This window comes from Cebus imitator, unplaced genomic scaffold, assembly GCF_001604975.1.
Source record: "Cebus imitator isolate Cc_AM_T3 unplaced genomic scaffold, Cebus_imitator-1.0 Scaffold42, whole genome shotgun sequence".
NCBI classification, from domain to species: Eukaryota; Metazoa; Chordata; class Mammalia; order Primates; family Cebidae; genus Cebus; species Cebus imitator.
In genome coordinates, this window is record NW_016107357.1 from 2,514,279 (window position 1) to 2,586,367 (window position 72,089).

The window sequence follows — 72,089 nt, forward strand, 5'->3', positions numbered from 1 at the left end:
ACTTCTGATTTCTTCATACCAGGTTGATACCTGCTACTGACAATCTCTCAGCAGTGTACTACTCTGTCACACATCAGTTTTAATAAAAGAAAACAACATGATAATTCTGTTTATGAGTTTTTGACACCTGTGGCTTCATATTAAGTTAATTTTTTCATAGCTCAAACAAGAAGCATCAGAGTTTCCTGATTAACCAGCTCCCTTTCTCCACCCCCCACCCTCTCCTTTCTAATCTCCTTACATCTCTTAATAGAAAGATAATTTTCTCGTATCCCAGCCTGGAAACATTAGAACCACTTTAACTCTTCCTTCTGTATCTCCCCTGTATATAATCTGTCACGAAATTTTGTCATCTCTTAACTGGGGCTGTCTAGATTCATGTTACTGCTCCCTAGCTCAGACCTCCCATCTGCTGTATTTTGAGCCTCTTGATGACACCCTGAAGGTATAGACTCCTCTTCTCTGAAATCCCCTCCACAGTGTCCATCCAGGTAAATGTGTCAAAAACATCACTTTCTTCATGGCATCGCTGCTTAACATTTTGTTATGGTTCCCAGTTGTCTGCTAGATAAAAGCTCTCATCCCGTAATAGGTTTTCAAACCCTTCTGTAATTAGCTCAGTCTAACAGTTTAAAAAAGAAATACAGATATCTTTCTCTTTTAAATTTCAGTACACAGCTACTGTTCCAGAGAGATTACTGCTTCCTTTCTAGCTGGACCTCCCCTTTCTCTAGGCTTTGTGATCACTCTTCCAGCTTGTCCCCATTTCTTTGACTTTGGACACAGAATATCCTTGCTCTTCCTCACCATTAAAACCCTAACAGTCTGGGCCATCTCACACTATCATACTCTGCAATATAATATCCTAACTCTGAAATAACTGACTCTCAACGTTTTACTATGTCATTTCCTGTCCTTTCATCTCTCTTATTCCTTCATTCCCACTAAATTGGACAGAGACCCCATTGAAGATCTACAGGCTTTATTGTCTCATCATTTTTCCTGTCTATTTGCCCTTTCTTGCTTTAATTCTCCTCCTAGTTAACCAATACAGTACTACATCCTCGCCAGTCTCACTAATAGCTCCACCACACCTTCACCTTCTGCCTTGCTATCATCAAAAGCAGATCAATACATTGTTTATTTCTGTTTTTTTTTTCAGAAGCTATTGGTACAAATTTGATGACAATGTTCATTAGCTCCTTTAAATGTTCTACTTACATTTATAGTGAATTAGCGATTATTCCCTATTCTTACTCAGTTCTTTTCCTTTAAACCTCTGTATTTTTTAAGGTACTAATCTGTTTTCTATTTCTTTTATTCCTAGCAAATACATTGTAGGGTGTAATCTACTCTCACATTCAGATTCACCTCTATTTCTTTACCCATTCTTCCTTTTCTAGTGTTAGAGGCAATACGTCCTTGCTCTTCCAGGCTCTGGCTCCCTTCTCCTTCCATCTTTGAATTCTGGCATCTGATTGTTCTATTTATTCCTCTCCTTTGATTTCTTTTGTCAGTTTATAATAAGTTAGAAGCATCCCCATATTTTAAAATACCTTTTGCAGCCCTGTCTGTTCCTTGGCTTTACAAGTAAACTATTTAAAGGAATAGACTACATTTGCTGTGTATATTTTCTCATTCCAGATTCCCAACTAGAGTTGCTGCAATCTGACTCGAGTCCCACGTTTCTACTGAACCTGCTCTCTGAAACTTTTCACCTCTCCCTTACCTGCCAAATCCAATGGATTGTTCCATCCTTCTACAGCACCCCACAGTTGTTACCTACATCTCAAAACAACTGTCTCCATTGCATTCATGACATTCCACTATATTTCCCTCAACTTTCATGATTCTTCCTGAGAGGTTTTCACTAATTTGTCTTCTTTGATCTAGCTTTTAAATGTGGGTTTAATAAAATGATTCCTAAGTTATCTTTTCTTCTCCTACAAACTTTCTCCCAACATGATTTTTCAATTCCTGTAGTTGTATCTGATTCCTATATGCTAATGACTCACAAAATTTATTTCTATCCCCAATCTGAGCTTCTGACCCAAATTTCCAGCTGTCACCAAATTCCCATTAACACCTCAAACAACCCACCAAAAGTTAAACTAATTATCTTCATTCTACACTTGCTTCTTTGTCTGTATTCTTTATATTTGTTAATATCTTCACTAGAACACTTTAAAATAGCCGTTTTAGATTATTTCCTATACCTCATCTCCAAGTCAAATGGATAACCAAGTCCTAAACCATTCAATCCTTCCAATCTGCCCTCTCTCCCATCCTTCTCAGTCTACTGAAGAGCCTATAACCCCAGCCCTTTGGGAGGCCAAGGCGGGCGGATCACCTGAGGTCGGGTGTTCGAGTCTGAGGTCAGGTGTTTGAGACCAGCTTGGCTAACATGGTGAAACCTTGTCTCTACTAAAAATACAAAAGTTAGCTGGGCATGTGGCACATGCCTGTAGTCCTAGCTACTCGGAGGGCTGAGGTAGGAGAACAGCTTGAACCCAGGAGGTGGAGGTTGCAGTGAGGTCAGATTGCACCATTGCACTCCAGCCTGAGCAACAAAGCAAGACTCCATCTCACAAACAAAAAAAGAAAGAAAGAAAAAGATTACTAATGAATGCCTTCTCATAGCCTCTCATTCACTCTTATTATTTCTATGTGCCAGAGCTAGCCTGTTATGTACTTGAACATGTCACTCCTATGTTAAAAAAACAAACAAACAACAACAACAACAACAACAAAAACAGAAAAAAGCCTCTGATCTGAGATGAATTTCTAAATGCTAGCCTGTCCTTTGTGTCTTCCCAAGCAAAAATATGCGCTACGTATTAAGGCTGGTTGAGAAGTCTAATGTGTAACTTTTGCCCATGTGTATTTTATTTGAATGATGGTACTTATTTTCTTCTATTGTTCAAACTAGCAGGTGCTGTCTGTGAAACCAATTTATACTCTTTCCATATGCAGTTCTCTGTGCTCAAAACGAATCTTTCCCTGTAAGTGGCTACATGTCAGCCTCATTTGCCAGCTGCTGTTCTTTCCTTGAATCTCCCAACCATGGCAAAAAGATAGAATTCGGGCATCAGTGAGCTCTCTTTAAGATGTCTCATTTATTTCTAAGGAATAATCCTTACACTTAGCATAACAATTTGTGTTGTTACTTTTTAAAATGCCTGCTGCAATGTCCAATGTCCTGGCCTTCTATCTGGAATAAGATTATGATTATAAAGATTAAAAGAGCTCACTTAATTGAAGATAACCCTGGAGTTTCAAGATTATTTTAGAATATATACAATTACTACTTTGCATTTTACATATACAAACAATGCCATAAAGTCAATTAAGGCTGCTTTCAGTTCATTCTGATAGTACAGGAGGGTATTTATGTACTGTCAGTGCCAGCCTGGGCATTGTGCAAGTCTTGACTCGTGGATCTCCCCTCCCACCCTGGCTGGAAAGATATTTGAGCATCTCTTTCAAGCTTATTTAGGATGTGTAAAGGCTCTTTGTCCACTCAACTTCCAATATAAAGTATTACTTATAAGAAAGGTAAAAACCTGATTTTGTGTTGATAGTTAAGCCTTTCATATAAACATAAGGAGTTGATCTGAGTTTACTTGTACTGTCTCACTCAAGATGCAGTTTTAAAAATCATCCCCTGGCCCGGCGTGGCTCACACCTGTAATCCTAGCACTTTGGGAGGCTGAGGCGGGTGGATCACAAGGTCAAGAGATTGAGGCCATCCTGGCCAACATGGTGAAACCCTCTCTCTACTAAAAATACAAAAATTAGCCGGGCATGGTGGCACTCGCCTGTAGTCCTAGCTACTCGGGAGGCTGAGGCAGAAGGATCACTTGAACCCGGGAGGCGAAGGTTGCAGTGAGCTAAGACTGGGACACTGCACTCCAGCCTGGTGATACAGCAAGACTATGTCTCAAAAAAAAAAAAAAATCACCCCCTTGTTTGTCACATGTTAGGGTGTGTATGAGAGCAGGAAAGAAGCATCCAAGGATTAAATTCGTTGGTCTTAAAATGTTTAGCTTGTAGTCAATAATTTCACTTCAATGTGCTATATCATGCTACAATAATTGTTTTAATCCATTTCCTGGTGACCATAGCAAACTTTCTATGAAATCAATTTGTTTGTCCTTTTGAAATTGCTCTCTAGAAAACAAGCGATATAAAGTTTTAAAGCAATTATACAAATAATTATGTCAAAATCCAACTGTTTTAAGTGGAGCTTGCATTTTTCTCTGTTGGCTCACATATTTGGACATATTTTTCATGTAAGACACTCAGCTATACATTTTGCAGGATATCAAAGTGCTTAGATTAAATGGGTCAATCAGTTCATTAACAATTAATTAATAACTTCCTACCTCACTCTTCTTCTAAATACATAGCTGCTAATATTGCTTTGGGAGAGCCAAACATAATATACTGATAATTATTCCCATAGCTATTATTTCCTGTTATAGAGGTTTTGTAATACAACATCACAAAATTACAATGTCCTTTTAAAAAAATCCCTTCCCCCACCCAAAAGAAAGCTATAAATTTAAGCCAATATAAACTTGTCAGAGTTCTCTCTCTCTCAATTTCACACCAGGGCGTGGTGCTACACAGCTGGGGAGCTGAGCTAATAAGTGTTGAAAAATGAAAAATACTGCTTTATGGCATCACATAAACTGGCAAAAAGAATACTTTTACCTCCACCCCATTTTTGACAAACAAATGCCAGAATGTGGATGGTGTAACAATGAGACTTTATGGTAGTAGGCCCATGGGGCAAACAGAATTGTTTTGTGGGATTTTCTTTTTATTGAATACTGTATGTAATAAGAAGTGGCATAGTATTTGTAAAATCTAATCACTTTTGGTTCATTTTTGAACCTCAAAGGGGTCATTTCTAGAAAAGCTGTTGGAAACACTGCATAACGATCTATTTATGCAGTAGTGAAACAGGATTATCCCTTTTATCCCTTTTACAAGGAGACAGCTTTCCCTAACAATGTAAATACTATAATACAAGTGTACAACTTGAGGATTTTGAGGAACATCATGTTCAACAAATATTTATTGAATAACTACAACAGAGTTCAAAGAATGATGCTAAGAGTTCTTGTGAAATTTACATGACATCATATAGTCAGGACCCAGCTGTTTTTCTTGGGCTGGTTTGTTTCCCAGCTGATGGTCATTCACCCACTCATTCACCCTCTCACTCAATCACTCACGAGTCACTCATTCAACATCCAATCAGTAAATGTCTATTGTGAGTTTACTATATCCAAGTCACACAAGCCTAATAAATCACAGAGAACGTGCTGTTTTAGCAAAAGATCTCAAATCAATCATAGAAAAAAAAATCCCTTTACACAGGGGCTTGAAATAAATGAGCTGCAGCCAGAACAAGGTAAGCAAGAAAAGAGAGGCATGAGGGTGCATTGGTAGGGTACATTCCTTTCTCACAGGGAAATACTGAACTTCAATGAAACAAGAGGACACAGAGTAGCTCTAAGCACTACCTGAAGGCTCCTAGGTGCTATTGACTCAAGTAGCTGGGAATTTCTGATTATAGTATTTAGAGAACTGTGATTGTCTGTTCTACAGATGCCTTCCCTGATTTTACACAGCTAGAAATCTATTCTCGCCCCTGAACTCGTAAAAAAAAAAAAAAAAAATTTGCTATGACCTTATTATAGCAGCTATTGTTAGTTATCTTATTTTATAAGTATACATCTCATGTCTCTTTACTAAATGTAAACTCCTTAAAGGTAGAATCAAAGTCTGATTTATCTCTCATTTTGCATAGTACATTACAATTACAAACATTCTATACTATTTTGTTGGATAAAGTTTTCAATGGATTCAACCAATATATAGTCAAATACTTACAGCATCTTAATAACACACTGTAGTAGTAAATAATGACAAAAAATATAAATACTAGTTTAGAAACCCAAAAAGTTAACTAACATTTGAGGGAAAACTACCATTTTGGTAGTCTAAATCGTGTGCAAATTAGAAAATAATGGAACAAAATAAGGAAATCCTGTTTGCACCTTTTAAAATGTAGAATTACATGAAGAAGCCACTGAAAAATGACCTTTTTCAAATTCCCAAAAAGTATCTGAGTATATTGAGTGTACTATATTAAAGGACACAATACAAGGCTGCAGTTACATAAGCTGTGTGATATTATCTTTATATGTTCTATAATTCAATAAAATGTATCACTGGAGTATTTTCCTTATAAACAAATGCAAATTCTGAAAATAGCAGATGATGTCCATGAGCAAATTCATTCCCCTGTTATTATTACTATTCTTTTGTGTGTATTTGTGAGATGGAGTTTCGCTCTTGTTGCCCAGGTTGGAGTGCAATGGCACAACTTTGGCTCACTGCAACCTCTGCCTCCCAGGTTCAAGTGATTCTCCTGCCTCAGTCTCTCAAGTAGCTGGGATTACAGGTGCCCACCACCATGCCCAGCTATTTTTGTGGGTTTTTTTTTTTTCGGTAGAGATGGGGTTTCACCATGTTGACCAGGCTGATTTTGAATGCCTGACCTCAGGTGATCTGCCTGCCTCAGCCTCCCAAAGTGCTGAGATTACCAGGCGTGAGCCACCGCGACCAGCCTGTTACTACTCTTTGTGTTACTAATGTTAAGTATCATGGAAATGCTAAAAACAGAACCATTTTGGTTAGTTTTAGTAGGTTCCAACACATTTTTTAACAGTACAGACTTATCAATTAGCTTCTTTAATAGTGCTCAGGCATAGCAGGCAATCTACCAGTGCTATTAACATTTCAATGAACTTGATTAAGTTTGATAAAAAGTTTCTATTACTGATCCTCAGGTAATTATCTATCCTTAGGTAACAGCTACTCAATTTTTGGTATCTAGTTGAATTTTGAGGATGACTAACACTGTGAAGGCAAGTTTGCCTCATTTCCACATAATCTTTAGGAAACTAATTACTGATTTTACTCTGGAAGGAAAGATTATTAAAAACTTTTTAAGAATCTCCTGCTCACATTGGGTAAGTGGTGAATACTGGACAATTCTGCATTGCCATGATACATCTGGGTATGTGAGTTATTGCTGATTTTGTATCCTTTACAATGAGATTTTCAACCACTTGAATTCAAATTATGTTGATCACAATACAATTACACTGGTCTAGGCACAAAATACCCTAAAGGCTTTAATGAGTTTAAGTGGATCAACTGCAAATAGCAAGATCCTGACAGACAGACTCTTACAGATGCAGTAAGTACTTCTTCAAACAACATGGGAGGTAGGCAAGAAACATCAGCAGAACAGCTAGGAGCACAGTACTGTGGAACGTGGTGACATCTTTTGAGAAAAGGATTTAGTCAATCACCGGTCAATAAAGACAATAATTAAAAACAGAGCTTTTGAGAACAAGAACCATAGCTACAAAGTAAAGTTCTGTCTTCAAAGAGCTTCATTTTAAGTTACAGATCCCAAAATAATTGCCATAATTAGCATAATCTTTGTATATAAAGAAAAACCTTTATTTTCTTCCTAACTTGTGACATAGGCCATTATTAAAATGAAAAAAAAAAAAAAAAAACTGGTTCTTTACAAGATTTGTGTCTTTTTTTTGAGTTCCTATGAACCTTTTAAATGCCATAGAATCTACAGGAACAGTCATAGGGACAAAATAAAAATGTCATCATTATTAAACTGTATTTTAAAGAAATTGCTAAAGAAGCTTCTTGGATTGATATTACTGAAAATACCTGAGACATATGTGGAACACAGTTAAATGACTGCTGTTCAGTAAAAGAGTATGGCTAAATTTTTTATATTACACTCTGTATTTTTTTCCATACTTAGAAATGAACAAGTCTGGCTAATAATGTTATGAGAGAAACTTGGTGCTTTACACAAAGCACAAATTGTAGGAAAAAAAATGCATGCACCTTGTGTTTATGGCCAGGGCCATGGGTCAAAATGAAAATCACGTCCTGTGTAAACTGAAATAATCAAGAGATTTCATTTGCAGTGCATTTTTATGTTTTCTGGAAGTTTGGTTTAGGACAAAGAACATATTTATTGACAGTTCAATCTTTTTACTAGCCTAATGGATGACGTAAAGACAATGATGAGATTTGAGTCCTTGTGTGTCAAAAGAGATATAGAATTTTCCTTCTTTACTTCCATTCTGGTATGCCTCCTCTGAATAAGCAACAAATCCATGGTAGTTATTACCTTGAGTGACTTCCAGATGTTAACCATGCCACATGGCTGAACTCAACTCTTCTCTAACAAAAGTGGCAAAGAGGAAAATTGTTAGTATATATGATAATTTTAATAACCATGAAAAATGCTTTTTTTGTCTATCACATCCATCTGCATGATGTAAAAACCCTACATAAATAAGATACTTTTTGTGGAGAAGAGGAAGACTTAAATATGTATAGCATGGGTGAACTTTCTCTTAAAAAATAGCTAAATTAATGAAAACAGACTATAATTTATTATCTAATCCTTTGTTTTTAGATTTTAAATTATATGCCTACAGTCTATAGAAAGGGACATACATTATTATGGTTTATGTTAATTTATGACAAGCCCTTTTAATGTTTTCCACTTTCTAGGTAAATATATGCTGTTAAATTGTTTTCAGCCAAATATTGATGCACTTCACATTTTCTATTAAGAAAAATAAATAATTCACACTTTTGCAAGGGAAGGTATGTTCTTTTTCTGGCTTTCTTGAAGTTATATTATTACTAGCAGCAAGTGCCAGCAGACTTCATGGGTGGTATTTCTTAGAAAAGCAAGACATGAATCAATATTTTTATTAGAGTCAACTCACTTGTCTTCATAAATAAAATATTAATGTTTTTCCATTTTGATTTTAATGCTAGCAAGAGGAATATACAAATTGTTAGAAAAGAGAAACAAAATACCTGGATAGTTTTTCAAAGACTGTTATTGGTACTTACTAAAGCAACAGTTGAGAATGTCAGTTAAGGTTCCAAAAACTGATGTGTAGTGTGTGTGTGTGTGTGTGTGTGTGTGTGTGTGTGTTTGTATTTTAAAATCTAAATTACTGAGTAAATTGCTTGTCTTTTATATTTTTCCTATAGAAGCTGACATGTTTAATATAATTTGTGACTGTCCTTTGTGTTTTATACATTCTATAATGACCACACAAGTATAATAATATGAGAAAAAAATTAAGCAAAACTTCTTTCTAAACACACACACACACACAGATATACACACACAAACACATGCACCCTGCATCCTATTTTTAAGTGAGAGAATAATTAAGGACTTAAAATAGTGCCAACACTAAGAGGAAGCTCTTTATTTTTGTTGATATTATTGTTTCTCAGGCACACAGTGCAGGTATAAAGAGGGAAAGGCAGAATAGTAAACAGTCAAATGTGCAAATGCTATGTTAGTGGTAGCTGAGCTTGCTAGGAGCCAGTATAAGAGGACTGACCAAAGGAAGAAAACGACAAACCTGAGCTTTGAAGAATGAGTAGGCAGGTGAAGAAGTAAATAGAGGAGGGCTACACACTTAGCTGAGATTAGAATGGGCAAAGGTGAAGGGACAGGAGGTAGCACTGCACATTTTTAAAACTCCTGGTGTTCAACATGGTGAAAAGTGTAGAATATAAGACCGTATGTCTCCAGATATAAAACTGGGAAGGTAAGTGGAGGTGTGTTCCTAAAGAGCTTTTGGAAAACTGGTATCAATCTTTATATTAGATGCACTATAAAAGCATCTTTTTAAAAAGACAGCTCTGTAAAGAATGCTTTTATAGACGCTGAGAAATTAAAATGAAAAAAAAAATCAAGTTAGCCTATAAGAAGGTCACAGAATTAGACACTCATTGAGATATAAGTTATATATAATCTATCATAAATTAGGCTTTGGGATATTTATTATACTTTCTTAAAATGAGGCATTCCTATCAAAAGGATCTTACTTGCTTTTGTTTCCATGCTTACTTAGATTTACCTAATTAACCTAAAGATAGTATTTTCTAAATAAGATTACTATACCTCAAGGGTGTACAAGACAGTTCTTTGGCATGTGGAAAGAAAATATTAGACTTTATTTATATTTTACTTTTATCCCGTGTTTTACATTTCTACTTTTTACTATGTTAAGTATGCACATAATGCATTACTATAATAGTGCATTAATATAATTTATGAACACATACATACATATTTATAAGAGATGTTGTAGAAACTTTTTACTGATAGGTACATATAATAGAAAAATTTCTGAGACAACCACCATAAAAGTTAATTATTTTTATTATACCAATTAAACTGGACAATCATAGCTAACACCAGGTAAATAGTACTGCGTTGATTTAGTTGAAGACATAAAGCACAGGACCTCTCATAAAGCTTTGCCTTGTTGGGAATTGGAAAGGACCTGTGGCCATTAATTTTATGTGTTGCTGTCCTCAAAAGTATAAAAGCATGAGGTAGGTGAGTCACACTCTGAGATCCACATTTCAAGGGGTTCACTCATTAGCTTTGGTGGGGCTCACAATCCTCTAAGTAGCATTCAGAGTACAGTGTGTGTGTGGGGGGGGGTACATATTGGTTTCCCTTTCACTTGAGGGGTCTGTAACTTTAAGCTAAATCTTAAATGAGACTATAAATACCTCCTGCCATTGTCACCATCAATTTAATTGATTTGCCACAGTATAGAGTCCCTTCTTCATTGGCTGACTGACCTCCAATCACACATGCCACATTTTAAGCTACCAGTCTTCCTGTATTATGATTCTTTCCTTTCCTTGTCTTTTATGACCTACTTATTTCTTGCTCAGGGTCATGTTCTAGCTTTGTTTGGTTCTCACTACAAGATTTGACATTGGGCTTTGCAATTTTCAAAAATGTTGCTTCCCACACTAAGCTGAAAACCAGTCCTAATATTGTGATCCTGACCCTGGCCTTGGTTGGTTTTCTCCAAGAGGTGGCCTGTTACCTGTCTACCTCTGGTTCCTGCTTACATGCCAGAGTAACAAGTAGATGCCAGAGAAGTGTAGTGTTTCCCTCTTTGTTCATCCTTTCCGTTCAAAATATAACTCAATTAAAAACATAATTTAACTCCAACAAGTAGTATCTAAGGCACTGTTACAGGTATTTCAGGAGGATATGAAGAAATAAACAGTTATTGCTATTAAGGCAACTTCAATTTAGTAGTTCGCAGGGATAGCCATGGCAGGAAAAATATTCAAACCTAGGTTTTCCTACCTCAAATCCATTGCACCTTCTACCACAGATCAATGACAATTTTGCTTATAATTACTTTGAAATTGTGTATGGGTTTTCAGGTTTGCAAGAGTATCTAACAAAGATATTTGTTTTCATTTATTTTATTTTACTCAGTTAACCCCCGTGGGGAAAATGAAATAAATGCATATAAATGAAAATATATAATGAATGACAAACTAATATTTTGAACAATCACTGCTTTAAACTTCCCTTGTTACTTGCATCCTGTTTTCTATTTGTGATTTAAAAAAGCACAAAATGTAAAACCATCTTAATCATTTTTAAGTGTACAGTTCAGTAGTTTTAAGTATATTCACATTGTTAGGAAAGAAATCTCCCAAACTTTGTCATCTTGCAAATCTGAAAATTTATATCCATTAAACTACTAATCTCTTTTTCCTCCTCTCTCATATTTCCTATAAGGGAAAGCAAACAGTATTTGTCTTTTTGGGACTGGTTTATTTAACTTAACATAATGTCCTCAAGGTTCACCCATGTTGTAGCATGTGACAGGATGTTTTTAATTTTTAAGGCTGAATAATACTCTATTACAGGTACATGCCACATTTTATTCATCCATTTATCTGTTGATGGATATTTGGGTTGCTTTCGCTTCTTAGTTAATTGTGAATAGTATAGCCATGAACATGAGTGTACAAATATATCTTTGAGCCTCTGCTTTCAATACTTTTGGGTATATACACTTGCATCCATTTTGAACCTACACAAAGAATATACGCTCCTGAAGATTGACATTTTGCCATCAATCTACAAGAAAATAAGTTCTTTGGAAATATGATAAGACAAAGGAATTGTATTAACTTGCCTTTAGAATATGAACTAAGGTGAATTTTTCAAAGCTTCCTTATTTTCTTCACATACAATTATGACAAAAGAAAATCCATTTACATACCTTGATGCCAATTATACATATATAGAAAATATTCATATACATATATATACACACACACACACAGAGATGCATACACACAGACACATCCTGAAAATAGTCTACTTCAGAATAAACTGCACTTCCATTTTCCAAATTGCAAAGATTGACTTTATATTTTCTAATTATCTTTTTTAAAGGTCCTTTTTAACTTTTTTTCCTGACTGTTAAAAGTCATCACAGAAAGAATAGGAAGAGATTAAGGCTGCTAAACTTAGCCACACAAGGAGGAAGGAGAATCACATGTGCTGAGCTTTCTCATATTATTAACTAAAAGTTTATGTAGTGCAGTTAAAAGTTTCAAACCATTAATTTGTATGCAGAATTAAATATCAGAGGTATATTCATAAAAGAGTGGCACATGTCATATATTTAAATTCTTTCAGGATCTCAGAATTGTAGAACCTAGGGCTCCTCCAACAAGTCCTACTCCCTTATTTCACAGTTCGAGAAATGTGTCCAATGAGACTAAATGGCCTAATGTTACATAGCTTGTCATCCCTGAAGCTGGAACAGGAACTCCTTTCATTTCATTACTTCAATATTTTTTATATCTACCTATCTAATCTTCTCTTACATAAATGTGGCAAAATACAGTAGACATTCAGACTGTACTAATAGGGAAATTAATGTTTTTGCTTTTCATTCTTTTCTTTGTAATAGACATATGCAATGCAAGGACTTCCCCTCTCATGGGAGGATTTGAACTTCCCTCCCCTCAAGGACCCAAAACCTGATTAGGAGTTGCTGTTAATTTTTGCCCTGGGTTTGAAAAGCCATCAAGATTTGTTATAGGAAAAAAGTAATAGGTTCTAGAGTACATAGACAAATATGAAGATTGAGGGAGGGACTACTGAGACTAATATAAACACTGAGTGGAAGTTGAAGGAGAAGTGTTTACAGAGGTGACTCAGGAATTTGAGAACCAGCCATGAGAGGTGCTCAAATGAAAGAAGACCCATCTCCCAGAAAGAGGAGACAAATGGCAATGCAAAGAACCTTGTTCTGGTGTCCAAGCATATACAATGACCCTGTAGTCTGCACCCAAGGGAGGAAAGTTCACTGTCCTCTAGGGCCTACACATTGCTTTGGTGTGGATCACATTGATTATTAATAATCCAGCAGAGTAATCACTATCCATGTTCCAAGGCTGCATTTGGTCTGTGTTTGAGGAACCCATGTATTCCCCTACCCCCAGTGCCAATGCCGTCACAGCCCATCTCATAATGCCCCAGGTGACACATCTACTCTAAAAAGAGAATGAGACCATGCACATCTAGTAGTGGGGTGAAGTAGAGGAACCACCCACATCTGTATCTAGAAAGACTGGACTGAAAAAGATTAAGGTCTCCAGAACTGAGGCAATGGTTATACTAAAGTTTATAAGCTCGTTTTTAAAAAGTATAGTTTTTCTGTTTTATAAGAATTCAAGACCTTAAGTTTTTTTTTTTTTTCCTAGCTTTTCTTTCATGAATAAACAGGGGGAATATATAAAGGAACTCGTTTTGTTAATCTATAAAAAATGTTAAATTACCTAAAGTTGAAGTATTTTGTGCAATGTGTATGTATTATTTATGTACATGTGTTTCTCTCTCTCTCTGAATGATACAACAGTTGAAAACTAACCAATAGAGAGGATATGGTTTGATGCTTAAGAATGAGCCAAACAACAAATGCATAACTGTGTACTATTTGCATGACTAATGCAACTTCATTTAACTGCTAGCATTTGAAAATACCGAGTACACTAATCTTGTTTATTGTTTTTGCTTCTTTTTTGAGACAGTTTTGCTCTGTCACCCAGGCTGGAGTGTAGTGGTAAGATCTTTGCTCACTGCAACCTCTGCCTCAGGGTGCAATCAATTCTCGTGTCTCAGCCACCCGAGTAGCTGGGATTACATGCATGCACCACCATACCCAGCTAATATTTTGTATTTTTAGTATAGATGGGGTTTTGCCATGTTGGTCAGGCTGGTCTCAAACTCTTGGCCTGAAGTGAACCACCCACCTCGGCCTCCTAAAGTACTGGGATTACAAACATGAGCCACTGTGCCCAGGCAAAATATAAAAATCCTAAAGGCTGAACTGTCAATTGTTTTTCTGTTTTTTTAAGCCAAGTGTGGCCTAAAGCATTTCTCAACATGCTGAAGAACAGTAAACTTTGCTATTTACATGTTAGATCCTAATAGATATTGAAACCCTGCAAAACGGGATTTTTTTACTTTTGTTCCGTTTACTTGCTTTTTTTAGTTTATAGAGTGGCAGAAAGCAAACAAGTAACAACAACAAAAAAAATAATTAAGAGCCATACAAAAGTAAAAGAATGTATGAATAGAAATCTTGCAGTAATAATATTCCCCCACCTTTCATAGGGCAAAAGATACACCACAAAAGAAGCAAATAGCCATTCTGAAACTTAATTACATTTCAAAGTAGTACAGTAACATGAAAGGAACAAAACATTTTTGTTCAACAGTTTGCCTACCAGATGGCATCTCTAAATATAGTAATCTAAAACCTTTGCTTATCCTATAAATAAATAAATAAAGATGAAAGGAATAGCAACAATAGCTAAGAATTTAAATCACTGAAAATAAAATAGCACTTTGGTTAGGTTTGGAAGAATCTGGCTTATTCTAATAATGAATCTGGGAAGGCTGGAGTTGTCAGTGAAATTCAGAATACAGAAGGTTGCTTCTGGTATCTACCACCTGCTTATCGACCTGTTTAAACTGGTAGAATAGTTGGAAGAACAAATCAGGAACTAATAGCAGGAAACTTGGGAAAAGCTAAAGAAACACAGGAACACCTAATAAATAGAGACTCTAAAGGGCCACAATACAAATTCCAGATTTTTGTTTTAGAAATAAGAGTTGGGACATACCCTTGCTTTATTTCTGTGCACTCATGTGTAAATGTGGGTAATAGTTAAGGACCTGTGCTCTGGAGTTAGGCCGAGCATATGAATCCAGGTTCTACAACTGACTGGCACTATGACTTTGAGCCAGGTTCCTTACCTCTTTGAGCCTCATTGAAAAAAGCAGATAGTAACAGTATTGAGTTTTGTTGGAATTCATATATGACAGTTTTTGGCACTTAGGGAATCCCATTAATATTAGTTGCTTATTATTAATAATCATGACTCTTAAATAATAATATTCTGATTTTTTGCTGTCTCAAAAGCATGGAGTGATGTACAGCAAGATTTTCTGGTAGTAAATGGAATTCTAAGAGTAGAACTCAAAGCCTTCCCTGGCCTATCTCCAGCTGATCTCTCCTAGCAGCACTGCCCTCTTCTCACCTGGCTATGGAAGGTTATCTAGAACTTACACGGGGAAGGCAGGTCAAAAGACAGAGGCATTTTTTAAGAATTGGCTATCAGAGCTCAGCCTACCCTAGTCTGTCCTCCTCAGGGACTTCATTTGTACTACTCTTAGCTGCAGATGTATGGGTTTTGGAGAAATGACTCAGGATTTCTTTTTGATCTGGTTAACTAATGGCATGTAGCACCGTTCTGGTTGACAGTATTGGTATTAACACAACACCGAGATAGCTGCGAGTTGATTTTGGCAACTAACCTTTGATAGTAAATAATTTAGTTACCTGGAAGTAGGGCGATTATCTGGAACAAATAAAAGATAAGTTGTAATTGCTTAAACATGATGCAGACTACAATGAATGGAAGACCAGTGTTTAATGGCACTTTAGCTTCTACTGTGTTACTTTGTTAAATTTTACATGAGGAAAGAGCAACCTGCTGGTGCCACAGCCTTCAGAATTAAAAGATACCTATGTTTCAGCCTTTATAGAGGAAAAATATCCATTTTTTAGTATTTTTAAATTGTGGTAAAACACACATAAAATTTATTCAGTGTACCGTTCACTGGCATTTATTAACAATGTTGTACAACTATCATCACTGCCCATTTCTAAAAATGTTTCACTATTCTAAGCAGAAACTCTGTACTCATTAAACAACAACCTTCCAACCCCCCTTCCCTTAGCCCCTGGTAACCTCTATTCTACTTTCTGTGTCTATGCATTTGCCAATTCTAGATATCTCATGTAAGTGGAATCATACAATTATTTGTCCTTTTGTGTCTGGCTTATTTCACTTGGCATAATGTTTTCAAGGTTCATCCAAGTTGTGGCATGTATCCAAATCTCATTCTTTTTAAAGGCTGAGTAATACTCTATTCCAATATGCACACAGCACGTTTTGTTTATCTCTCCATCTGCAGATGAACATTTGTTTCCACCTTTTAGTACTTGTGAATAGTGCTGCTATAGAACACTGAAGTATGAGTATTTGCTTGAGTCCCTGCTTTCGTTTCTTTTGGCTGTATACGTAGAAGTGGAACTGCTGGATCATACGCTATGTCAATGTTTAACTTTTTGAGGAACCACCAAATTATTTCTATTGCTGCGACATCATTTTACATTCCCATCAGCAATGCCCAAGATTTCTAATTTCTACACATCTTCACAAACACTTATTTTTTTATAAGAGCCATTCTAATGGCTATATAAAGTAGAATCTCAATAAATTAGATTTGCTTTGTAAACTATTAAAAATAAGAGACACGAAGAGAAGTTATTATATGTCTGACTTACCCTGTATATCAAAAGCTGCAAACATCCTGTGCGAGTCCCAAAGTGAAAAGTAAAATATGGTTCTATTAAATTTTAAACATAGTAATACTGATATTTCTACAGGTAATCTTGACTTTTGGGATTGTATTTAAAATTCCTACAACGAATGCGCGGGATATAAACATATCCATTAGTCATTACAGAAGTCCATACGGGGCTGACACACGTAGAATACCATTCTTGGCAAAACTAAATTCGGTAAGGTTACAACTGCCTCAAACTTGACTCCAAACTACTGAAATCTCAGAGAGCGGGCCAGCCGCGCTGCGCATGCGCGCTCCCGGGCGGCCTCCCTCGCGTGCGTGCGTGCGTGCGTGCGTGTTTGCGTGCGCGGCCCCGCTCGGCAACGCAGGGGCGGAGTCGCATGACTGGCAGTGGTATCAGCGATGGCGGCTGCGTCGGGGTCAGTTCTGCAGCGCTGTATCGTGTCGCCGGCTGGGAGGCATAGCGCCTCTCTGATCTTCCTACATGGCTCAGGTGGATTTCAGTTTTACGTCTTGGTTTTCTACAGCTCAGGAAACATCCTCCCCTCGGTTACCCCAGTTTTGCCCAAGTGGAGGTGTCGCTGGGCCCACATAGGGCCCGATGGGTGGCTAACCCGTCTCCAGCCCCGGCTGTGGATTCACGGGCAGCACCACCTACCCCCAGCCTCCCCTCTTAGTCGTCCTCTTTCTATCGGGCGGTCACTGGCCCACCACCCTCGCTTAAGGGCATTGTGTCCCGCTGCTCAGCCAGCCCTCTATCCACACATTCTCTCCAGTGCAGCCTATACCACATCCCCATTCCTCGCCCCAAGTTTAAACAGAGCAAGTTAGTAAGGTAAGTCTTCTGCTAGAGGGAAATTATTTAGTTTTTGTCATGATCAGCTACTAGTGATTTTTGGGTCGTAATTGCCCATTGCTTTCTCCAGGCTCCCCTACTAATGTAGACAATTGAGATTCACAGTTAACTTAGGTACTGTTTACAGAGTATCTCCTTTCTGTGAGCCACTGTGCCATGGCTGGAGTCCTTTCACTCCCTTTCCTTTTTCCTGCTCCTCTTTCCTTCCTTCCCCTTTATCGCCTGTGTCATTAAACTTCCAATATAGACTACAGGGGCAGGAGCCCCAGAGGCAGGTATATCTTCCACTGCCTGCCCTTAGTAACGTGTACTTAATGCTGTATCGTTTTTTACACTCATCTGTAATCACTTTTATCTGTCTTCCCCACTGGACTGTGAGAGTAAGGGTCCTTGTGTCAATCTTTGCATCCCCAGTGCTTAGCCCAGGGTAAGCTCTCAGGAAATTTTTTTTTTTTTTTTAAGAAATGCGATGCAGCCGGTGTCCTTAGGGGGCCTACCTAAAGTTAAAAACAAAAACAATTCAATTAGCTTGAGTCAGCAGTGCATGGAAGATCACAAGACGGTGCCTGGTTTCCTGCCAAGTGAATTGTAAGAGAAGAAAATGTGGTTAGGCATTATTAAGGCATTTGAAAGATGAAAAGCTTGTCAGACTTTTCGAAGAAAGTGGTCTTTGAGCCGAGACGGGTAGGCTAAAATGAATGGTGATTGGAAGGGAATTAGAAAGGTACTGGGCAGAGACCTGGAAAAGGGCAGTTCTGGGAGGTGTTCTCTTTATTTTGAAAATGAGGCCAGACAAGTTCAGCAGCTTGGCCAAGTTCTCTTAGCTGTTACTGTGAGTGGTGGCGGATTTGGGATTAGAACCCAAAGCTCTCCGACCTCAAACTCAGGGTTCTGGTTGGGTAAGGTGAAAAAGCTTGAACTAGGATGTATCGTTTTGGAGACAGGGAAGAAGAGGACCGATGGTGTTTAAAGGGAAAGACTTGGCATATATTTAGAAAGTGAGGTGTGCAAGATGACAGCGATACTTAACTAGGAGGTTAGTAGTGCTATTTAGGGCTCCAAGAGTGTTCATTTATAAGTACCCAGAAATTCCCCTACACTATACCCTTTTGCGTAAATTATCAATTCTCATTATCTTTAGGAAAAACTCCTAGACTGTGTTCCTTTTTTCTTTCCTGGAGCACTTTGTTTAAAATAACTATCCTTACTCTTTTAAATTTCAGATTACATTTTTATAAACTGTAAGGGTATGTCTCTAAAATTCAGTCATATATATTTTTTTTTCCTTTGTACTTTGAACAAAGAATTTACGCAAAGAATTCTGCAAAGTGTGCAAGTATAATGTGATTCCTATATATTTAAATCTCCATTGAAGTAAATAAAACCTTTATTGGGAGTAGGTCTTTTTCATCTTTGTTTTTGGGAGTAGGTGTTTATCATCCAGTAGGTCCTCAGCAGCGAATGATTTTACATTAAACTTTAATGTATGTGGTTATGTTATAGGAGATGTTTCGTTTCTGCTTAATTAGAATATGGGCAAACCAATTCTAATAGTTTTATCACACTCAGTTTTACCATACTGTTAACAGTTCTAACAGTTTTACTCTGGAATAAGGTACCAGCTTTTTTAAAAGTGGACATTGTGAATGGATAGATAGATGCCATTTTGCAGCTTCATTCTTATTCTTCAAGGTCGAAAAAATGTTACGACAGTTTTTTGTTTGTTTGTTTTTTAAAGCCTTAAAAGCTTGAGATTTTCTTCTAGGAGATAGCAGCCATAGAACATATGAGAGTGTAAATTGTATATAGCCAACTTAATTTGAGCCTTTTCTATTAATAAAATACTAAAGACAGACCTTCTTTTAAGATGATAAAAATAAATGATAGGTTAATTAGTTTTGTTCAGTCTCTCAGATCAGATTAATTCACTGTTTTTCTCCCATAGGACACTGGTTCTTCTTTCAGTGGTAGTCATATCTGTAATTATGTAATGTGTGTATTCCACATTAAGCTATTACGCTCACAAAGCCCAATCCATGTGTCTTGTTTATGGCTTTCTTCCTGTATAGTAAGGCTCAGCAAGTTGACTGAGTAGCCTCTTGGTAAAGTCACCAGTAAGCTCAAGCTCTGTGTCACTCAATGTAATGGACATTTTTTCAGTCTTCCTCTTACTTGAACTGTCATCCACATTAAACTTTCTTCTCAAAAAACTCTCCAGGTTCTTTTTCTGTCTTGATTTTCTGCTTCTGCTTTCTTTTGCAGACTCATCCTCCTCTGCCTGGCCATTAATGATAGGGTTTCTCTAAATATGGTCCAAGGTCTTTTCACTCTATATTTTTCTCCCTGTGCTAATCACAGAAATCTCCTAGAGATACCCATTTGTGTCACTGATATATAGGGAAAAATAGAATCTTTGAATTTCAACTGCCTGATAGAGATTAATTAATGAATTCATTCATTCAAGAAATATATCACAGCCACTATGTGTAAGGCACTCTTCTGTGCTCTGATCATAAAGCAGTGAACAATACAAATCCATGCTCTCATGGATGTTATGTTCTAATGAAAGAAAGAAATACCGTAGTAGAAGGTAGTAAGTTTTATGGAGACAAAGCAGGTTAAGGGAATGCTTCCATGGTTGAGGAGTTGGAACAGTGTTACAATTTTAAATAGGATATGCCTCACCACAAAGGTGACAGAAGATGACACTTTACAGCTAGACTTAGGTGAAAGAATAATGTACATATTGGATTAGGCTGTTCAGACAAAGGAAAAGCCAAGTCACAGGCCCCAGGGTAGGTTCCTTGACATGTTCAAGGAACAGCAGTAAGGCTAGTGTGCCTGGAGTGAGAAGAGTAGGAAGGGATATCCAAGAGGGTACTGGCATCAGGTAGTGTAGGGCAGGGGTTGGCAAACTTTCTGTAAAAAGTCACGATTTTATGTTTTGTGAGTCATGTAAGGTCTCTTCCACATGTTTTTCCCTTCTCCCTCTTTTTAAGAAATAACACTTTAATAATATAAAACCCATTATTAGCTTATCCTCCTTAAGGACCCTAGGCTGGATTTTGTCCTCCTCTCTAGCTGGCCATAGCTGCTCCATCAACCCATGGTATAAGAACTTGTATTCAGACTCAACCTGTGTATACCTGTTGCTTCTTGTGTTTCCCATCTAGGCAGGTGTCTAGTATTATTGTTCACCCAGTTACTCCAGCCAAAAGCCTGTCAGTCATCCATGAAACCTTTCACTATTGACCCTTCATAACTAATCTGTTGTCAATCTCTATTAATCTTACGACCTAAATTTCTCTAGTATCTGTTTCTATCTACATCATCACCCTAGTCTAAGCATGAACAGTAGTTTCCTAACTATCTCTGTACATCTACTTTTGCTCTCTTTCAGTTCTGTCTTCACACGGCTTCCAGATTGATCCTTTAGAATCATGCCAACATTGCTGTCAGAAATATTCATAGCTTCTCCATGAACAGATTTGTCAGGTTCCTACAGTTTCTCTGGTCTCATTTTATAGTCACTACTCTTCCTTTCATTCTCTGCTTTTCAGTTCTTTTTTTTTTTGAGACAGTCTCACATTGTTGCCCAGGCGGGAGTGCAGTGGCACAATCTCGGCTCACTGCAACTTCTGCCTCCCGGTTCAAGCGATTCTCCTGCCTCAGCCTCCCAAGTAGCTGGGATTACAGGCACGTGCCACCACACTCGGCTAATCTTTGTATTTTTAGTAGAAACTGCTTTTCAGTTCTTACATGTCATACTGCTCCCTCTTGTCCAGACTCTTGGCACCTCTCCTTTCCTTGGCCTGAGATACTTTTTACTTCTGTATTGTACTTGTCACCATCCTGCAGATTTTAGTTCAAACCATTCAGCAACTATCTTTGGATACCCACTTTTGTCAGTCCTGTTCTAGGCAGTAGGTGAACAAATAACTCAGATAAAATACATAATAAACTTAATCTTGCAGAGTTTATAGGCCTAGTGCATTTATCTTTGAACTCCTTAACCCAATCAGTTCTAAATCCTGGCAGCACCAAGTGTCTCATCTTTGCAGCAGTTATGTTTCTCTTTCACATTTATTTGTGTGATATTTTGACTAATTTCTGTTTCTCACAATATGCTACATACTGAACGAGAGTAGGGACCCTATTCCTCCCTCATCCCACCATCATTTCCTCTCTAGCAGTGAACACAGTGCGTGACACATTAACAGGGATTCAATAGACAAGTTTTTGAACTGACACCCTAATGAGTTAATTGATTAAAAAATTAAAGTTGTGACCTCTCAATTTCCTCCTCAGGACTACATAAGATGGATTTATATTTCCTTCCATTTTTTGTGTAAATACATATATATTAATTTTTGTAGAAGTTTTTATTTTCAGCTTTGGAGTAGATAATCATTCTTTTAGGTCATGTAAACATGTTTTCAAATTTAAATTGTAATTTCTTCGAGTTTAAAATTACACTGAATATATCTTTTGGGCTTTTTTTTAACCAAGAAAATTATATTAGATTGTTCTAACTACAGAAGTTTAACAAAGTTTAAAAATCACTTTGGGAATTTATTAGTATTAAGAATAAGATAAGAAATGACTATTAAAAATCACATATAAATATGGAAATAATATTTTTTTAGAAAAATCAAGTTATTTATTTTTTCCTGTAATACCCGCTAAACAAATTAGGAAACTTAAAACTTAAGCTTAAACAAAATCTTTGAAGTAATCAATGGTAAAGCCAGGAATAAAATAATCAAAATTATTACTAGTTATGGAGGCTTGGTCAGTTGATTTATATTAATGAATCAGTTTCTATATGGTTATTACTACATATGGAGTTTTTTTTTAATCCCTTATTCCATCCTCTGTGTGGCATAAAAGTTTTAGATTGCTTTTAAGTGCATTGTATTACTGAAATAATTATTTTAATCTAGATTTTGTGATTCATCAGGTGATTCTGGACGAGGTTTAAGAATGTGGATCAAGCAGGTTTTAAATCAAGATTTAACATTCCAACACATAAAAATTATTTATCCAACAGCTCCTCCCAGGTATGCAGTAATTTATCTCACTTCTCAATATAACTCTGTGGCATAAAATGTATGTAAAGAGATGTGCCAACTAGGTGTTCTTTAAGCTTAATTTTGTATTTAAGATACTTTAAATTAGAGTACTTTTTCCTCAGAATGTATTCTTTATTGCAGTTACACTGTTGGGCCAAGTTTTGCCAGTTGAATAATTTATTCCCTCTCTGTAAAGCATTCCCTAAAGCTCTGAATTTAAACTGTGTCTCCCAAGCATGGCTTATGTAACTGCTTCCTCTTGCCCTGCAGATTGCTCAACTTTCATACTTTATTCTTCCCTACATTCACCCCAAAAGGAAACTTAATAACTCCAACAAGTATAATCTTTCTATTAATTTAGTTAAGCCAGAGTTCATAATCTCTGGAAAAGGGTTTTATTACATTCTTTCCACATTTAAAAGGATTATTAAGAAATAATGTTATGATTTTTGAATCAGTAAACCAGAATAGAAAAATGGAATTGACTACTTAATAAATATTTAGGTTATGTAAGCTGTAGGTGTGTACAACAAAGTTCACAGTAATAAAACTAGTATAGTTTTGAGGTTAAACTGCTTTTTGTAAATATTAACATCTGCATAGTCTTTATTCTGAACACATGCTGTAAATCAAGGATCGGCAATATTTTTTGTGTTAAGTGAAATGATGTGTGGAACTACGCCCCAATCTGATTTCTCATAATCTGTTCTTGTTTTTTTCTTTTCTTTTTTTTTTTTTTTTGATAGAGTTTCGCTCTGTTGCAACCTTTGCCTCCTGAGTTCCAACGATTCTCCTGCTTCAGCTTCCCGAGTAGCTGAGATTATAGGTGTATGACACCACACTCAGCCAATTTTTGTATTTTTAGTAAAGACGGGGTTTCACCATGTTGGCCAGGCTGGTCTGGAACTCTTGACCTCAGGTGATCTACCCACATTGGCCTCCCAAAAAGTGCTGGAATCACAGGCATTGAGCCACTATGCCCAGCCTATTCTTGATTTTTTTCTTATCAGGCATACTATGCAAATGCTTTGCTTTATCTTTCCATTAACTTAGTATTAAGGAGAAAGCGAGCCAGAACTTCAAGGACATTTTTATATGTACTAATAAGAATTTACTTACTTTAAGTGATAGAATTCAAAAAAGGAGAACGAAAGGATAATGTAAGAGTAAAGATTCAAAGAAGTTATTATTTAAATGTAATTTTAGTAGAGTTTAAAAGTTTGGTAATGTAGTTAAAAGACCCAATCAGCAGTGGGATTTTTTTGTCAAAAGAGCTTGTTGTTAGTGGTTTTTAGGGTAGTTGAAGTTGGAAAGGAGAAACAGTGGTATTTCTGGAGGGATGAGAGATAAGTTCATTTCTGCCTCAAATAAATACAATTGGATGATTAGTCATAAGACCATTGAAAACCTTATTCTAGGAATTAGTTTTTTTTATCTTAAGAATTTCATGTCCTGGCTGATTGTGATAGTAATTCTAGACAGTATTTTTCAAACTTTAGGCCAGATATATTTCAGAAAATTCAAAAAATCTCCATGTGCATTAAGCATTATTTGTGGGTACTGTTGTGATTTAGTAAAATATGAAATTATTAGACCAGCTTCATAATAACTTTTTGTTATACATTTTTATAATAAATAGCTATTTGGACAGATCATCAAACATTTTAGGCCATACTCAGCAATAGAAACATAATATGAGCTACATATAAATTTAAATTTCCCTGGTACCACATTATAAGAAGGAAGAAATGGGTAAAATTAATTTTAATAATATATTTTATTTAACCCAGTATATTCAAAATATTCAATAAGTATAAAATTATTACAGTGATAATTTATATTTTTAACATTAAAGCTTTGAAAATTGGCATGTGTTTTACGTGTGCATCTTATTTTGGATGCGAATTAGTACATTTAAATTAAATAATAGTAAAAATTAAATTCCTCAAGCTGCACTGACTACATTTATGTGCTTTATAACCTTATGTGGTTAGTGGCTGCCATTTTGTACAGCTTAATTTTAGACCTTACAAAGGAGTTACCATATACAATATGTTGGGAGCCACAGTTATAGATCAAGTCATCATTTTAACTTATGCATACAATACTCATTGGTTTGTTCATTCACTTATTAGTAGCAAAACATAGATTTCCAATATTACTTTAAATATTAAATTATTTAATTGCAATAGAAAATGAAACTGGCATAAACAAATTTGAGAACATAGTTGACTCTTGGTAAGCATAAAAAGCCTAAGCCTCCATTTGTAGGAGCAAAAGTGTGAGGTGGTGCAAGAATGAAACCTCTTGATCCGTACCATTTATTCTTCCATGAGCATTAGACATAGGAATACATGGCTTTGGTTAATATTATGAGGCAGTTCAGTGGAGGTCAATTAAGAGAGTTAATATCATACTTAGTATATTATAATTAGTTGATTTTTTTTCTACCTTGTGCTCTAGACTAATTTTCTAGAGCATTTTATATGATACTTACTTCTGTATCTTTACAGACACTTAGGGATACAGTATCTCTAAGCACTTAGCATAGAATCTGACAAATAGAAGACTTTAGTGAATATTGAATAAATATCTTGCAGTACTTGTTTGTTGTTATAATTTAAAATAGTATAGTAGGAATGAGTATTTGTGGGTATTTATATATAATACTAATATTTTAATTGTATAATAGTTTATGCTTATGTGAGGTTTTAAAAAGTGTATTTTGTTGTGGTAAATTACTTAAAAATTCTTGTTGATAAGGGCTTGCAGTTACTTGTCCTAGGACTTGACCAGTAATAGTTTAATTGAGTGAGCACAAGATTATGGACCACTTTTAACTAATAAGTCTCAAATTGAGGAGGACTGCAGTATTATTAAGCCTACAGCTCTTAACTGGTTTCTAGATTTCAGAATGCTGTTTGATAGTATTTTATTAGAATGCTCTGGTATTCATGATGTACTTTGCTGTTCTAAGACTTCTGACTGATGCTCCTAGCATGTTACTCTGTTTAGGCAAGTGGTTTGGGCATAGATTTATTGTCCTTGTTTTTGTAGCATAATATGGCTTCATTTGGGGTTATAAGGATAGTTGCGGCCTTCCATCTATTATGGCAGTGTTTCTTGTGCTGCTGATAGAGAGACTGGTGTCATCTACCTTGCTTGCTACCTTTCCAGTGGCATCTAAAAGAGGCATATGGTAGATGCATGCCTTCCTTTACTGTCACTCTTTTTAATGTGATTGATACAGGATAAAAATGAATTTTAACAACCTTTTTAAAAGTTTATCAAGGTTTCATGCTTTAACATTTTGCTACATACTTTCTGATATAGTCCACATTTCTGGTATTTATTATCTCTCCTGTTTTTTTCTTTTACCATCTGTAAACCTGTAAGTTTTTCTATATTATGGATATTTCATTGACTATGTTACTCTATAGGGTATACTGAAGATATCACTTGGCTTTTAAAATCATTCCATTGATGGCATCTAAATGATATTCAGGGTTTACCTGCCTATTAGTTGGCCAGTTTTGTCCTAGAATGTATCTAGTCTCCCATTACATTGAAATGATGCTTACTATTATGTGCCTTTACCCAAGCCAGTATTTATAGAAGTGAATGAAAATGAAATGTATAAAAGCAGGTTAAGGTTTATTAGCTTTGGTACACAATGCCAACATATTTCCAGAGAGGCTGTAACAATTGACAGCCTCACCAGCAGTATTTGAGAGTCCCATTTGTCTCACATCCTCCTGAACACTTTCCATTGTCAGTCTTTTTAAGTTTAGCCAAACCAGTAGATATGTAGTGGTATCTTATTGTGCTTTTAATTCATATTTCTTTACTATTAATGATGGTGCACACTGTTTCATATGCTTATTGAGCATTTAGATATCTTCAAAAGAAATACCCACTCAGATCATTTGCCGATTCTTTTATTTCGTCATCTTTTTCTGTTGATTTGTGGAGCTTTGTAGTTTTTGGATACAGTTTGTTATTGTTGTTGGATATATAAATACAAATACCTTCTCTTTGTGGTTTGCATTTTCACATTCTTAATGACATCTTGTGGACCTAAGTTCTAATATGTTTCTTTAAAATTTACAGTGAAATACAAAAATTGTATATGCATAGTTAATTTTAATAAACTATTCTACACAGAATTTTGATAAAACTATCTCCTGTTATCTCAATTAAGTTGGAGAATATTCTCATCACCCCAGAAAGTGTCCTCCTGCTTCTTTCAAGTTAGCTTCCATTCTCACATAGGCTATTATTGTTTGGATATCTATTACTGTGACATAGTTTGGCTTGTTCTTGAATTACAGTTAAATAGAATCATTTAAGGAAATAATCTAATGGAATCTTTGGTCTGGCTTCTTTTATTTAACTTGGTATTTTTGGGATTCATCTATATGTATATATCAATAGTTCAATTTTTGAAATTGAAAGTAGGTATTACATAAATAACACCATAATTTGTTTATCTGTCTACTGTTGTTGGACATTTGGATTATTTCCAGTTCTGAGATCTAGTGTATAATGCTGCTATAAATATTCTTGTTACAAGTCTTTTTGTGAATATAATTTCAATTAATTCTTATCTAGACTCTATTCCATTGGTCTGTTTATCTAATCTTCTAGTAGTATAAAATTATTTTAATTAACACAGTTTTTAGAAAATTTTGAAATCCAGTGGTGTAAGTTTGCTCATTCTATGTTACTTGCATTTACGTGTAAATTTTAGAACGTACTTTTCAATTTAATGAAATACCTGTTTGGATTTTTATTAAAATTGCCTGGAATCTACAGTTTGATTTAGAGGAAATAGATGCTTTCTAATACATACACATGGTATGTCCCACCATTTATTGAGGCCTTCATTAATTTCTCTCAGAAGTGATTCAGAGTTTTTAGTGTAGAATTCTTTTGCTAAATTTATTTACAAGCATTTTGTTTCTTCATGATATTGTAAATGGAATTTTAAAAAATTTAATTTTCAGATTGTTGCTAGTACTGAGAAATATTTTTATCTTCTTGTATCCTGCTGTCTTTCTAAATTCACTTATTTCTAGTACTTATTTAGTATATTCCTTATGAATTTTGTGTGTGCGTTTTATTTCCTTGTCTTGCTTTTTGAACTTGTTTGAATTTTCAGTACAATTTTAAATAGAAGTGAGTACTTCCCTTCCTGTGCAATCTTAGAGGGGAAGTGTTCAATATTTCACTGTAAAGTATGATATTCGTTATACAGATTTTTGGATACATGCCTTTTTTATATTGAGGACATTTTTTTCTTAGATTAGTTGAGAGTTTCTTTGTGAATTTATCAAATGCTTTTTTGTGTCCTTTGAAATAGTAATGATTTTTATCTTTCATTTTGTTAACACAGTGAATTACATTAATGGATTTCCAAGTCATAAACCAACCTTACATTCCTGGGATAAACCCTTTTGTAATGTATTATTCTTTTTATATATATCTAAATTTGTTGTGCTGATACTTTGGTAAAGAATTTTGTATCTGTGTTCATGAGGAATATTGTTCTGTGATTTTCTTTAATGCCTTTGAAAAGCTTTATCATCAGGATTATGCTAGTCTCTTAAAAGCATTGGGAAGGATTCCCTTCTCTGTATCTGAGTTTGTTTATATTATTTCTTCCTTAAATGTTTGATAAAATTCACTAGTGAAACCATCTGGACCTGAGATTTTCTTGTGTGAAGGTTTTGATAACGAATTCAACTTCTTTCATAGAAACAGAATATTCAGATTTTATATTTATTTGGGGCCAGTTTTGATTATTTGTGTTTCTCATGAAATTTGTATATTTAATCTGATTTTTCAAGTTTATTGACACAAAGATGTTCATGATATTTCCTTTTAATGCTTTTATGATTTGTTGTTGATACTTTTTATTTCATTACTGGTAATAATTTGTATCTTTTCTCTTTTATTTCATGGTTCATCTTACCAAGAGGTTACCAATTTTATTAATCTTTTATAGAACCAGCTTTGGCTTTGTTATTTTCTCTCTTATTTGCTTTCTATTTTATTTATATCTATTCTTACATTTCTTATTTCCATCTATTTACATTAAATCTATACATTTCTCACTAATCACTACTTTAAGTTCCACTAATTTTTTCTCTTCTTATTTATGTTGAAATGTTTTGAAATCTTCATGGTCCCATTTCTATACTTGTATAACAGACCACCTCAAATAATAACAGTTTTGTTATATTCATAAATTTTGTAGGCAAAGAATTCAGAAAGGGGACAGTGGTTATGACTTGATTTGGTGACTATCCTGTGGGAAAACTTGAAGACTGGTGATGACTCATGATGTGATTGCTAGGAACTGGAATCTTACTCACATGTATGGCATAATGCTGGATATTAACTGGGACCTTCCTTTGGTCTTATTACTGTAACGCTTATGTGAGACCTCACCATGTAGTATTTTGGACTTCCTGGCAGCATGGAGTCTGGGTTCCAAGAGCAAGTGTCTAAAGAGAACCAGAAGGAAGTTGTATTGCCTTTAAAGACCAGAAAGAAGCTTTATTGCCTTTAAAGACCTAGTGTTAGCAGTTGCATAGTACTCTTCCCTCATTAGTTAAAAGACTACTTAGATTCAAGCAGACAGCATAGACCTCTGTCTCTTAATGAAGTATCAGACAGAGTTACACTGTAAGAAGGGCATGTGGGAAGGAAGGTATTATTCTGGCCAGTTACGGAAAATATAGTTCTGGGACCTATATTACCCATGGGACCTAAATAACCCATAAGTTCTGGGACTTAAATAACCCATGAGTTATTTAGAAATATATTGTTACTTTCCAGATATTTAGAGCTATTCTAGATATTGTTAATATCTAGTTTCATTTCATTGTTGTTAGAGAAAATATCCTGTATGATTTTATTCTTTTGATACTCATTGGGATTTTTTTTTTATGGCTTTGCATATGGTCTATCTTGGTGACTGTTATTGTGCATTTTTGTGTGTCATGTTCTATAAATGTTAATGGTTCAAGGTGTTGGAAAACATTACACAAATTCTGTATATGCTTAGTGATTACTTTTCTAAGTTGTTACATTAGTTACCAAGGGATGGATATTAAAGTCTCTAACTATGATAGATGGGTGTGTTTCTCCCTTTAGTTCTGTTAGTTTTCTCTTTATGTGTTTTAGGCTACATTGTTAGGTGCATACTCATGTAGTATTATTACTGTCTTTTTTATGGCTACTTTTATAAATTGTTCCTTTTTAATTTGTGGTAATACTCTAAAGTATACTATGTTTAATAAAAACATAGTATACCTCAGCTTCTCTATGCTTACTGTTTACACGGCACTTCATTTTTCATCCTTTTACTTTCTTTTTATTAGAGCTGTACAGTATGTCTTTTTCTGTCCTTTTGCTTTTAACCTACCTATATTATTATATTTAAAGTGGATTTCTTATAGACAACACGTAGTTGGGCTTTGTTTTCATCTTTAACCAACCTGATAATTTGGTCTTCTAAATGATTTAAGCAATTTACATTTAATGTAACAATTAATATACATGAATTTAGGCCTACTGCTTTTCATTCCTCGATTTCCCTTTTACACTTTCTATTGAATTATTCATTTTTTAATACACCATTTCATTTTATCTATTTTTTTTCTGATTGCCATAGGGATTATGATATACATAATCAGAGTTGTTTTTTTTAACCACCTTAAGTGTACTGCAGAAACCTTGTAACTATATAGGTTCCTTTATCCTCAACTCGTATATGTTATAGATTTCATATGTATTTCATCTGCATACATTGAAAACAGTACCAAACAAGGTTATAATTTTTGTTTTCAATAGTCAACCATGTTTTAAAGAGCTTAAGAGGAGAACAATGGTTTATTGTATTTACTCAGTTATGGTCTATTACAGCAAATAAGTATGTTTTGATTAAATTGTGAATTACTATTTTGATTATAAGGCATCCCTTTTCCCCAACTATATTTAATAGATGTTTTAAATTAGCTAAGGTAGGGGCATATTAAGTAAAAGTCAGCAGTTACTTTGCTGTGTTCATTTAGATAGAAAATACTGGGTTTTTTTTTCACTATGGTAATTTGTAAAGTGCCCCATAAAGATTTTTATTTCTATGACATGCTTTGACTGTATTTACAATGAGAGGTTTTCTTAGTTTGTGTTTTATTATTAGAAATCCCATTTAAAAAATAAATTTAACAAGTCATTTATGATTTATATGATGATATAGTTTCTTTTAGTGTTTTAAAAAATTCTAAAAGTAATAAGATTTGCATAGTGCCTATACTTTTGGATTCACTGTTTTTCCACATAACGTTTGTATTTTTCAGTAAATATGTATTCTAAAATAGACTGGGCACTTTTTATTTAGACATAGTCAACAATGAATTCCTCTTTACTCCATCACTTAGGATTCCTATCTGAAGCATGATAGTAGGAGAGTTCCTTTCCTTCTATCAGTAGATCTATACTACAAGTATGCTAGTAAGGAACCCTACTAAAAACAGCTATTTTGAAGAAATAATATACTTCTTTGGTAAGTATTAGATATGTTTAAATACTGATATGAAAAAGTTTTCTTGGAAAAAATGGTTTTTAAACAAAGAAACTAAAATGGTCTGTTTTCTACAAATAACAGTATGGATTTTATAAGTGTTAAAGTCAGAATATGTTCAAAGCAAAAATAAAATAACTTTAGACGTTGTTATTTCTACCTGACACAAATTATTCCCAAGTGATACAAATGATTACTGAAATTTATTCAGCAAATATTTAGCATCTGTTCTATGTCAGGCTTTGTTCTTAGCACTGGGACTGTATCTGTAGAAGGGATAAAGCCCCTGCTCTTAGTGAGCTCATGTAGAGACAGAAAATAAATGGAAATTAAATGTAGTAATTTCAAATAGTGATAAATGGTATTAAAACTGTTAAATAGAACAATGGAATAGAGAGTATATGTGTATATTGCTGGGTAAAAGGGAGGTATACTTTCAGTTGGAAAGTCAAAGAAACTCCCCTGAGAAGTTGACTCTTGAGCTCAACCTAAATGGACAGTGGGAGCCCACCATGCAGAAATGTTGTCAAGAGCCTTCTAAGTAGTGGGGATATCAGAAGCAGAGCCACTCAATGAGCTTGTCCTATTTGAAGAAAAGGAAGTGACAGATGTGACTAGAACCTAGTGAATGCTGGGAGAAGTGGTGTGAAATGAGGATAAAGAGGAAGACTGGTGCCAATTTGTTATCTTAAAGGTTATGAATGACCTTTTGATTTTATGACTGTAAGGCAACACAGATCAAAACAACTTGGTATCAAGCTGAGTGTCAACTCTTTTTTTTTAACCTTGGACATTTTATTCTAGCTTAATATTTTATGAATGTGTAATAGGTCGATTGATTGATTGACTTAGGAACCACACAGATGTTCTTTGCCAAACATATTTACTTATTGTGGTAATGTCTGAGGAGTTTTATACCAGCTAATAAAGTGATTTATTTGGGGAAGAAGGTGAATGAGTAAACACATGTGACAGTTTTTAGCTGTTTAAAAAACCTTTATGTTTTATTTAAATGTTGTTCTAACATTTTAGGGGATTTATACATTCTTGGTTATGCTTTCTTAGCAAAAAAGTTCTAAATTATTTTTTGACTCATTAAATTTTGCAAATATTCCCTTTGAACAGAATTTTAATTTTCTTAGCTACCACATTAGTAAAATACTTACACTGGGATTCTTACCTCTACTGAGCATCTATCTCTAATTAAGGCATTGTCAAAGAAAAAAGTTAAGTGAACGTCACTTTTTTCCATTAATGGCTGAGTTCCCAGAATGATTCACATTTTAGCCTATGATATCATCCTTATTTAAGTATTTAGACAGACAAATAAACACTTACAGAAATAGCAGAATAAAATGAAAAGGGAAGTAGAAACAATTCAAAAGGATAATAGTCTCATTTGAATTTCACGGTGATTGTTGTGTTTTTGATATTTTGATTTAGAATTTCACTGTGATTTTAGTGACAGTTTAACTACACTTTGGGGTTTCATTTTGTCTGACAATGACTATTTGGAAAGCACCTACTCTCATTTTCAGAGTACTTTAAGAAGCTAGCTAATTTTGAGAAGGGATTTTGGGAGGAGGAGGTTTGAATGCTTTCTGCCTTCTCACCCCTTCTAATTCCAATTTATCTACCTTGCTAGAGCCACACAGCTTCTGGGGTCAGAGTCATATGGGGTTGTGGGATAATTTAGATGCCGTAGGAGTACTAGTATAGAGTCGGTGCAAGATTTTATCTTTTCTGCACCAGTTGAAAGCCTGGATAAAGAGCAATGAAGGAGAAGCTCAGTCTGCAAAAAATCAGCCCTCCTCGCAGCTTTATGTCATAAAATGTTAATTCTCAGACAATAATGCAATATTAATTACAATTCCAAAAGGATTCTTTGAGGATAATTACTTGAAAGTATTTTAAAGTTTACTAAATTTTTTGATAAATTTCTTTGATAATGAAGAACAATAGATGCCTGCGAATAGCTAGGGCAAGTATGAAAACACAGACTAGTAGTAATGACGGTAAGGAGAGGGGTACTTACCTTATACAACTTCGAAACATGCTCTAAAACCACTGTAATATGATTAATGTGATACTAACTTAATAGATTAAGGAACAAAATAGATCCGTTCTTAACAAAAGCACTTCATCTTAATCACAAGACATAGAAAATTGTTTGAGTGACTGTTTACCCGCCGCAAGTAAGATACAGATCTAGTACGATTCTAGACTATTAGAGGGAAGTCAGTTCATTATATATAGCATATGTCTTAGGTCTTAGGCCTTAATTCTCTCACAGAAACCAGGTTTAAGGAGACTAAATAATGCAGAACTATTATGTGGCAAAGCTAAAATTTCACTGTTCTCTGAGAGGGTGTCTTCCTCCCTCCCTCCCTTTCTCTGTCTTTCTTTTAATAGCACAAGCACAATTGACTATCCTATGGGATAAATGAATTTGAATCCTTAGGTTACCCCATGTATGAAATACCTCCAAAATTCAAGGCTTAAATGTAAAACTGAAAACAAAAATCTTAAAAGAAAATCTGGGCTTCCATATATAAAACATGTATGGATTGCCAGGAGCTTCCTAAGCAAATCTGGAGACCCAGAAATTTAATTTTTTTAAACGACATTATGTCAAATGTAGAGCCTTTTATCCAGACCAAAAAAAAAAAAAAAAAAACCCTTAAATATGTAATAACAATATTAATATTCAAAATAGACTTGGAAGAAAATACTTGAAAGAAATGTAACAAATATTTGTTAATAATAGACAAAATACTCTTTTAAACAAGAGAAAAAAATGAAACCCCAATAAGAAAAAAAAACAGCAAATAACATCAATCAGCATTTCCACTTGTGTGGAGTTTCAGAACGGGCAAAAGAAATCAATATTGATAGACTAAGTTAGTTGCCTGGGAAGTTTACAGGAGTTGCTTGTGAAGGGGCATGATGGAATTTTTCAAGCAAAAGGAATGTTCTGTATCATTGTGGTGGTTGCATTGTAAAAAGTAACTGAACTATATGCTTAAACTGTGTGTAGTTCAATATAGTTTAAATATATATGTAAATTATACCTCAATAAAGTTGATTTTAAAACTTCAGTTGATGCTCTTAAATGGTTAACATTTTCATATATGTCAGTACCTACTGCTATTATTTCTCTGGGCAAAAGGACATTTCACTACCTTTCTTGTAGAAAGGTGAATTTTTACAACTTTTATGGAAGCAATTTTGAGACATCTATTAAGACAAAAATTGTACCTTTTAATCCAAGCTCTTTCTTGACTTCCATAGGAATAAAAGTTCCAGTAGATAAAAACATGCATGTATATGTTTAATGAAGCATTGTTTTTAGTGGCTAAAAGCTATGTACCAAATTAATGCCCATTAGTTGGGGAATGGCTGATTAAATTGTGGAATATCCTTATCATAGGGTATAATATAGCCATTAAAAGGGTAAGTTAGCATTATATCTGATGGAAGGATTTCCATGAGAAAGTGTTGAAGAAACAAAGCATGATGTACATAAGAGAATCAGATAGGCCACTTTATTCTTGAAAAGCAAATAGTGCTCCAAGAAATAACCTGTAAATATGCATGTTTATAATGTGTAAGAAAAACATTGAAGAATACATTTCAGATTATTTACACCATTTACTGAATATAAAGAACAAGATGTGTGAGGGAGTTGGAGAGAAGAGGAGGAATGGAGAGATGGGTAAAAAATGAATAAGATTTATATTAAAAACATCTAAACAATGTATATATGTGTATATATAATCTCATATCTTAAACATTTTATTTATCTGCATAAGCTTAGGGAAAACATTAAGTTTTTATGTACTGACTTTTAGAGGTATTAATCATATCCGCTTAAATTTTTTAGAAAACATGTTACAAAGTAATGTTTATATGATTCTATTTGAGTAAATAAAAGATACCCTGTATATGAATTTTTGTTAAATTTTAGTGAGCACAACTTTCTTGTTTCCAGGTTTCTTCTTCAGTTTCCCTGAGAAACTTTCCAAATATTCCAAGGAGCTTGACGCCTAAGCTCCTTAAGTGGATGTCCATTTATTTTGGAATGTTATGATCAATCTAGAAAAATAGTGTAATTCTGTTCCCTTCCAGTACACCCATGAGTCCTAAAGATTATATGCATCCCAAGGCCAATGACAATTGAATATTTCTAGCTCCTTGGATTTGCCGAGGTTTTACTTCTGTTTTTCACTAGAGAAGAAGTACAAAAGCATGTTCAGGTCTCACCTGTTGTCTTTTATCCCTCTATTTTTCTTTCTCAATTTAGCTGCACATTGTTTATGCTTTTACTGTCACCTACTTTGGTAGGTGACAGTATACAGCTAAATTTGAGATGGCAAAGTAGTGCACGTATTGGTATGGGAAGAATCCTGTATCTGTGTTCATCAAAGGGAAATGTTACTTGTCATTGGTTTAGAGTTCTTTCAAATTACTACAGGTACTTTTGTCACTGGTTATGTTTTCTGTGGCACTCTATTTTTCATTATTACATGAGGAGAAAGCAGGGCATGCCAAGGGATAACCATTATCTTTCGTACAACTCTTCTGTTGTACAAATGTTTGGAAAACTTTTGTTCTCTGTGTTTTTCTACTGTATCCCTTGTGCCTCTCTGTTTGCCCACAGAAATCTCTGAGATTTTTTTTGTTCACCTTTTATTTATGTCTACAAACATAGTACTTGAACACAGGACCCCCTTTACTCCATTACAACCTGGAATATCTTGATAGTGTGTATGTCTGTGCATGTAAGTGTGTGTATTAAAAAAAAAATCAACATAGTATTCCAGAGCATGAATATACAATGAATGGGTTAAGATTTACTGGTACTGTTAACTGTTCTACCTCTTAAAAGTTGGAGGGAGTAAGTAAAGATGATACGAACTGACATTAGTAAATTTTAATGGATTAAATATAAGTATAGGATAGTTAATGCAGTGTATATGGCAGTATTTTTAATATGCATTGAATGTATAAAACTTAGAGGAAATTGAAATCATTTATTCAAAACACTAATATTTTGGGAATTAAAGCATCCATTTTCATATTCCCTTTTCCTTTCTTCTCTTTTTTGGGGGGGCGGTTGTTAAATAGATCCTATACTCCTATGAAAGGAGGAATCTCCAATGTATGGTTTGACAGATTTAAAATATCCAATGACTGCCCAGAACACCTTGAATCAATTGATGGCATGTGTCAAGTGCTTACTGATTTGATTGATGTTGAAGTAAAAAGTGGCATCAAGAAGAACAGGATATTAATAGGTAAGACTTTTAAATGTTGGTAATTTATAGCTCTTTTCACTTTTGTCTAATTCTATACATCAAATCTTACTTGTAATATTATTATTATTTATTTTATTTTTTTCTTTGAAACGGAGCCTCGCACTGTTGCCTGGGCTGAAGTGCAGAGGCACGATCTCGGCTCACTGCAATCTCTGCCTCCTGGGTTCAAGTGATTCTCCTGCCTTAGCCTCCCAGGCAGCTGGAACTACAGGCGCCTGCCACCACACACCCAGCTAATTTTTTATATATTTTTTTAGTAGAGACAGGGTTTCACTATATTAGCTAGGCTAGTCTCAAGCTCCGGACCTCATGATCCACCTGTCTCAGCCTCCCAAAGTGCTGGGATTATACAGGTAAGCCACTGCGCCAGGCCTGGAACATTATTTAGAAGCACTTGTATATCATTTGATGCATTCATAGTTTCAGATAAACTTTACATATTGAGGATTTCAAAGATATTAGAATTATAAACAACAGCTCATAAAACTTTTAATTGATTTTCTTTTTGAGTAATAACAAATTTTGAGAATCTTGTGGCAGTTAAAATTTTCCTTCTAGTTTAATTTTCAGTTAAGAGATTATTTAAATTTTTAAAACATGTTACTTCTATTACCTTAAGTCTTACAAGTTTAAACATCTATTGCCATTATTAAGATATACAGTCAAAATATACCATTAAATTTGTGAAAATTATAATCTTCAGAGTTAATCTCACAAGAATAAAGTATTAATCTCACAAGAATATTTATAAGTTTTCCTTAAACTTGTCTTTAGCAAACCCTGTTTTTAAGGGAATAAAAATAACTTTATATAGGCTCTTTATTCCGCTTAATACCTTTGTTCGGTTTCTGTACTCAGCATATACATAAATTATTAAAATCTCTTTTTCAAATACATACAAAAGTGAGATTGAACATGTAGAATGTGAATGGTACAGGACATATTTTGGTGAAAGGGTTTTATTTCCAAATGTAACTATTTAACTTATAATGAATTATATTTAATTATGAAATTAAAAAGCAAATTAAGTATTATGTTCAAAATAACATTAAAATGTACATTGAAATTCTTTATAGATGAGATTTGAGTAAATGAATAAACTTTTTTTGTGTTTTTTGAAATAGTGTCTGTTGAGTTATTAGAGACAGCATGATATAATTGATAAAATCCATTCTATTCTGTCTTGGTTTTAGTTTCTGCTTAATTAAAAGCAGTGTGGCCTCTAGCACAGTCATATCACCTTTCTGGTCCTTAGTTTCCTCATTATGTTTAACTCTATATTTCTGTGTTTCTATATGTTTCTGTGTTTAACGTTGATATTTAACTCTACTAGAGATAATTTGGAGCAGTATGAGAGGACTAGGAAGAGTATAGGGAAGGGAAGCCTGACCTAGTCTAGGGGATTATGAAGTAGTTAGAAGATAGAATTCAAAATATGTGAATCATATATCATTCAGTTATCATTCAATCTTTAGAAAATACTTTTTAAGTCTCCATTATGTGCCATGCAATATTATAGGTATTCAGAGGGACACAGAGATAAATAAAACAAGAACTATCTGCTTTACATATTTCTTACAACTGGAAGGGCCGATGAGGTTCTTAAAGTGGTAACTGTAATGCCAGCCAGGCTATGATGAGTACTCTAATGTGGTATAACTAATAGCTTTTCAAAGCAAATGATAGTGTATATTTCTTTTTATTTCTAAGGACCTATCACAATGCCTGGCACAGAGCAAATACTCAGGAAATCTGTGATGAATAGCGTGACCTGTTAGGTAAATTGTCAGTTAGTACCATAGGAATTCAGAGGAAGAAGTAGTCATGCATTTGGGGCTCTAAGAGAAAGATTTAATAGAAAGATGGCAGTGCCATTTAAGATGCAGTGGCATTTAAGATGCACAAATTATTAAAATTTTAATTATTATAGTGTAGAATTCTAGGTATAGGGAATGATATGAACAGTAAAATAGAAGTAGACAAAGTAATGCTTGTTGTCTTTGTCTGTCTGGACATTAGTTTGCTGACACAAAGTTTGTGTCCAACTAGAAAGTACCTGTTGACTCTGATAACCACAGTAAGAGACTAGAACATGATGGCATAATGGTGACAAAAATGGGTTCAAATCTAAAGTCCACCACTTCCTAATTGGCTCACCACTTATTACCTACACTTAATTTTGCTACCTAATCTGTAAAGTGGAAATAATAACATGTCTGTTTACTGAGAGATGAACAAAATAATTGGTTTATTCTAGACTCTCAGTAAATGCTGTCTTCAGTTTTATCCTTTATTCTGTAGGTATAATAGCATATGTAATTGGTAAAGGATCATTAAATAATGTCTCCGAGTCATAGTTAATTAGAATTGTACTTTGAAAACTTAATTTGGCAGAAGGGTTAACTAAAAGGATGAGAAGTCTGACACGGGGAAACTAGCTTAATAAAATGAAAGTCTGAAGTGGTATGGTGGCAATAGGAAAAGGAAAGATTAGGATAAGAAATTGCTAAAAAATAAAATTATGCAGTCTTCATAAGCAAAAAATAAAGGAGAAAATATTCTAAGTAGTACTTTTAATGAGTGTGTATTGAAGAGTTTATCACACTGAATGGTAATTGCTGTCCATTTGTCTCTTGCCCATCGTCCTTCTTCCTTCCCTGGATCCATTATTTTATCTAGTTCATTTTTCAGTACCAGAGATACTATGCATTTTTCTGCAATATATTATGTTTTAAAAACTCCTAGTATAACGGAATCAAATCTTTAAAAAAAATTAGTTTTAAGTTCCAGGATACATGTGCAGGATGTGCAGGTTTGTTATATAAGTAAACAAGTGCCATGGTTGTTTTCTGCACCTGTCGACCCATCACCTAGTTATTAAGCCCAGCATGCATTGGCTATTTATCCTGACTCCTCCTCACCACCTCCCTGCCAGGCCCCAGTGTGTGTTGTTCCCCTCTGTGTGTCCATGTGTTCTCATGGTTCAGCTCCCAACATGCAGTGTTTGGTTTTCTGTTTGTTAGTTTGCTGAGGATAATGGCTTCCAGCTCCATCCTTGTCCCTGTGAAGGACATGACCTCTTTCCTTTTTATGGCTGCATAGTATTCTTGTATATGTACCACATTTTCTTTACCCAGTCTATCATTGATAGATATTTGGGTTGATTCCATGTCTTTGCTATTGTGAATAGTGTTGCAATGGACATATGTGTGCCTGTATCTTTATAATAGAATGATTTATATTTTGGGGGGTATATACCCAGTAATGAAATTGCTGGGTCAAATGGTATTTCTGGTTCTAGGTCTTTGGTGAATTGCCACACTGTCTTCCGTATTGGTTGAACTAATTTACATTCTCACCAACAGTGTAAAAGCGTTTCTATTTCTCTTACACCCTCACCAGCATCTGTTTCTTGAATTTTTAATAATTGCCACTCTGACTGGCATGAGATGGTATCTCATTGTGATTTTTATTTGCATTTCTCTAATGTTAAGTGATGTTGAGCTTTTTTTAAATCCATAGATATATGTTTTTTGGCTCTATAAATGTCTTTTTTGAGAAATGCCTGAAGAGTCATTTATGACAAACCCACAGCCAATATCATACTGAATGGACAAAAACTGGAAGCATTCCCCTTGAAATCCAGCGCAAGACAAGGATGCTGTCTCTTACCATTTCTATTCAACATAGTATTGGAAGTTCTGGCCAAGGCAATCAGGCAAGAGAAAGAAATAAAGTGTATTGAAATAGGAAGAGAATAAGTCAAACTGTTTCTGTTTGCAAATGACATGATCCTTTATTTAGAAAACTCGATCGTTTCAGCCCCAAAGCTTCTTAAGCCAATAAGTAACTTCAGCAAAGTCTCAGAATACAAAATCAATATGTAAAAATCACAAGCATTCCTGTATATCAACAAGAGACAAGCAGAGAGCCAAATCATGAATAGACTCCCATGCACATTTGCTACAAAGAGAATAAAATACTTAGGAATACAAAGCACCTCTTAAGGGAGAACTACAAACCACTGCTCAAGGAAATAAGAGAGGACACAAACAAATGGAAAAACATTCTTTGCTTATGGATAGGAAGAATCAATATCGTGAAAATGGCCATACTGCCCAAAGTAATTTAGATTCAGTGCTATGTCCATTAAACTACACTGACATTCTTAACAGAATTAGAAAAAAAACTACTTTAAAATTCATGTGGAACCAAGAGCCCATATAGCCAAGACAATCCTAAGCAAAAAGAACAGAGTTGGAGACATCATGCTACCAAACTTCAAACTCTACTATAAGGCAGCAGTAACCAAAACAGCATGGTACTGGGAGAAAAACAGACATATAGATCAACGGAACACAACAGAGATCTCAGAAATAAGACCGCACATCTACAACCATCTGATCTTCAACAAACCTGACAAAAACAAGTCTTGGGGAAAGGATTCTCTATTTAATAAATGGTACTGGGTAAACTGGCTAGCCATGTGCAGAAAAATTGAAATTGGACGCCTTCCTTATGCCTTATACAAAAATCAACCCACAATGGATTAAAGGCTGAAATGTAAAACTCAAAATTATAAAAACATAGAAGTAAATCTTGGCAATACCATTCACAACATAGACACAGGCAAAGATTTCATGATGATGACAACATCAAAAGCAATTGCAGCAAAAGCAGAAGTTGACAAATGGTATCTAATTAAAGAGCTTCTGCACAGCAAAAGAAACTGTCATCAGAGTGAACAGACAACCTATAGAATGGGAGAAAATTTTTGTAATCTATCTGTCTGACAAAGGTCTAATATCCAGAATCTACAAGGAACTTAAACAAATTTACAAGAAAAAAAATAACCCCATTAAAAAGTGGGCATAGGACATGAACAGACACTTTTCAAAGCAGAAACAAATCTTAAATGAAGTTAAATACACAAACAAAAATGGTGGCAAGAAAGGTTACCTGTTTGAGCACCTATATTTTCTTAGAGGGGATTATATCTTAGCAGCCAGAGCGCCCATAAACCTCAAAAAAAGTCACCTGGGAGAGAAATACAACATAAAATTTAATTTTGCAATGTCTCTTAAGCCCCCCAAGCCCCAAACTTGGGGCTCATTGAATACAGAGAATTTGTTTTTCTATTGCTTTCTTCTTGAGAAAAAGATGATTTTTGAAAATCAGTGCCTTTTGATATCCTCTCAAAGTCTTACTACATTTCTTGTAAATGCACTTGATTAAATCCAGTCTCATTGACTTTTTCTAATGTTCTAGGGTAGTTTTCTGACTGACAGCATATACAGAAAGATTTCAAAGTTTATTGTAGAAAAGCCAGCAGAAATGACCAATTATAGATACCAAAAAAGAAAAAAAAAAGCTATTAAAAATTTTAAGAATAGTCTATACTTATATGCATATATGTATATATAATATATATTTTTTATATATATAATTCAGCTTTCATCATAAGTGACATAAAATCAATATCAGAAATAATTGTTTTGAAAGTATAGTTTAGAATTATAATTTTAACAATATGTAAAAATTTACAATAATTTTTATAATGATTACACATTGGATAAATATATTTTATCTCATAATGGAAATGAATATTATATAGAAGTTATTAAATAATTATGAAAATAAATTTAACATTCATTTAAATATCTGTTGCTGTTTCCTTTGGGTTCTTCCAGAATGATTTGTTCTTATTCTTTATCTTAATTGTTAAGGGAATTCAAGAAGATACTCATGTTTATAAAATCTAAATTGACCTTTTCTTCTCTTTTCATTCTAATATATGAATGTACAACCCAGAAATAGATTGCCAAAGCTATGTTTCAATATTACATGAATGCACAAATATGCATAGTAAGTAAAACTATAAGTGAACGAATTTCAGACATTTCCTGTTGGTTAAGTTGAAAAAAGGCTGAGTGCCTTTTTCCTGGTTCCCATATCCTACCAACAAACTTGAGCTTTTCACCAAAAACAGAGGTTGTTCAATTTGTGTTTTTAAATGCATTAATCTACTTACACATGGCATGTGACTATTCAAAGTATATATATCGTAATATATGAGACAACCAGAAGCTCTGGACATGAACATATGAATGATGATTTAATTAATCAGTTCTTTCTTCCCCATTTATTTCTTGATACCAAGTAATATGCGTGCTCCAAAGTATAGTCATTCAGTGAAAAAAATATATTAAATATTTCTTTCTGTTAATGAGCCAGAGGTATTAATATATATATGTGAGTCCCTCAGTTACCCTGTGCAAGGTAAATTCTTTTAGATATGATTAGAATATCTTAAGATAATTGGAAACTTCTGTTTTGTATCTTTTTTCTGAGGTGAAATGAGATACTGTACAGACAAGAAGTATTAGTCTATTCATGAATAATCAACCTTTTACTCAACTTTAATATTGTGTTAGTCTATGAAAAAATTTTATTACACTTCTTTTTAAAATGGGGAAAAATTATACAAGTAATCATGATCAAACCTCTAAACTGGTTAACACTGATCTTTTATTATTGCCTTCAAGTATCCAAGAAGTTCAATTTAAGGTCCATCTGAAGGAATTTAGCAAATTTCATTGGCCTCACATAGAAGGAGCCATCATCTTTCATCAAGAGGTCAGTACCACACACATCCATCCCCAGGATATTAAACACCTGGACAGCTAGCAGCTTCCCTTGTTTACTCAGTGAGCACATCATCTCCACACCACCTAGTGAGCAGTTGCTTTGCATCCTTCTGTCTATGGAACAACGTAACATGGTGCCAACTGTACCGCCTCCCATGACAGTGGCACATACATCCTGTCCATGAAACTCTTCGACATACTTCTGGAACAGGTATAGAACTTCATGATAAATAAGATGGCTTAGATCAGACAAATAAATTGTGCTTATCTCGAGCCAATAAAACAGCTTTACCTCTGTGACCCCATGTATTCTTCACTACCACTGGTAGCTCCAGTACTTCTCCTTCATCAGTCGTTTTAGCAACATTTTCATAGCCATCTTAAGAAAAAGTATCTGGCAGAGGAACACCATGGCCAGTCAACTCTTGAAATGTCTAGGACTTATTAGTGCATTTCAGGATGGCTTGAGGTCAGTTCATTAACTGGCATCTCTCTAGATGGTGCAAAACCTTGATGTCACCCAAGGGGTTGATACTCTCACTGCCATTATGTGGGATAGGCAATTGATCCTTAGACCTGGTTTCCTTGCTTGACTATCGGCACCACCTCATCCATCACTACAGCCCTAAAGTCCAGTTTCTTCTCACAGCATTTGGCCTTCAGCGTTCATAAGATCTCTAGGGGGTGGTCTACCTGATGCTATGATCTGTCAAAAACCACAGCTGGCAGCCAAAGAGCTACACATCTTGATCTGTTTGCTCTTTCTTGCTTGAATATAAAGTCTTGATTATAGAAGATACTATAAAGGATAAAGGAACAGCCAGGTAAAGAGATATGTGTGGGAAGGTCTGGAAAGGTCCTGAGCACAGAGGCTTCTGTCTCCATGGAGTTGCCTCCTGGCACATGGCGGCAGCCCACTAACCTGAAATCTCTGGATTTTCTTAAGGTCTGAGAGCCAATATGAATGTTGAATCTAATTTTATTTCATTTTAAAGCTAACAATTCTTTCACTTAGCTGAACATTTTTAAGACTCTTGATACGTTTTATCAAATTCCTTTCACAAAAAGTTATACTAGTTGATACTTTCATCACCTTTAGTAGAATTAGAACCATATTACATTGAATATATGGTCTTGAAAAAATTTTTTCAAAATAAGTATGCAGGAAGTGTTAACTAATTTTAATTTGTGCTTAATTTATTATTTTCAGTTCAATGATGTTTGACATAAAAGGCTTTTTAAAAATCTATGTCTTTTCAAATGATTTCTGAGTTTAGGTTTTCTTCTCATTAGAACTTGGGTGAATATTGAAATAAATTTTCTGCTGGTTTTTCTAGTATGGCTTTTTTTACACTGCATTATCTGACACATGTGGAGTTTATTTTTGTTTCTTTCTACCATATAATGGAAGACTAATTATTTTCTGAAGTACCAAGAGACCCTTGTTAAAGACAGTCTTATTTATATTTCTAAAGCAACAGTTATATGGTCAGGATTTTGTTAAGGCTCTTTGGATTTATGAGAATAAAATTTCTTTTTGGAAGATTTTTTGACTATTTTGAAATTATAAAATCTAAGATTTATTTTATATTATCAAATTTTAAATGGGGGTAAAACGTTTTTTGTGAGATAAGCTAATTAATATCTATAAAGCCTTTTTTTCTACATTGAGATACAGAAACAGACCACAAAAGTGCAAATACAGTCATGTTTGTTTTGGTTAACTGTGTAGTTCTTTAACAAGCCCGTGAAAATAAATCTTCACTAAGGCTTACGGAATTATACACATGCCACAAAACACATGTTTCTTGACCTCTAATACTATGACCAAACATTAGTCCTATTACCCCACTTTTCATATGCTGGATTCTTCACATACATTAGTTATTGATTCATAGAGCAAATAGTACTAAAGCCTTTTGTTGCCGTTGTTGTTTGTCTTAGTAATCTAGCTGAATCTCTCATATATTTGGAAATATGGTACAAGAGACAGTATCATCACTCTATTAGAGATGATTTAGGATTATTGGTACATGTGTTCCCTGAGTTAGCACATTTAAATTACAAATACCCTTAAGCTGACATCATATAATATAGTTAAGAACTTGGGTTCTAGACCCAGAATGCTGAGTTCTAGTCTTACATTCCCTACTTTGTAGGTGTCCAGTCTCCTTAGCCTCTGTGTCTTGGATGATAGTAATAATACCTACCTTTTAGAGTTGTGATAGTTGAACTAGTCAATTTGTGTGATATACTTACAAATGTGTCTGACACGTAATGTTGAAAAAGTTTTCCTGCTGTTAATACTTTATACCAGCCATCCCGTGGTCACCTAGATGGCAGAAGGACACACTGGAACAGTGGTACCACTTGGAGACTTACAGGTAGCTCAATTGTTTCTTCCCTGCCAGCTGCTTGGTTTTTTTTTGTTTGTTTGTTTGTTTTTCCAGTAGTATATGAGCTATGCTTCCCTCTTTTTCATTGCTCCTAGCTTATTTAAACAAGAGTTACTGTTTGGCATTTTTCTACTAGCTTTTATACTTGTGTACAATGTCTATTAGGGTACACTTATAAGTCAGATTTAAGTGCTGTTCATAACATTTTAATAAAGGAGGGATACAGTGGAAAATAAAAGAAAAAAAATGCATATGAGATTCCAAACAATTTTTATTAAGTATGCACAACCCATAGTGAGGAATAAAGTTAGATAATTTTGTTTTTTGAGACAGAGTCTTGCTGTGTTGCCCAGGCTGAAGTGCAGTGGTGTGATATAGCTCACTGCACCCTCAAAGTCCTGGACTCAGCAGTCCTTCTGAATCAGCCTCCCGAGTTGCTAGGATTATTAGATGCATGCTGCCATACCTGGCTGGGTTTTTATTTCTTTATTTTTTGTTTTATGTAGAGATGGGGTCTCTATGTGTTGTGCAGGCTGGTCTCAAACTCCTGACCTTAAGTGCTCCTTCTGCTTCAGCCTCCCAGAGTGTGTGTATTACACCTGTGAGCCACCATGCCTGTCCAGGCTAGGTTGCTATTACAAATTAATTATAATGTGAAAAACTATCAAAATATAAGATTGAAAAGAAAATATGAAGGTAATAGGCCCAAAAGTTGTTACTCTTATTTATTTTGTTGAATAATCTGTTCAGATATCTGATTTAATATAAGATAATATGTCCTAATGGAACCCTGTCTCTGAGAGTGTAGTTTCATTTGTATAACTTTATAAACAAAACTACTCTCTATTTGATGTAGATAGGAGCCCATTCTTTCTTTGTGGTTTTATTTGATTAGTGGTGTTTTGTTATGTTGAACTCGGTTTTAGAAACAATTTTTTAAATAGTATATGATCTTCCACCTTTTCTAGGTAGTGAGATTATCTTATCTTAGATCAAAAATGATACTTCTTTCAAAAAAAAAAAAAAAAATGATACTTCTCACTAAATTTTAGTTTCAAATTATCAATAAAATTTTAAGTGCTGGAGTACAAAAGACACTAAGAAATTTACAGTTTAGTAAGGCAGATATGGAAGTAAAGTATTCTAATTCCGTGGAGGTACTATTGAAGAACAATGTAGAAGGTGTAGTACAGGCAGCAAGGAGAGAAGTAAATCTTTCTGGGAGTTGGGAACTGCTTCGTTTAAGTGGCAGCTGAGTCTTAAAGAATGATTGAGAGTGTGACTGGTAAACACAGAGAGAAACATATTCATGAAAGAAAGCAAGGGACACGTTAAATCCTCCCAGGAAATAGTTTAGTGTACATCCCAAACCCTAGCATCACTGAATTATATACAGGGAATGAGTGATACGATCAAATGGGCATTTTAGAAAGATTATACTGACAACTCTGGAGGGCTGACCAGTCAGTGTGAAGGCCAGGAAAACAGCAGGAAAGCAAATGCAATAGCTCTAGTAAAATGATGAAACGCTAAACTGACCACTATTTTAAGATTTGAGAAATACTAGGATGAGTAAAATTACACTTAAAATTTTAATTGTCTTTGGGGTTTAACTATGAAGACTTTGTTTTCTAAGTTTTCTGTAATGGATATGTACTGGTTTCTTAATAGAAACAATTAGTAAACTTTGTTAAGATAGGAAGAACTCAGCAAAAGGCTCACTACAGGGGATGCTCAATTAAAGGGGGTTCCTTGGAGACATTCATGAATCCTCACTCTGTACATTAGGAATATAAGAAAAATGTAGATTTTTTTGAATTTATTTTTGTGTCTTTATGTTTCATATGATTCTACCAGAGGTTAAGATAAAACTTAGGGAAAACAGGCAATAAAATAGTGACTTTTAAGTTACTTTTCAAAAGTTGGCAATATAGTCATTGACAGAACCAGGATTCAAATTCTGTATTCTAAGAAAATTATTAATAATATATTATTCTGCCTTCTTCTGGCTTTATTAACATATTAAAGTGTCCAGTGTGCAGAATGTAAGCATTTTATTGTTAGTATATTCTCTATCACTGTTAAAGCTTGTCTGGAACTTTTCATTTCCTTCTAGTTTGTTTCTGTGTAAGACAGAAAACTGGAGGAAGGTATATCATTTTTCCCTTGTGTATTGTTGTGCCTAGAAAGCATATGTGATAGTGATAGCCTTAAATTAACTGCATCTTTATTCCACTGGATAGTTTTTAAATTGCCATTATATATCAGTGTTTTATATTTAGATAGTGTTTTAAGTTCTGAAGTTGTTTTCACATACGTTAGATCCCTTGGGCCTTGCAGTGGATCAAATAGGATATGATTATTCTCATTTCAGTGGTGAAGAAACTAAAATTCAAAGAGATTCCTGGCTAATAGAGAGTTGGGACTAGAACCCAGGTCCCCATAATACCTTCCTTTATTGGCCACTAGGTGGTGATAATTTGTTGTTAAGAGAAAATATTGATATAATTTAGGCTTAACTTAGGTCTAGGTTGTATAAAACCTGACAAATGATATGAACAGATTTATCAGAATGTTGAAAATATGAGCATATTTTCAGAATTTTGAAGCAGAGAGAATCCGTGCTTCTGAAACTACACTTGAGTAATTTATGTGGATAATCTAAATACCCATCATGACGGGAATGGTTAAGGGAATTATGGCCCATTAATAGAATTGAGTATTATGTAACCATTAAGTACGATATGTGCACACACATAGAAGGCACTCAGTAAGTATGTTTTCAATTAAAAATAATTATAAAATTTTGTAATTCTTTAGACTTTCAAATTAGTATACATGAAAGAAAAAATTTTACATGTCGAGCTAGTTTAACGGTTAAAATGAAATTTAAGAGAAAATGTCACAATTATCCTGTACAGTACAAAATATTGTAAAATTTTGTACAAGAAACATTTTGTACAATGGGTGTATATTAATTTTGCAATAAGATTAAAAATAAAAATAAATGAAGGGATAGTTGGAATTCCCAAAATGAAGTCTAGCACCAAAATTTCCAGGCTACCTTTTTCTCAATTTGTACACAATTTTTTCTAAAGCCCTGCTGGGAGCTAAAACTTCAGAATGATAGCATTCTTCTACTTTCTTTGAACATAACATGTATTTTAATTAAACATTTTATGTTTCTTCAACAACTAGTAAGACTTTAAAGGCTCTGGACCATTGTTCTAAGAGTTTTCCATAGAGGAAAATATATATTTTGTTTATCCCACAAGTTTTGTATGAGAGGAGATATACAAATAAGTATGTTAGTCATAATTTCTGTATTCCCAAATATGAAGAATAATTAAAATAGTACATCAGTTAAGTAGAGGAGCTGTTGAAAGTTAGAATGGTAATGGACTTTATTGTATGTTTAAAGTTCTTTTCAGTTGATAGCACACTTTAATTGTAAGTGGATTTTTTTTTTAGGATTTTACTTTCAGTTTGATTATCTTAATTTTCCCAATATAGTCTTTTTATAGATTGTTTCTGTTTTATTTTATATAAAGAGCTCATAAAGCCAGGTTTATTATTTTTTAACATGTTTTATTCAGCTTGTTAATCTTAAGTGTATGTTGAAATGTTAACTCTTGACATTTTAAATACTTTGCCAGCAACTGTAAATATCCGTTATAATCATTACCTACAATGGATTTACTATTTTGGTATTTACTTATTGAATGGTAGATTTTATATCATTTTTTAGACTCTTAGGTGGAAAATTGAATTCAAATAACTAGTCCTTTGTGTTAAATTTTCTTCTGTTATGAAAAAATACACAAAGTCCCTTTTCACAGTAGTGTCCCATGCTAAAGGTCATTGTATTGTCAAAGACGGCTAGTGAGGAATTACAGATTACCTCACAAAATCATAAATGGGAAAGGGACTTTAGATTAAATCTTAAAATAATAATATTCCAATGAGTATATTTTTCTTCATTGTAACTTATAAGAATTGAACATGAAGTTAAATGTCTGCTGGATGCATTTATGTGTGTTCATAATGACATTTTATGAGAGGGAAATGTTTTCCTTCTCTCTCTCTTTTTTTTTTAAAGTTGTTACCATCAAGGGGCTCTGAAACTACAAAAAGTGATTACATTCCCTGGTCAACAAAAATGAAGTGTTCGTCACTTAATATGTAAAATGTCCTTGATAGGTATGCTTTTAAAATCTTTTTTTAATCTAAGTTTTTGCCTACTAATCTATTTTATTCACATTTTATCTTTTAATGATCTTTATGTTAACCTCAAAATTACCTATGAAATACTAACTTTATTTTTGCTTCATTTATACATTTTGAAGCTTTTTTCAATCATTTGTACAGCTTACATGATCTAGAACTATGGTAGCCACTAGCTACATGTGGCTCTTTAGTTAAAATTAAATAAAATTTAAAATTTTGTTCTTTGGTCACACTAGCATATTTCAATATTAATTAGTTACATTTGGCAGACACATATTTCAAGCTCTTGAATTTTTCAGAAAAATAACAACTTTACTCCTGCAGCCTTGGTATCTATTGTGTATGGATTTTTCTTTAAATCATGACTACATTTTCACTTTTTGTTTTTACCCATTATACTTAATTTTGAATTATTTGCCCACACAGCTGTGATTCTAGACATCTGATTTATGGCATTAAAGCTTTTAAAAATTAGACATATGCAGTGAATTTTTTTTTAGTGGGTCTGGGATTGGGTCTAAAATCTTTTAAGAGGTCAGATTAGGAATGGTGGCCCTGGAGCACACTACTCATTTGTTCCTTGATTTCCTAGGTTTTTTTTAAGCTTTATTTTATATCAGACTAAATCACCAAAAACCTGTATTTCCTGATGATAAATGTTTCTCCTTGCAGAGATACTCTTATTGAGTTACAGTTATATTAAGTTTGTTTAATAAATATTCATTAAGTACTTTCTATGTGACAGGCACTGTTGTAAGCATAGAGGAATATATTGGTGAATAAAACACAAAAATCCCTGCTCCCATAATCTTTAAATTCTAGTGACTGTTAAGTCTTTATGTCCCTGAATTTTATGAAAAGAATCAGCAGCAGAAGTGGCTGTATGTGGAATGTCTGATTTTGAATTTTGTATTTAATAAAGTTATTAAGGAATTAAATGCTGAGAAAAATTTCTAGTATGACTTGTTATGATTCCATCTCTTAAAGAATATTGCCTTGCTACAGAGAAACTGTTAAATGCCCAGTTGCACACTTAATTACTGCCCCCACCCTAACATCATGGTCTTTGAGTCTTTTTTTGTTCTCCGTGTCTCACTCTTTGCTCAGATCCCATCTTTTCCTCTCTTACATCCCCTCTCCCATTTTTGAGGTGTAGTTTTCTTGTTAACAGTGTGTTTGATTTTAAGCAACCCAAAATTATTTTGTAAGTAAATGGGCTATAAGGAACAGAGGGGAGATTGGAAGAGATGAAGGAAGTAAGTGTTTGCTAAGATCTGTACTGTGAACTTTCAGGAAGGCTAGAATTGTGTCTGAGATACAGGGATTCTTAAACTGAAAGTAGATTTCTGTATTTACAATACATTTTTAAAGCTCTTGGAATTTCATTTTTATAACTGATTATTAAGTATTATTTAAAAGCTTGATGGAAACTCTAGAGATTATCTAGTCCATCTTTCTAGTTTTACTATAAATGAAATCCAGCATTTTAATTAATTTACTCAAAGACATTCAGCTAGGGAGTGTCACAGGGGGACTAAAGTTTCCTTATATTAAGCCTAATGTTGTCTCTTTGATAAGTTTAAGAGGTATTTGTAAATTACTACGTTCATTAGAAACCTATAACATATGGTTTCTAAATATTCAGTTAAACTTTTATTGAGTTACTGCTACATGCAAAGCATTGTACTCACCACTGGGCATGTAAAGTTGAAACCAACTCATTAGTATACGTACACCAAGAGGGCAGAGAAGACATTTTGTTCAATTAATCATAAGCACTTAATGAAAATTTGATTATTGAAGAAAAACTTTCATACCCTTAAGGGTTTCAAAATCTGAAGAACTGATTTATATTCAATAAATTAAATCTTGATAAGAATTTTATTTTAAAATGTGTTCGCTTTACAACCCCATGATGTTATTACAGAGAAAACTTCAGAAGCAGAGAGAGATCTATAACTAGAATTGTGACAAAAAAAAAAAGAGAATTCTTTCTGTGTACCTACAATAAATGTTTACTAGAAATACTAATTTTGTATATTTACAGCAAGCTGTTCGTATCCAACTGGGACATATCAAAGATTTATTAATGCACAAATTCATGGATAATGTAGCCCAGTGGCTTTTAACCTTTTGGAGAATCTTATGTACATTTGGAAATTTTACATATAGTGTTAAAATGCTCATGTTCCTTTCTCCCTCAACATCGTTTATGAACTTCTAATTAGATGTATCTGCATCTGGAGTTATTAGGAGGTATTTTGAAAGAGTCTTTTAGGTGGCTCTTGTCCATGTGGACTACTGCTACTGATGATGAGACCCTATTATTTCTTGCTGGTATATTGAAAATCACAGATAACTTTTATTCATTATTTACATAGTATGCCCTTTTTTAAAATGTAAACTTTGCCAGACTGGTAATCCTCTCTCAGGTATTGTATTCTGAGTCCAAAATATTATTACTTGCCTACCCCAGATAAAGTAGTTCTATTTTAATAAATATCAAGGAATGGTAGAAAGGATATTAAACTCTGTTGCATAAGATCTGAATTCCAAAATTACTATTAATAGCTCTATATCTAAATAATGGGCACAACCTTAAGCAGGTCACCTAATCTCCTTGGGCCTCAGTTCCTTTCATGTATAAAAGATTATTGTAGTAAATTCAATTTATAGTCTCATAAGAGCTCAGCTTTATATTTCGTTAAGTGAAAAAAAAATGCAGACTGGAAATTAGGAGATTTGAATTCTACATCAAAATATATTTTTGTATTTTCATGAATGTGTGGCTACATGATTAACATTCTATATTTATTTTCTCATGGAATGTAATTAGATGTCATTTAGCTTTCTCTCAAGCTTAGGAAAGTCACACTGAGTCAGTGGCTTGTTGTCAGCCTTGAAATCGCCATTCTCTCTGCTGACGTCACCTCACACACCTGTCTCCATATTCTGTGTTGGATGTGTTTCCTCATCAAAGTTCTCCTGAACAGGAGGGCCTGTGTATTTTAATCTGTATATGTGACTGACATAGAGTTTGGTACATTAAAGAGACAATAACAGTTTGACTAATGTTTTTTTTTTTTCAAACTTTGGTTTTAAAAACTACATATAGACATGCATGTTTTATTTTTATTATACCACCATAAGTTAGTTTCCAAAATAATATTGTAATCCAAAAACGTGTTAACTAGCTCCCCAAATTTTATATCATTCTTCCTAATTCAGAATTCACTAAGCATCTGTTTTATACCAGATACTAGAAACATAACTCCTCGTGGAGCTTACAGCTTGGCAAGTAAGACAAAAAGGTGCAAGTTATTAATTGCAGTGTGAGGATTTCTGTGACTGTAAACAAAATATAAGTAGATATTGAGTATTAAGTAATGCTTGTAATATGACTCATTTTGAATTATGATAGATATTTTACTTGATGAACATGATATATTTGTTTAGTCCTAGCTCCTTGTATAGCACAACTCTCTTTACCAGTGGTGACATCGATGAAACAGGGTTATTTATGCATCACAGGCCTTTTTCTATGAGACTTACAGGAGACAAAATTTCTTTTTAGCACTCTATCTCTTTAAAGGTCTCTAGATATTTTAAAAATATTTATGGAAAATAGTTATATATCCTAAATTATTTTATGCATTCTGCTTTTTCTGTTAAGTGTGTTTTTGCTGCTTCTAGGAGGATTTTCTATGGGAGGATGCATGGCAATGCATTTAGCTTATAGAAAGCATCAAGATGTGGCAGGAGTATTTGCTCTTTCTAGTTTTCTGAATAAAGCATCTGCTGTTTACCAGGTAAGTTCCAGATTTAAAAAAACAAACAAAACTGAAGAAAAAAGAAATATATACATGTTGAAACTAAAACAAAATTGGTAATAAAGCTGTAAAAACACATACAGCTGATGTACACTTTACGTAAATTGAGCATTCCTGGAATTCATGGCCAAATAAGTCATAGTGATTAAATTCCAGCTGATTATTAATGTTTTGGAAATGCCCTGTACAAGAAATACTGTTAAGCAAAATGTCAAGGAGGAAAGTATAAATATGTGTGTGGTTGTGGAGAGCATATATATAAATTTTATACGTATTAAAACTGCATGATGGTTATAGCTGGGTTTGCTTATTGCATCATGAACATAAAACAAAATCAATTACATAGTTGAGAGTTCTTATTCAGCAATATCCTCACATATAAATATGATGCAACTTCAATTATAATGTTACACCTTCAATATCAGAAGTGGAGATGATAAAGCAAATATAGAATAGAGAACTAAAATGTAATTGTCCCCTTGGTTGTACCGTAGCTCTGTACTACTCCCTCCTTCCACATTGTATGAAGAGGTCTGTCTTCCCAAGTCACTCAGTTTCTTCAGGAAATGATTTGGCCGTTTTTGAGACATCCTCTGTAGAGTTAATGTAAGTGACATACAGCTACAGCTTAAGTGGTGCCAGGAACCAGCTAAGCCCCTAGGCCTGGCCCACCAGTGTATACCTCAGACAGCACTACCTCTGTCTGTTGTTCTTGTGTTTTTTACCCCATTAGTTATCGAAGCCTTGGTAAAATTGGAATTTTCCTGGTCTCTCTGATTTCTAAGAATGATCATAGATGGAATTTCTTAAACTTTTCTGTCTTTATATCTTCTTCTCTAGGCGCTTCAGAAAAGTAATGGTGTACTTCCTGAATTATTTCAGTGTCATGGTACTGCAGATGAGTTAGTTCTTCATTCTTGGGCAGAAGAGACAAACTCAATGTTAAAATCCCTAGGAGTGACCACCAAGTTTCATAGTTTTCCAGATGTTTACCATGAGCTAAGCAAAACTGAGTTAGACAAACTGAAGTCATGGATTCTTACAAAGCTGCCAGAAGAAATGTAAAAACAAAAATGAGTGAATCAAGAGTGATTGTTAACATACGTGTAATGTCTTTGTGAAAAGTGATTTTTACTGCCAAATTATAATGATAATTAAAATATTAAGAAATCTCAATTTCCTGACTTATTTATTATTAAAATGCTTATCACTCTACGTAGAGAGTAGCTAGTCTTATTAATGAAAATCAATAGACAAACATCTGTGCATAATTTTTCAGACTCAATTCTGCAAATATTTGGAAACCTTTTAAGTATTTAAATGTTTAAATTTTTGAAATAAAGTATTTTTAACTAATATTAATAAGGACAATGAAAAAACATGAAAGGACTTAGGATAGTGTTATTTTATCTTTTCTACAACTTTATTTAAATTACCTTTCCAAAGATATTTGTGTTCATGTAATTTTCCACAGAATAACATTAATACTCTATAAAGCGATTTCACATTATCTCATTTGATCATCACAAGAGCTTTGTGCAGTAAGCTGAGTAGTTGTTATTGGTATTTAATAATGATGATAGAGGGGTTAAAGACTTTCCCACAGCTTCCAGGTCAACACAAGAAATTCAGGTTTCCTGATTCTCAGTGGAGCTCTATTCCTTGTTAACCCAAATTGCTGCTCTGCTTTAGGTCTTAATCTTATCTGTAAAATGATACTAATAATACTTATCCTATGGGATTTTTATTGAGATTTAAATAAATAAACAAATAGCTGAAAACCAGTACATGATAAACACTCAATAAAGATTAACCATAAGGAGAGTCATCATCTGGTTCCAGGAATATATTGTTAAATAATGACTGAAAAATGAAATTGTATTACTTCAATGAAAATACTATAAATAATATTTTCATATATTAGTTGGTTCTCTCTCAGGCATATATCTCATTTTATTTGATCCTCACAACTTTTTAAGTTTGGTAAAATGTACATTATCCCTATTTGTGTAAATAGAATCATGCAATGTCTGCCCGCTTGCATTCAACAAAATTATCTTGAGATTTTTCCATGTTGTGTGCATTAATAGTTCATCTGTTTTATTGCTCAGTAATACATTGTGTGGATGTATCACTATTTGTTTATATATTCACCACTGACAGATACTTAGGTTGCTTCCATCCAATATGAGGCTGTAATAAATAAAGCTGCTATGAATATTCATGTAAGAGTCTCTGCGTCGACCTATGTGTGTTATTTTTGTTTGGTAATTAAGTAGGAGTAGAACATCTGGGTTATATTTTAGGCATACTTGCAACCTTCCAAGAAATAGGCAACTCTTTGAGAAAATAGTTGTGCCATTTTACACTCTAGCAGCAGTGAATGAGACTATTATTGCTCCAGATCCTTGCCAACAGTCATTATGACTCATCCTTCAATTTTATCTATTCAATAAGTATATAGTAGTAGTATATTGTGGCTTAATTTGCATTTTCTAAATGAATATGTTAATCAGTTTACATGCTTATTAACAGTGTCTCATCCTTATTTCATAAAACGAGTATCTTTCCTATAGTGGAAATACTTTCGCACCTTTGTCAAAATCCAGCTAGATCTTGCCTGTGTAGTTCTGTTTCTGGGTTCTGTCTTCTGTTCCACTGATTGATGTCCATGCTTCAACCAGTATCACATAGTCTGAATTACTATAACTATATATAATCTTGAAATCAGGTAGAGTAAGTCCTCTCAATTTATTCTTTTTCAAGATTGTTTTTGACTATTTTTGTTCCTTTCCTTTCCACATAAATTTTTAAATAACCTTGTCTGTATCTACAAAAAAAATCTTGCTGGGATTTTGATAGGAATTACTTTATATGTCAATTTGGGGAGAATTTGCATCCTTACTATGCTGAATCTTCCAGTCTACAAACTTGATATGTTACTCACTTATTTAGATACTTCATTTCTTTCATCAGTGTTTTTGAGGATTTCTACATACAAGTTCTGTATGTTTTGTTAGATTTATACTTGTGTTTTATTTTGTAATTGATTTAAGTGGTTTGTATTACTATATTCAGTTTTTGTGTGCTTTTTCTCTAGCATATTGAATCACAATTTTTATATGTTGGTCTTGACCTTATAGAGCTCAGTTATTAATTTTAGGAGTTTTTCTGTACATTTTTAGGATTGTTATGTCATCTACAAACTAAAACAGTGTTGTTTTTTCCTTTCCAAATATATGCCTTTTATTTTCTTATTACACTGGCTAGAACTTCTAGTACTATGGTGAACAAGAGTGGTGAGAGCAGACATACTTGGCTTGTTCCCAGTCTCCAGAGAAAGCATTCAGTCTTACATCATTAAATATGTTAGCGATAGTGTTTTAATAGATGCCCATTATCAAATTGATGATGTTCCTCTGTGTTCCTGCTTTTCTGAGAGTTGTTACCATGAATGACTGCTGAATTCTGTCCAATGACGTTTTTGTAACAATTAATATACTTGTGATTTTTCTTTTTCAGTGTGTTACTGTGGTGCTCAATTCTGGCATATTGAGTCAGTCTTGCATTCCAGAAATAAACTGCCTTGGTTATATTGTATAATTCTTTTTATATATTGCTGAATTGTATTCACTAATGCTTTGTTAAGGATGTTTGTGTCTATGTTCACAAAAGATTTTGGTCTGTAGTTTTGGTTTGTTTTAAACTATTTTTGTCTGGTTTTGGTATCAGGACAATATTAGCTTCATAAAACAAATTGGGTAGTATTTTCTCTTTTCTGGGAGAAATTATATAGTATTGCTATTAATTTGTTTTTGAAAGATATTTTCACTGAGTGTAGAATTCCAGATTAACGTGTTTTAGTGTTTTAAACACATTGTTTTCCTATCTTCTTACTTGAATAATTTCGGACAATACATTTTTTGTCATTTTTATCTCTGTTCTATCTGTTGTGTCTTTTTGTTCTTGCTGGTTTTAGTAGTTTCTTTTGATCACTGATTTTGTCCAACTTGAATTGTTCTGTGTCTTGGTGTAATTTCTCACGTGTCTTGTGCTTGGAGTGCCCTCTGATATTTTTGGGTGGTTCATTCCCCAGCCTGAGGGCGTTTACTCACACCCATGGTGATCAGTAGTCTGCTTGATACTCAAGATAGCGCATCGCAAGATCTCAGGGCTTCTCTGTCTGTGTACCTCCCTAGTCTCTGATACTCTGCCCTATCAGCTGTGGCCAGCTTGATCTACTCAAACTCATAACTCTGCATCTCACCTCAGGGAGTACACCAGGTTTTGGCATGGATTTATCCTCCCTGTACCGTGGACTGGGAACTCACTCAAGTCAGTAAGCCAGAGTAGTCATAAAGTTCACCGTTTCCCATCTCTGAGGGTTCACTGTCTTTTACTACCCAATGTCCACTGCTTTTGAAAAGAGTTTTTTACAGTATTTTGCTATTTATTTGTTTCTTTGTCTCAGGTCAAAGAATAAGAGTCCCTGTTATTACATCACAGCCTGAAGCAAAATTATCCTTTAAAAATATTTTTTAAAATTTTATATTACCCTTACATTTTCCTTTTCTAATGTTCTTCATTCCATGATATCACTTTAAATTTCCATATGATGTCATTTTTCTTCTGCCTTAAATACTTCGTGAAGTTCATCGATCTTTTATTCTAAAATGCGCTGTATTTTTAATATCAGATAGTGTTCAACTCTAGTAGTTCTTTTCGGTTTCTTACCTTTTTCTATATAATATGCTTAATCTCTGCCTTTTTTAATATATGGAATATAATTATAGCAATTTTTAATATCCTTATTTTCTGAGTCATTTTTGACTTTGTATATATTGATTCATTTTTATTCTCATTAAGGTACTATTTTCTTGGTCACTTTATAATGTCTAATGACTTTTGATTGGATTCTAGACATGTGAGCTATATCTTGTTAGGTGCTTGATATTTTTGCATTTCTATAAATATTCACAGCTTTGTCATGGAATACAATTATTGAAAAGTGTTTTACCCTTTCAGGCTTTCTTTTGTGACTTCCTGGTGATAGCAAAGCAGTGTTTAGTCCAGGACTAATGGTGCTCCACTAGTCAAGCAATACATTTTGACATATTCTACATGATACTGTCTGGATTGTGAAGTTTTTACACTACAGCTAGTGGGAACATAAACTTCCCATCCACATGTAAACCCCAACTATTGCACTTCTTCCTTTCAGGAGGTTCATGGCTTCCTCACACACATCTGATGACTAGTACTCTACTGAAGACTTGTGGGGGTGCCTCTACAGATCTCTGGCACTCTGTGTGCAGTACTCTGCTCTGTGAACTCTAAGCTTTTGACCTCTGTGGACTCCCAGCTCAGTCTTCTCATGACCCCAGCTAGATCTCCTTCCCTAGGCTGCAATGTGAAAGCTCTGATTCAGACAGTAAGCTCAGGCATTCCTTAGAGCTTACCTCATTTGTCTTCCCTTCTTAAGGGATGACTATCCTGTGCTGCCAGAGTCCAATACGTAAAAGCATTTATGTAGTCCAGCTTTCTAGTTGTTTCAGGTAGAATTAATTTGGACCCTGTTACTCCATCTTGATCATCTTGGTCAAAAGTAGAAGTCTCTTCATTGCTCTGAGATTGCGAATTTAATAAAATCCCTTCAGAAAAGACTCAACTCATGCAGTGCTTTAATTTTCTAAAGCTTTTAATGACCTTCACCTTTTTGAAATTTTGAATGTTTCATCTTGACCATATTCTGTGCCATTCATATTTAAAATCCTCATGGTTGCATTTTGCCTCAAGAGCATGCATATTATATGCATGTGTCATCATGCCTGTGACAGATGTTTAGTGTATATACCAAATATAGTATAAAGGAAAGAAGTCCAGATCTTTTAATGAATGCTTATTCTGTATTTTAAAATTATGTATTCTCGGGTAAATCTCAACTTCTGTTTTAATATACTTTTTTGTGAAATTGAGGATCCATTTAAATGGTATATGTGAAAGTCTTTAACAAAATGAAAAGTTAAACAGATTCAAGGTATTGCTAGTATTCTTTTGCCAGAGGTGGAGGGGTGTGTGCGTGTGTGTGTGTGTGTGTGTGTGTGTGTGTGTGTGTAATGATTATAAATCTTTCTTCATAGACTGTGTGGAAGATACATTGAAATATTTTATATGATCTTCAATTCTAGTCCTCCATCTAATCAGCTGATAGGATATTCAGTCTTAGTTATGAACTCTTACTTCATTCTAAATCATGCAAGGTCTGGGCCCCTTGCACAGGGCAATGTATTCAGAGGAGACCTTCAATTATCTACTCCTCATTCACCTCGAGATGGTGAATGCCCGTATATACATATGTTCTCTTAAAGCTAAGTATTTGAGACTGGCAAATCATTGCTAAGGCTGAGAACCCTGGAGTTTCAGGTTCTATTCTAAAGAAACCACTCAACCATTCTCTGCATTCCCACCCCACCCCCCGCCCGGCTCCACCCCATAACTTTCTGTTGCTTTGCACATACAAACATTTCCTAAGGCCAGGAAGTTGAAGTAGCCTTGATACTTTCTTACATGAGTGAGGAGAGATTGCAACAAGAAGAAAGCATAAATCAGTATCACAATAAATTATATTTATGTGTTGGGGGAACTGGATTTTGCAAAAGAGGAGAGAGACAGGTTAGGATGTGAGTAAAGGGGGACTTTCAATTTTTATTATATATTTCTTCTGCTTGAATTTTTATAACAGGCTTTATTACTTTATAAATTCTTAAAGAGAAGTAAAATTCTTATTGATTTCATTTTTTCTTAGCTGAAAACAATACGAAAAAGCCATCAGTAGTAAGGAAATTAAATATATTGTTTGTTTATAGGAAATTGGATAGCTCAATTGAAGAATAACAAGAAGAACGGAGAACAAAATAGGAAGCAGACTGGTTATAATTGAGCATGTATAGTACTTTCATATGTAAAAGAAAATGTCAGATATTATTATTCAAAACATATTTAAACAATGTCTTCATTAGATGAAAAAAATTTCTTGATACAAGAGTACAGAATTAGCAAAGTCATTTAATTACAAATTACCAAACATTTCAAGAAAATACCAAAAGCATGTAAACCAAGATTGTCCAACCCACAGCCCTTCGGCCACATGTGAGCTATGACAGCTTTGAATGAACACAAATTCATAAACGTTCTTAAAGAGACATTTTTTTTGCCTTTGGTTTTAGGTCATCAGCTATCGCTAGTGTTAGTGTATTTTTGTGTGTGGCCCAAGACAATTCTTCCAGCGTGGCCCAGGGAAGCCAAATAATTGGACACACTTGATGTAAACATTTCAAGAAAATATCTGATCACTCAAGACAACTGATTCACCAGCCTTTGAGGAATTTTAACACATGAAGAGCTAGAACTGTATTTAGAACAAACAGGCTGTTTGGTATATTTTAATTCTATTTCTCTTAAGAAATGTTGGGCGTACACATGTAAACTCTTCTGAAGGGAAGACTAATCATATCCTATAGTGAAGGCAAGATACCCATGCACGTGTTGTTTTTTTTCATATTTGTTCGGTTCTGCCATTTAGCTGCAGTGAAATCAGTCCAATTTGTTTCATGTAGCATTGAATTAAGACAACCATGAATAAGAATGCAAGCACCAGAATGACGCCAACCTGAAGTACTTACATCCACTGTGCCCCCTGGGGGTCTTGGCCCCATTCCGCCAAACAAATCCCATGATGATTAAAGGTATGCCTTAGGGGGCCAGCTGTCCTCCTCAAGTTTCTATATTGACCTTCCTGCTTTGTCCAAAGCATTAGTCCCAGCATTGTAGGATGTATGAGCAAGTACACAGATTTCACTTCGGCCTGCAAGGAGGACGTTTAGAACAAAGTTGCCATCCATAGCATCCATAGCCAGAGAATTGAGGAGGACCTGAATACTTCCAGGGCCAAGATGGTACCATTAATCATTTTAGCTAAAGACAGGCACAAATTTCATACCAACTTTTCTAATCATTCTCACAGTTATTCCCATTGTACGTATCATGGGCCCTCAGGCTGTACTTAAATCAGTTTCCTCTCCAGAAAGTTTTCCTTAATAACCAAGGGAAGCCTCATTTTGGAGAGATCCCTGCAGTCACCTGAAGTCTACAAGAGTGATTTGTGGTATTTCCTTAAATTACAAAGTCTCTTACAAAAGGTGAAAGTCACCATGTTTTCTAGAGGCAAGTTAACACTTATTAGGCCTCCTCAAACAGGACCAATGTCAGTCATGGGAATAGGTGACAGTGTCCTTAGTGTAGTCTTCTGACAATCTGGTAAGCCTTCAAGTTCCCAGTTCAGTTAAAACAATTGAGTCTAATTCTTAGTTGATGCAGGGGATGCCCAGGGTCATTCCTGTGCCTTTTGCCTGCACCACCAGCTGGGTGGCATCTGTCCATACCACAGAATGAATAGTGACAACTGTTCATTCTATGGGAAATGGGGAAGATACCCAGGGGTATTAGTAGATTGGGTTTGTGTATGCATATGTGTGTACACACACACACACACACACACACACACACACACACATACACACACAGGTGTGGTACAGGAGCTAGGGCTCCCTTTTGCTGTTTCCATAAACTTCTCAGTAAGATTGAGGAAAATAGTGTCCTCTGTTGAGGTATGGCAGGCCTAGCAGTCAGATTTAATTTCAGCTTTAAATTTAAGGTACCGGCAACAGTTTGAGAGAACAACATCATGTTGTTTTCCTTTGCAAGGAAAGCTCCAGGGGTGGTTGTGGAAGACAGCGATTATTAAAGTTCCTTCTCTGTAGCAACTGGAGTGTTCTCAGGTCCTAGAATTGTTGCTTTCCCTCCTCTTACACATTATTTGTGTCCCATTTCAGAAGCTATAACTTCATCTTTTTTCCAGTCATCCCTAATCCAGAGCTTTCCTCCAGAAGGAGTAAGTACAAAAGGGACTAGGGCATTTAAAAAACATACAGAGAACCATTATGCCACCCTACTTTGGCCCACGTGGATCACTGTAGGGCACTTGGTGAGTAATATACTCAACCAATTAGCCATTATATTTTTGATCAAGACCATGTTAGGGCAACAAGTAAATCTGTATCTGTTAACCAGAATTAAGTTTAAATATCCTGTCCCCTTTTTACTAAGCAGCCTCCCAGAAGGTGTGCCAACAAGGACAGCCATCTACTAGTACCAACTACCGTTAGAGAAAAGAAGGGCTTTTCCCTGGGGATACCATTAGGGAAAAGAGCATCATTATGCCCAGTAATGGTCAGATGGAATCCCAGTTTTCAAAGTAGCTCTGAATACTTTCCTTCTGACCCTCATCTGGAATATCATTGAAAGGAGATGATCTCTTTCTAGGAACCTGCATTTACTGACCAAACTGCATTGCTAAGGCATGTGAACCAGAAGAAAGTGCGGGAGGAAAAGCTAGGCATAACATCTCTCGAGTCGATTTTTGAAGAGAAAACCCCGACGTTCAACAATTCTAGATCGCTGAGAATTACAGGGAGCATAAGAAGTCCATCAAATCTACTAGCCCATTGTTGAACTGTTTTGCAATAAAAGGCACATTATTGTCAGATACCAAGTGGCCCATAAAGTCAAAAATACAACAGATTAGTTTCATAGGCCACAACGTTGTGCCTGGAGTAAACTTATGAGACTGGAACAGCAATACATAATCTAAAACGTGTCAATTGCAGTAAGGCAGCGTTTACAACTCCTAGGAGAGGTCATAGGGCGGAGGTAATTAATGTGTCAAAAACAGATATGGTCAATGTCAATGACCCATGTTGTATGGCTGGCCTTATTGCAAGACAGCTGGGTCAACTTTTAGCAGGAATCAAAAATCTGGCATGCAGTCATAGCCTATGCATCAAAAACACAGGGTCTTTTACTTTTTGCCCAATGTGATGGTTGATGTGTTGCCGTATCTGCTGTGGTGGTGGTTTAGGTAAGCAAGGGTAGCAATCTAGGCAGTGCAGGCCCAGTTGACAACTTGACTACAGACAGTATCAACACACAGTGGGTCCATGTACATGAGTGACCCAGATGATTCAATCATCTTTGTTTTCTTAGTTTGCAGTGCCAAAGAGGAGTGTTTTAAAATCTGCCAGTCTGTAGTTTTCCGAGTGACAGTCCAAAATATATCAGGCCATGGCAACAATTCAAGAGTCAGTAAAAATATAATAAGGTTCATCAAGGAGAGTATTTGTCAGAGCTGTGAGAACAGCCTTGAGTTCTGCCCACTAAGTGCAGTGATGACTGTGTCTATTTTCGGTTCTGTAGTTGGCCCTGCCTGAGACTGAGGAGTTGAAGCCACCCAGTGGACACCAGCAGATTTCAGCATAGCCAAGCTATTGGTGAAGCAGGCCAAGGCATTATGGGGAACCTCTATGAACCTCAGGGTCTCTGTTGAGCCAGCAGCTTGCTACAGATGGTGGAGTAGAAGAGCTGCATGTTTTCATGTAGCACCTAGGTGTCATCAAGGCCAGGCTAACTGTGTTCTTGATTTACCATTTCTATTTGACAAGTGAGCTTTTCTGGACCCTTTTCACTTTGTTAGTCATAGAGTCTGAGTTGGTCTTGCCCAAATGGAAATATCAAGCCAAAGAGTTACAGTTCCCCTGGGGGTCGGGTGCTCAGTTTCAACAAGAACCCACCTAATAGTAAACTAATAGCTACTGCTTTTCAAAAGAAGCATAACTGCTGGTAGCTCTGTCAGGGAGGCAAAGCTCAGATTCTAAGGGGCACCTCCAAGTGGAGGCCACCTCCCTTTGCCAGAGACTCCCATTGGCAACATCAGCGTCACGGAGATGTGTAACTCAAAGGGATCATTGAAGATGTGGGACTGCAGAAGTATTAGCACCTCTCTACATCTGGCTGTTTCCAATTAGTAAAATCCCTTTTGGTACTTGCAAGCATTCACAGTATAGGCATGTGACATCAACACCACTTATACTTTCAGCAGTAGAAGCCAAAACAACAATATGTTAAAACAACAGAGGGCTCAACCCTCAGGTTATGGTAACTTCCCTTCCCCACTTTGATCTCTGCCCCAACTCAAATTTGGACATATCCTCACGGTATGGGACCCGGTAGGATGATAACTCACATGCTAGGATCCAACAGAGCCACAAAAGTTGGAATCCTTTCCCTACCTGACATTCTTGAAACTATTCAATAGATGTATGGCTTTTAATTCCTCTTGGGAGCAGGGAGATGTTGTCCTATCTCAAATCATCCTTCTCAAACCAGTTAAGGCAGTGAGAGGAGGAGGGATGGATGGATGAATGAAGGGGCTCTCCATGGAAAAGGAGAGTGGCGCTATGCAGTAAGCAAACCACTTTTCAATTTTGAGCAATGTGGCAGCTGCTTGCAAGAATTTATTTTAATTTCGAGGGGTCAGTTTCTCAGTCTTCAGGGCATCAACCTCTTCAGCTGTGTAAACTCAATCTAAACAATAAGACTCTTAATACTAGTCAGTGCCCATTTTTGGTTTCCCATGGGAAATTGTTTGTCTCCAGGAAGTCTCCCTGAGAGGGCCAAAGCCTCCTGAAAGCAGGCATGACAAGTTGTAAAGAAAACAAAACAAAGTTCTGAGTGGTTCACTGCCATCTTCAAATGGATCAAAGTTTCTCATGATGAACTCTAGGAGAAGTCCCACTGTTGCCGGTTTTTCCTCAGCAACTATCATGCACACCACCCCCCTCATCTTCCAGGTGTACCAGTCAACTGTCTATCAACTTCCTTGGTTTCTGCTTAAAAGGACTGTAAGTTTCCCTTCTTTGTGATGTTATTTAGGCCTTTTGTTTTTTATTTAATTTGGAAAGTCATGTGATTTTTATAATGAGAATAGAATTAATGGTTCCATGATGAATAGTGGATGTCCTGTTTTGAAGAAATCATATTTTGGGCAAAATGCACATAAGAGACTTATGGTTTTGCCAACAGTTTGGTTCAGAGCCTCTGGGATCTTTTTTTTTTTTTTTTCTTAAGAAGTGATGAGGAAGTCTGATGCTTTTGCGTTTTATTTTTAATTCATTTTAAGGGTGATTTCAAGATTTCAAAATAACTTGTTACTTCATTTTTATTGTGATAAGTTCATAATTGGTGTTTTACTTTGTTTTTCTTTTGGTGTTTCACTTTCTACTCTTAAAGGCATTTAATTACTTTAGTTAAAAATCACTCTTTCATTTTTTGTCTCTCCCTTTCTTCCCTACCCTGATTTTTCCTATTCAGTTGTTGGCTTGTCCAATTGAAACTAGAGATATACTTGACATATTAGTTACTTAACATATTAATTTTGGCAACTTCTGGTATGTGTTCTTTTGCCAATGAAATTATTGAAATTGAAATATTGTCTGGGGGTGTCCATGAGAGACAGAAGTCTTTCCTTTGGGCATTAGGTATTAAGTCAGCTTCTTGATTATATAACAAGAAAGAAAGAAGTGTTAAAAATGAGAGTTCACAAACTGAACTAACTGGCAAGAGCAAATAAATAGCTCTATTAAAATATTTTACTTCAACGGCAATAAATCTCTAGGTAAGTCTAACAACAGTATTTTTAAATGGCAAGAGAAAAAAATATCAATGTCAAATAGTAGCTGAAATGCATTTTTGAGGGGGACTTCTTAATTATCCCGTGAAGTGTTGTGTGTTTTAGGTCAGCTGGTTAACTTTGTCTTAGTTCTTCCATAGAATCAAATAACTTTTATTACTGGAGGGGAATTCAGAGATTATCATTTTATACATATAAGATCCAAAGAAGAGCGGTGGCGTACTCATGGTTCTGAATGTGCAGGATGAAAACATAATTCTCCTTATGGATGCTACTGTCACTTTCTGCTCTGCTTTCCTCTTTCAAACACAGGAGTTGGATGTGGATTTGTGGTGTCTGTTTTGATATTGTGTTTTTCCTGGCTAATATTTCTTAGTTGGTGAAATCGATTTGGGCTTTCTTCCTACTTATAAGTATTAACACTTGTTAAGGTTATTTTTGCATCTTTTTGTTAATTTTGACCATTACAGTGTCAAAAATGTTGTAGTCTTGCACTTTAAACAGCCAGCCTTCCTTAAATTTAGTGTGTCCCCTTTGGGGAAGAAGTTTGTATTTTAAATGAAAACTTTTGCTGTACAACATGGCTTTGGAAAACTGCCGCAGGAATGTTTTTAGATTGTATAGGACTTGGCAACAAAAATAATTGAAGAATGACATTAAAAAAATTTAATCTTAGGATTTTGATACCTTATAGTAGAAAAGAGGGAATGATATTGTATTGCCCTTTCTCCATGATATGGTTTTCTTAAGGAGAGCCGTATATGTTTAACTAAATAATAACTTATTCCTTATTGTCTATTTTAAAAGGATATTCTATCAGCTTGGATGCTTTGGAACAGCATATAATAGAAAATACTAACTCAAACTGACTTAAGAAATAAACATATGGGCTGGGCGCAGTGGCTTACGCCTGTAATCCCAGCACTTTGGGAGGCCGAGGCAGGTGGATCACAAGGTCAAGAGATCAAGACCATCCTGGTCAACATGGTGAAACCCCGTCTCTACTAAAACTACAAAAATTAGCTGGGCATGGTGGCGCGTGCCTGTAATCCCAGCTACTCAGGACGCTGAGGCAGGAGAATTGCCTGAACCCAGGAGGTGGAGGTTGCAGTGAGCCAAGATCGTGCCATTGCACTCCAGCCTGGGTAACAAGAGCGAAACTCCATCTCAAAAAAAAAAAAAAAAAAAAAAAAAAGTATTACTTCATACAAAAAGAAGTCCAGGAGTTGGGTAAGCCTAGAGCACTCCACAGTGCAGCCAGGCTGTTAAGAACCCAAGTTCATGCCATCATTTGGCACTGCCATGGTAAGAGGGCTGGTTTTGCTCTCAGATTGACACCCTCTCTGGTAGACAGATGGCTTCAGAGGTTCCAGGCATCACATTCAGATGTAACATTATCAAGAGAACAAAGAGAAACCATCTATTTTCCTGACTCTTTCTCGAGAGTGAGAAACCTTCCTTAAAGGTTTCCATAAGATCAACTCTCACATGCTGTTGGCCAGATGTGGGGCATATGCCCATTTCTAAACCAGTCACTGATGAGAGAAGTGGAATTATCATGATTTGCTTAGGCAAGTTGGAGTTTATTACTTACAACTGGGAATAGAATCATCTTTTCATGAAGCATATGTCTTTGTGGAGAGCAGATACCTGAATATAATAAAATTTTAAAAAAAAAAAAAAAAAAGGTTGGAAAGCAAGAAAATCAATGCTAGGTAGGCAACTGGAATTCTCTCCAATGTAGAAAACTTTCCCCTTAAATATTGCTGTGTCTTATCATCTCAAGTAAACATAGTTGTTTTTTCCACGACATAATTTATTATTTTGTTAACTACAATTACATGTATTTCCTCGAGCTTCCCATATAGAATATATGCCTGATGGCTCATTGTATCTCTGTGGTAAGTCATTATCTGGCAATATATTATTTCAGATACAATTAAAAACACTTTTTTTGAGACAGAGTTTTGCTCTTGTTGCTCAGGCTGGAGTGCAATGGCACAACCTGGGCTCACTGCAACTTCCACCTCCCGGGTTTAAGCTACTCCAGAGTAGCTGGGATTACAGGCATGCGCCACACACGCAGCTAATTTTACATTTTTAGTAGAGATGAGGTTTCTCCATGTTGGTCAGGCTGGTCTCGAACTCCTGACCTCAGGTGATGTGCCGCCTAGGCCTCCCAAAGTGTGGGGATTACAGGTGCAAGCCACCCCGCCCAGCCATAAGCACTTTATATGTAGTGTAACTCTTTTAATCTTCACAATAACCCTTTGAAACAGATACTACCAATATTCCCATTTTCTATATGAATAAACTGAAAAACAGAAAGGATAATTTGCCTAAAGTCACCTGCAAGTAAATGCATTTTTAGCTATTTAGAGTAAGTAAAACGAGAGATACCTAAATATTGCTTGTGATAAAGAAGTGGTGGGAAGAGAAGAGCATGGTCCCTTTAATAGGGACCTTTGATAGGGAAGTGGAGAAGGGTATGGTCCCTTCACTCCCACGGACCTAGGTGAGGCCAGGCATTTTTGGTTTCCTGCCCAAATGTTGCATTTCCCACGACCACCCTGATCTGCCACACCCCCATCCTGTGCCTATATAAACCCCGAGACCCTAGTAGGCAGACACAGGCGGGTGGATGTCCAGAGGAGCACTCAGTGGAGGAACAGAAAGGTGGCTGGATGTTGGCATTGAGAGGGACACGCCGGCAGGTACCAAGGCTGACCAGCAGAACAACGCAGTTTGGCTGGAGCAATTGGAGGAGAGACCTGGCCATTGAGCCGCCCCAAACCTGGGGAAAACCATCTCCCTCTGGCTTTCCCATCTGCTGAGAGCTACTTCCATTCAATAAAACCTTTCACTCATTTTCCATGCCCATGTATGATCGAATTCTTCCGGTACACCAAGACAAAATCCTGGGATACAGAAAGCTCTCTGTCCTTGAGACAAGGTACAGGGTCTAATTGAGCTGGTTAATACAGGCCACACCTATAGATGGCAAAACTAAAATAGCACCCTGTAACACACGCCCACCGGGCCTTTAGCTGTATACATTCATCCCTAGACACCACCGTGGGGTTGGAGCCCCGCAGCTCCAACAGGTCTGTATGCTCCCCTAGAGGTCTGAGCAGCCCAGCACTGAAGTAAGCCACATCCCCATCACACTCATTGCAAGAAGGAAAAGGGAACTTTTCTCCTTTAATTTGGATCCTTTGCCCTAAACTAATATTATCAAGGTCCTCTAATTATACAAAATGAAATGTTTTGAAGAGGGCAAAATTCCCTTTCAAAGGTTGGACATATTTTCTGTAATTTAAAAGGGTGAGACTTAAATTTATCTGTACCGCAATGTATTATGAAGACTACCACACAGATGGTCTTTTAGTCACGTAAATAAAAATAAAAGATTTTTCTCTAAAATAGAGACTTTTGAAATAATCTAGCTTCAAGGAATTATAATACTACATTCTCATTTCATTCCATGTAATAAATATTTACTGAGTAAACTGTCTGAGCTAAAGACCACACCAGGTGGTAGCAGTATAGGACTGAACAAGCAAGGAACATCTCCTGTTCCCAGGAAATGTAATAATACTAAGCCAATGAATTAAATGAGACAATTATTAATTCCAGCCAATATAAGTTATTCAGGGGAGGAAATATAACCATAGAATACTACATAGCTCTAAATGGAGTTTACATAATTATAGTAATCATTACTAAAATATAAATATTCCACAATGGTTGAACTAATTTACACTCCCACCAATAGTGTAAAAGTGTTCCTATTTCTCCACATCCTGTCCAGCATCTGTTGTTTCCTCACTTTTTAATGATCGCCATTCTAACTGGCATGAGATGGTATCTCATTGTGGTTTTGATTTGCATTTTTCTAATGACCAGTGATGATGAGCTTTTTTTCATATGTTTGTTGGCCACATAAATGTCTTCTTTTGAGATATGTCTGTTCATATCCTTCACCTACTTTTTGGAGGGGTTGTTTTTTTCTTGTAAATTTGTTTAAGTTCTGTGTAGATTCTGGATATTAGCACTTTGTCACATGGATAGATTGCAAATATTTTCTCCCATTCTGTAGGTTGCCTGTTCAGTCTGATGATAGTTTCTTTGGCTGTGCAGAAGAAAATATGGCAATTCCTCAAGAATGTAAATCCAGAAATACCATTTGACCCAGCAATCCCATTTGGGTATATACCCAAAGGATTATAAATCATTCTGTTATAGAGACACATGTACATGTATGTTTATTGCAGCACTATTCACAAGAGCAGACTCAGAACCAACCCAAATGCCCATCAATGATAGACTGGATGAAGAAAATATGGCACATAAACACCATGCAATACTCTGCAGCCATAAAAAAGATGAGTTCATGTCCTTTTCAAGGACATGGATGAAGCCGGAAACCATTATTCTCAGCAAACTAACACAGGAACAGAAAACCAGACACCGCATGTTCTCACTCTGAAGTGGGAGTTGAACAATGAGAATGCATGGACACAGGGAGGGGAACATCATATGCTAGGGCCTATTGCGGGGAGGGATAGCATTAGGAGAAATAGCTAACGTAGATGATGGGTTGATGGGTACAGCAAACCACCCTGGTACATGTATACCTATGTAACAAACTTGCACGTTCTGCACATGTATCCCAGAACTTAAAGTATAATTTAAAAAAAAAATTAAAAAGACATTTTTGTTCAAAAAAAAGAAAATATAAATATTATATGTATTTAAAAGAATATACATCTATAGAGACGAGCGAGAGGAGGGAGGAAAGGAGATAGATACATAGATGAATAGACAAAAAAGATAGATAGATAGATAGATAAATAGATAGATAGATAGGTAGATAGATAGATAGATAGATACTGCAAATAGAGAATAGGAGGATGGAGAGGAGAGAGGTGCATGTGTGGGATAGGTAAATAGAAAGCACAGGTAAAAGAAGGTGTCTAAGTCAGGGTTCTCTAGAGAGACAGGACTAATAGGATAGATGTATATATGAAAGAGGGGTTATTAAAGAGTATTGACTCACAGGATCACAAGGTTGAGTCCCACAATAGGCCATCTGCAAAGTGAGAAACAGGAAAGCCAGTCCAAGTTCCAAAACCTCAAAATTAGGGAAGCTGACAGTGCAGCCTTCAGTCTGTGGCCAAAAGCCAGAGAGCCCCTGAGAAGCGACTGGTGCAGGTCCAACAGTCCAAAAGCTGAAGTATTCAGAGTCCATTTTTTAGGTGCAGGAGACATCCAGCATAGGAGAAAGATGGAAGCCAGAAGACTCAGCCAGTCTAGCCCTTCCATGTTCCTCTGCCTGTTTTTTCCCTAGCCACGCTGGCAGCTGATTAGACGGTGCCCTTCCAGATTGAAGGCGGTCTACATCTTTCAGTCCACTGACTCAAATGTTAATCTCCTGTGGCAACACCCTCACAGACACACCCAGGAACAATATATTGTATCCTTCAATCCAGTAAAATTGACACTCAATATCAAACGTCACAGAAGGGTAGATTCACTGTCCCCTACTGGAAAGATGATAAAGTCTAAAACTGAAAAGAAATAGTAGCTAAAACATATTATTTAAAGATGTGAAAGTAAATACCAGAGTAAGCAACTAAAAAGACATAGAAGTCTGCTGTTTTATGTGACAAACCTTACTACACTAAA

The 72,089-nt window shown here is 35.2% G+C and overlaps 1 protein-coding gene and 1 pseudogene across 3 annotated transcripts; one reads left to right on the top strand and one right to left on the bottom strand.

Annotated features, from left to right (window-relative positions):
* Positions 1-17,228: 17,228 nt before the first annotated feature.
* Positions 17,229-56,049, top strand: LYPLAL1 (lysophospholipase like 1). Of its 3 annotated transcripts, none has more exons than XM_017526320.2 (6): positions 17,229-17,375; positions 22,699-22,798; positions 36,528-36,697; positions 53,682-53,797; positions 54,659-54,895; positions 54,934-56,049. In XM_017526320.2, the coding sequence occupies exons 1-5, from the start codon at positions 17,285-17,287 to the stop codon at positions 54,881-54,883; spliced, it is 702 nt and encodes a 233-aa protein (XP_017381809.1). In that variant the 5' UTR covers positions 17,229-17,284; the 3' UTR covers positions 54,884-54,895; positions 54,934-56,049. The 3 variants fall into 3 exon arrangements, with proteins under 3 accessions (XP_017381809.1, XP_037593634.1, XP_037593633.1); XM_037737706.1 differs by lacking the exon at positions 17,229-17,375 and adding an exon at positions 17,505-17,717; XM_037737705.1 differs by lacking the exon at positions 17,229-17,375 and adding an exon at positions 18,318-18,422.
* Positions 43,259-44,469, bottom strand: LOC108302599 (annotated as a pseudogene).
* Positions 56,050-72,089: the final 16,040 nt, after the last annotated feature.

Excerpts from the sequence above, each read along its gene's own strand:
- LYPLAL1 (XM_017526320.2), top strand. The coding sequence starts at position 17,285 with ATGGCGGCTGCGTCGGGGTCAGTTCTGCAGCGCTGTATCGTGTCGCCG. Across the intron at positions 36,698-53,681 it reads GAAGAACAGGATATTAATAG|GAGGATTTTCTATGGGAGGA; the intron begins GTAAGACTTTTA and ends TGCTGCTTCTAG. Across the intron at positions 53,798-54,658 it reads AAGCATCTGCTGTTTACCAG|GCGCTTCAGAAAAGTAATGG; the intron begins GTAAGTTCCAGA and ends CTTCTTCTCTAG.